Source organism: Culex pipiens, chromosome 1, assembly GCF_016801865.2.
Source record: "Culex pipiens pallens isolate TS chromosome 1, TS_CPP_V2, whole genome shotgun sequence".
NCBI lineage: Eukaryota > Metazoa > Arthropoda > Insecta > Diptera > Culicidae > Culex > Culex pipiens.
In genome coordinates this window covers 80,664,261-80,726,857 of record NC_068937.1, presented here as the reverse complement: position 1 = coordinate 80,726,857, position 62,597 = coordinate 80,664,261, and the positions used below count along the sequence as shown (strand labels likewise).

The window sequence follows — 62,597 nt, the reverse complement described above, 5'->3', positions numbered from 1 at the left end:
TTGGAGTTTGCGCCCCCACCTGCTGACCCAGGAAAACAAAGAGGAGCTCGCTGTACGGTGGCAGTACTGGCGGCGAGAGCCTGTCCACGTTCCAGCTGGGGGAAAGGCAGAGGAAAAAAACAACGATCACGCGTCTTAAAAATGCGCGCGACGAAATTCTTCAAACACAGCCCGAAATTGAGCAGCACGTGCTCCAGTACTTCACCGAGCTGTACGCCGCAGACCCTGCGAGAGCACCAGACATCGACGCCGGCCTCGGTTGCGAGAGGATCATCCCCGTCGACGACGACGGCAACGCGAGTCTCGTGGAAGAGATCACGCTCGAGGAGATAAAATTAGCCATAATTACCAGCCCCAAACGTAAATCACCGGGGGGCGATGGGCTAACGGCCGAGTTTTTGAACTGGGCGTTCGACGTCATCTACCGCGAACTGCACGCGGTGATGAATGAACTGCTGGTGTCGCCCGTACCAGCAGAATTCTCCGAAGGGACCATCGTGCTCGTGAAAAAGAGCGGCCGGAGCGCAGAGAACATCTCCTCGTATCGTCCCATCAGTCTGTGTAATACAGACAGCCGAGTCTTCAGCCGTATCATGCGGCAACGTTTGACCAGGGTGCTACAGGCGCACAACGTTCTCACCGACTCGCAGAAGTGCGGAGAGCGCCGGAGCATCTTCCAGGCCACTCTCGCGCTGAAGGACCGAATCGCCAGTCTGCTGGCCCGAAAGGTAAAGGGTAAGTTGATCTCTTTTGACCTCGACCATGCTTTCGATCGAGTATCACTGCCCTTCCTTTACCGCACGATGCTCTCTCTCGGGATCAACCCCGACTTCGTGTCTCTGCTGGAGAGACATTTTTCCCGTGCTGGATCTCGAATTCTCCTCAATGGGTTTTTGTCACCACGGTTCGATATAAAAAAATCTGTTCGTCAAGGGGACCCACTTTCGATGGTGTTGTTCTCCTTATACATGCATCCACTGTTGGTCGCACTTGAACGTATCTGTGTGCATGGTGACCTCTGCGTTGCTTACGCAGACGATGTGTCGGTGGTAGTAACCTCGACGCAGAAGATCGAGGCAATCAATCAGCTTTTTGGCCGATTTGAAATTGCCGCGGGCGCGCGCCTGAACCGGCAAAAAACCGTTGCGATCGACGTGGGATTCGTCGAAGGGAGACCGCTGATCGTTCCCTGGCTGCGAACGGTCGAGAAGGTGAAAGTGCTTGGCATTTTCTTCGCCAACTCGATCCGACTAATGATCAAGCTGAACTGGGATGCGCAGGTGACGAAGGTGGCGCAACTTATCTGGATGCACTCGATGCGCAGCCTAACGCTTCAGCAGAAGGTGATTCTTTTGAACACCTTCATCACGTCCAAGGTGTGGTACTTGGCGTCAACTCTTCCACCGTACCAGGTGCACGTGGCGAAGCTGACAGCGACGATGGGAACGTACCTGTTTCGGGGCCTCCCGGCGCGCATTCCGATGCAGCAGCTGGCGCGACGCCGTGAAGACGGCGGGCTGAAGCTGCAACTACCGGCGATAAAGTGCAAATCGCTTTGCATCAATCGCCACCTCCAAGAGATCGATTCCATTCCTTATTACAAATCCTTCCTCGACCGAGCAAGCCTTCCCTGCCTGAAACTCCTTTGCGAGCAAACACCTTTGCTCCCCGCCCACATCCAAAACTTCCCCTCCAGCGATCTAATCAACCAGCACTTCCTGAACGGAACCGAGCGGCCCAGGGTCGAAACGAAGCAGCCGAACCTGAACTGGAAGCGGATCTGGACAAACATTTTGTCCCGGCGACTAACTTCCGGCGAACGCAGCGCGCTGTATTTGCTGGTCAACGAAAAGACGGAGCACCGACGGCTGATGCACGTGATCCAACGTGCAGACGGGCCGAACTGCCAGCACTGTGCTGCAAACGAGGAAACGCTGACTCACAAGTTCAGCGAGTGCCCCCGTGTGGCAGCGGCCTGGGCACACACACAGCGACGGCTGTCGGCGATCGACGGAGGAAGGCAGCAGTTTACCTTTGACCAGCTGCTCAGGCCAGTTCTGATCGGAATAGCGAACGAAGCTAGAGACAGAATGATGAAAACATTCATCAACTACATCGTCTTTGTTGACACTTGTGCAACGACTGCTATTGATGTAGCTGCTTTGAACTTCGAGCTCAGCCTGATCTAGAGGTGCAACCACTGACGCGCCCGGAGGTCCCGGGGCCCCCCTGACCACAAGCTACACGAAAAGTGGAACAGGGAACACCCTCCGGCTCCTCCGGGGCGCCTGGTACCGACACCCCAACGAAGGATCCACAGAGGCGCTCGGGAGACCCGGGGCCCCCCTAACCACAAGTCTTTGGAGGAGTGGAATAGGGACAACCCCCCGGGCTCCTGAGACCCCTGGACGAGGTCGCATAAGGGGTAAACCCCCATCCCCTCGGACGAACTCAGGATTAAAACCCGGAGGATTGAACGAGGAACCAGGATCGACCAGTACAACACCACCATCAACGGAAACAGCACCCTTAAGGGATAAGTGTCTAGTTCTTGTGAATATAGTTTTTTCAATTTTTTAGGATATCCAATTTAGGTTATCAAATTCGTTCTTATGTTTAAGTTACCAACAAATAAACTATATTTTATTGAAAAAAAAAAAATGACGGAACATATTGGCGCTGCACCAAAACCGGGGCGGTTGGGGGACGGAGAACTACCTGCCGGACGACCGGTTCGACGTGGCCACTTCCCTGCCAAAGGGTGATACCATCAATACCGAGACGGTTTAATTGACCGAGTTAAAACGCGTTACGGCTGGACACGGGAGACGTTCTGCAAAAGGTGTAAATTTAGCGGCGCAAAAGGTCGAGAATCGAGATCGAGCGGGTGAAACAGAAACTGACCGGGTAACGAAAACAGCCGAAGTTGCCATCGATTTGGCTGAGGATTGCAGGTACCGGGGATGAATAGCAGATGCGATCCGGTGTGGACAGGGCAACAGTGACCGGATCTTGAACACGGAGACATGGTCACACCTCAAGCCAGGTGAAGGAATAGTTGAAACCGCTGGACAAGGGTGCGCTTAACGAAGCTTTTCAGAACCAGGAGCGGCCAAGTAAGCGGAAGGGGTGGTCCATGGCAAAAGTGCACCGGTAGGTTTTGAACAGGTTCTAACATTTTCTTGAATTTATTTTTTTCCTCTTTCTTACAATAATCAGGCAGTGTTAAGCAACCAGTTGCGAGCGAGACGTCCTGCTAGCCACAACCTACAGCCGGAATCACATTGCGGACAACACCGACCAACGGCTGTTCCAGTGGTGCATGGCCAGGTTCTCCACACCGCTCCGGAAACGTCTGGAAGTATGGTGATCCCGACAAAATGCTCATGGTCAAGTTCGTTCCATTGCACTTTGCTGTTGTTCCCACCATCACTAAGACCAGTACAAATCGATGATGCAGATTCTGAGGCGTCACAACTGGGCAAATATTTGTTTAAACAATAAGTGATCAAAAACATTGATATACTTAAATAAAAGTTATGTAAAAAAACTAATCCTTCAATATTTTATAATAAAGAAAATTGAGAATTTTACAACATCATGATTAACAAATAATTATTACAAGTAGTACTATTAGGAATCAAATGAAAATTCACTTGGAAAACATAAAAACTGCATATACATTCTATTAGCTTTGCATATACTGCCTACATCTCGGTTCATAACTTTTATATGCGTTGGCATATTTCGAAATCATAACCATGTATATGCAGTGCTCATACAGTTTATGTGCATCGCATATACAAGTCAAATGCACAGGCACTCTGCAAAAATCTATATGTGAAACTAATAGCATCTATCATGATATTTATTTCAGTGTAGTATGCTCTGTATACATATAGATTGTTCAACTGACAGATCACAGAAAAATCGAACTGGCGCAAAGTGCTGCGTCCACTGCGTCAAACGAATAATCTTGTTCTCACCTTTACCGTTTCAAACCTGTGGACACCTAAGGGCTTTTGTTAATTTGATTTGGTTAACCGCGGTGGATTTTCTTGAAATATTTCGAACTGTCAAAAATCCACCAAAGGATCTACCGGTGGATATTTTTCTACCACAGTTTTTTGTGTGATCAATGTGGTAGATGTTTTGGTGGATTTTTGACAGTTCGAATTATTTCAAGAAAATCCACCGCGATTAACCAAATCACATTAACAAAAGCCCTCTAGTTTCGAGTAGAAATCACGCAATAGAGAAACGCCAAGACAATGCTGAAGCTCGAACAAGTTATTGTACGATCAGTACCTAGCTGGACTCGGTCACTGGAAACGACCGGCGGCTCAGTGACCGACGAAATAGGCGGCGGGCCAGATGCGGGCCCTCACTTCGTCTCACCATCCAGCTGCAGATTTGTTGACAAACAAACGGAGCACGCGGTCGCATGATGGCGGCATCGAGCCAGAATTAGGGGTGATCATGTGATTAAAAATGAAAGTTTTTTCAAGAATAATAATATTTTTCCGACCGAATAAAAAAATTGCGAGCATGTTCAAACAATTATTCCTGATGTTGGAGAAGTGATAAAAAAGCAAAATTTTAATCCATATTTTTTCTAAAAAAACGAAACTATTGGCACTACGCCCCCCGGGGCATGGCCTTCCTCTAACGTGGGATTTCTGCTCCAGCGCCTCTGACGAGACAGGAGAAACCGGGACCGACGTTTTACTTCACCATCCGATAGAAGCTCAGTGGATAAGGCGGGAATCGAACCCGCGTCTCATAGCATCATCGGGATCGGCAGCCGAAGCCGCTACCCCTGCGCCACGAGACCCACACATATTTTTTCTATAAATTGAATTTTTTCACTCCAACTGGGAACCCCTAGGTCTATCCACGACCGTTTCCAATGACCGTGAGAAGATGCCAGAAAATCCAGCTATGAGCTAAATTCACAATATTTTTTTTTTGTATAATTGACCTGAAAACCGAAATTACAGCACACCACAATGTTCCTGAATAACAAAACCGTGCGTCGTCGCTAGAAAACCGCTTAACAATGTCGAAAAATATTGATATTTTGAATTTTGACGTCGTACGTACTGATGGACGGACTCAGCAAGGTGTACAAAAGTACCTCGAAAATGTGAACTTTTTGTACATTGCTTTTGAGTGTAAACAAATTGATTTTTTAATTCATTATTGTTTTGTGTATTGTTTTCCAACGTTTCCAGCTAAGAAGAGATCCAAACAAAGCTTTCTGCCGAATGGTTTTCTGCTGAACGACTTATTCGGCCCAATGAGTTATTCTGCCATTTGTACCATTCCGCCTAATGACATTCTGCCTTTTCTACCTTTTCTGCCGAATGACCCATTCCGCCGATTATTTTTCTGCCGTTCGGATTTCCGTCGAATGTCATTCTGCCGAATGGCCCAGTCCCGGTTACGTCTAGTCCGGTAGTTGATCATGATTCAGACGACGAGCAGATCGATGTAGCGACACGAGACGAAATGACTAATTCCGCCGATTATTTTTCTGCCGTTCGGCTTTCCGTCGAATGTCATTCTGCCGAATGGCCCAGTCCCGTTTTAAATCTACTCAAATTCCTCTTTGCTTTTAGTTTGAAATGTTCCGATTTACATATCATATTTAATCGTTTTATATATTGAATTATTTTTGAATAGAAAAAAAGGATTTGTTGAAACTACTATTCTGTTTAAAAAAAACAAAAAACAAATTGTTCGCTCTACAGCATTGCCTTGGCGTTCTCGATTGCGAGATTCCTACTCGAAACTAGGTGATCGAAGGCTTGATTGTTGAGGCAATTGCAAACCTCTTTTTACACCTAAGCTTCCATCCACCCCGGGATTCGAACTGACGACCTTTGGATTATTAGTCCAACTGCCTACCAACGACTCCACCGAGGCAGGACCCAGGGAGACGACTCCTACACCTGGACTGAGCTAACGACCTAACCTTTTTTAGGTTAGTCCGGGGCCAACATTCACTTCCCGTCCGACGGAAGGCGTGATCAGACAAATCTCGTCTCGAAAAATGCCACCGGGACCGTCTGGGATCGAACCCAGGCCGACTGGGTGAGTGGCAATCACGCTTACCCCTACACCACGGTCCCGGCTTCTGTTTTTAAAATATTATAAATTCATGTCAAGAAATAATTCCAGCGTTTTAGTGTCATCAATGCGTTAAGTCGTCCTCCCCCTCTTTGAATGGTGTGCGTTTTTCCTCTTGTTTCCCATCTAAGGGATGCCTGAAACTTGTATGGAAAGAGAGAATAGAAACTTGCCACGAGGCATCCCCGCATAAAATTATATGATGATTTGCACTGTTAAAATCATGCAGTTACAATAGATATTATAATACCTGTACGAGCGCAGCTCTTCACGACACCTGACGACAACAAAATGAGCAACGACAAAACTGAAGAAAAACAAATAAACAAAATTACATGAAGAAAGTGAAGTGTGAAATTAAAGGACATGTAATTGAACCACCCTAATCTTAAGCATACTCACGCACACTAACACAAAACATAAATGTACACACCTCTCATTACAAGTCTTGGCCAAGACACATCAAACCTAACACAACACACTACTACACTCACACCTAGTTCGTAAGAATGTAAATAGTAGTTTGTAAGTGTTGTTTTAGATTGATAAATAAACAGGATTTGAAAACTCATCGCGCAGTGCAGTCGCACATCTTTTTTGCTCCCGCGAACCAAAGTTCCGCGCCATCGCTAATCCGCGGGTTTCTTTTGTGCCTCCGAAAAGCCGCCATCGCTGAGGACTTCGCCGCTAGCCGCTGTCTGCTGGAATTACGGTAAGAACCGATCACGGGACTCCGGGGCGTCCGGAGACAAAGTTGGAAGCGATCCACCAGCTCGTACATGGTCCTTTGAGCATCAGAAGCAGCAGCAGAAAACTACCGTCAGCGGACCGATAGTGGACCAGTGGAAAAAGTGGAAGTTTTTCGTTCGGCGATTTCGGTGGATTTTCGGCACCATTTTGCTCCAGCTGGCGACGCCGTGGCCTGCATCGAAGGGGAGACTGGATTTCGAGGTCAACTCTAGCGTCACGGAAGAGGTTGGTGGTGCGATTTTTCGGTGGATTTCGTGGACGGAAGGCAAGCAGCAAGGCGTTTGCTGCGAACTTCGACGGATTTGCAGTGCGAAGGTGAGCGAAGCGGTTCAAGCTGTTCCTATCGAAGGCTGCGATCAGTTGGAGGTCACCGTGCGAAGGCGTACCAGCGTTCCGGATCCTGCCGCGTGCCTGGTCAACGGATTACGGAAGCGGATTTTGACGGATCGACTCCAGCGTCGTTCGTAAGTTGAGGGAGCAGCTCAAGTAAGTCGCCATTTTCTTACTTACCTCACACAAATACGAACTTTTGCCCGTTTTTGAACGTCTGGGCCAGCAACTTTCGACTGTTTTGACAGCAGTTCGTTAGTTTGCCGAACTTTTGTGGATTTTCCGACCATCCCGATGTTGAATCCACCGTCTCCGAACCCTCTCTTGAAGGCGGAGCTTCCGCCTGATATAAAGCTGCACGTGATCGGGTGCGATCATGGGAACGCCTTTCTCGAGCGCATTCGAAAGTTTTTGGAGGGTTACGATGCGTCCAAACTGGGACAAGCGCAGCTGCGCTTGGAGAAAATGGACGAAACGTACAACGTGTTCGTGTCTCACATTCAAGCCTTGGAACTGGTGAACGACAGCCTTGACCCACTGTTGCAGTTCGATTTGGAGAAGGAAATGGGGGATTTTGAGGACAATTTCTATGAATTGAAGGCGAAGTTGCAGGCCATCTGTGCTGTCCAACCACCTCATCACTCTTCGGCGTCCAGCATTAGTTCTGGCATAGCCTACGGTGCTCTTCGGCTCCCGAGCATCTCCATTCCGGACTTTGACGGGGATATTTTGAAGTGGGTCTCGTTCTACGACATTTATTCCTCGCTTATCGACTCGAACCCGGAACTGTCTGACATTCAGAAGTTCCACTACCTGAAGCACGCGCTCGTGGGAAAGGCTGCCGAACACATCGCGAACCTCAAGATTTCTGCTGACACCTACGACATCGCGATGGAGATTCTGACGGATCGGTACCAGAATCCGAAAGTTCTTGTCAAGTGTCACCTGAACTCTCTTTTCGCGATACCCAAGATAGAAGCATAGTCTGTTGATTATTTGTCAAGTTTAGTGGACAGTTTGGTGTGCTGAAGAAGCTTGGTGGGAAAACCGATGGATGGAGTACGATTCTCATGCACATGATGTCCGCGCGTCTGGATGCAGATACCAAGCGGGAATGGGAGCGTGAAGGAGAGCTGAAGAAGGTGCCGACGTACACTCAGCTGGTCGATTTCCTGAAGAAGCGGATTTCCCAGCTGCAGTCGGCTGAAATCGACTCGATTCCACGGAATTCCAAGCCTTCGTCGAGAGCGGTCCACACTACAACGACGTCAGCGAGGTGTTCGTGCGTAGTTTGCGGTGGAAACCATCAGCTGTTCTACTGCGACAAGTTCCGGAGTTTCACTGTGGCTGAACGAGCTGCACAGAAAAAAAATCGGGTAAATTTACATCATTTATGATGTACCAAAAGTGCACGTCATTAATGATGCGAATTTACATCAGTTTCATTGTAAATTTAAGTGCCTTCCGATGTAATCGTGCGGAACAAAAAGCGCTTTGAAAACATGTAAATTTCCGATGAAATCTACGTAAATTTACCCAAGTTAAAATTTTTTTTGCTCCGTTGAATCTGAAATCCGATGTAATTTTCATTTTCATGTTTTTCATGCTGTGCTCAAATGCTGCTCCAGATGAAATGTTTTTTTGTTTTAATAAAAAAACAATCTTACATTTCAACGAAAAGCCTTTAAATCAAAGCATAAAAATCAAATAATTTGAAAACAACATCAAACTCCACATCCAACAGAGCGACTCAAAACCAGTAGGTATTTTTTGAAAATAACCGTATTTTTCTCTGAATCAATCATGGAAATGCCCAAACAATTGTGAATTCCCTTAAACACTGTCATCAACCGACGCGAAGTCACAAGCCGTCGGTTCTCTCGATATGATAATGCTGTTCGCTGTTTTCTACTTGTTTGTTACCTTCCTGAACGTGTTGAGCTAGCCCAACTCCTTCATTTGATGTACAGCTCCACCAGCATTCAAGAGCAAAGCATCAAATGCTTACTCTGATCGTCACCGCTTATCTGGAACTTGCTGCCAGCCGCTTACAGATCGTGTCCGCGTCATGAACTTGAATCTGCTTCCCATAGGCAATCAAACGTCAAAATTACCCCCCACTAGAGGGCGCTCAAACTTGGGGTGATGTTTTCATTATAACCTACAGCGAGTAAATTGATTTGAAATTTGAAATTGTTTTATTTCATCATAAAATCGACATTAATAGCAAATTATACCATTTTCAGGTAAGAAATAATTAGCTTAATTGATATAAACGAAAATATTTGTGTGATGGTCGATTTAACCTGTTCATTATCTGATTCAAAATAAGGGAATGTTTTAATCAACCAAAACATAATTAATCAATTGAGAATGTAGATTATTCAAGTGGACAATTATTTTTAAAAGTCACTTCTACCATAAAAGCAAAGATCTGCTTGAAAAATGATAATCGGATTGATTTTCAAAATTAGCGGATCGTCAAAAAACAAAACGAAACCAAGATATGCCGATTTTTGATGTAACAAAATCTTCCACCCTGTGCAAGATCCCGATCGGTTTCGAGGTTTCGCCACTACTGGCCACCGGAGTCGACGTCATGGCCTTCCGCAAACGCTTCCACCCGATCAATTGTTTCTCCGGACACTTCCGACTAAGCTAACAGCGACGAACATAAAATTTTCACTAACTAACAACGGACACGGTCGCAGTAGGCGGCACCTTTCCAAATGTTTATAAATAAAACGTGACGTTTGCACTCAATGAAATGGCATACTGATAGACCGGCCGAAGCAAATGTTGGATTTTTTGTCGGAGTTTACTTTACCCAATTTTGGGTGGATCTAATCTTGAAACAAAAAAGTATTTCTAGATTAAATTTTCAAAACAACCTATCCCTCATGGGTTTCCTATGCAGATAGGACCTTTTGAAAATTTAATCTAGATTTTGAATATTTTTCAATGGATTGGTACTTGATCTCGACTTAGCATTTGTTTAATGTTTTGCCTTCCTCACTGAAGAGAGACTATAACTCGAAAATTGAACTTTTTAATATGACCTCCTAGACCAACCTTGATTTATACTTAATTATTTGTGAGCCAATTTGTGTTATCAATGAATTTACGAAAAAAAATATTTCTAAAACTTTTTCGTATGGTCTCAAAATTCACAATTTGTAAAAAATTAAAAGTTTTTATTTGGGTGAAAACACATAAAATAGAATTATGCAAAGTATTTTGAATAGATAACAATTTTACAACTTCGTGGCGCCGTGGTTAGCGGCTTCGGCTGCCAATCCCTAAGTTGCTATGGGGCGCAGGTTCGATTCCCGCCTTATCCTCCTGACCTGATGGATGGGGAAGTAAAACGTCGGTCCATTTTCGTAAAAGAGGTTTTGGGTGACTTACCACACATAACCTTCGGACGCCTAGAAATGAGCAGAAACTTATAACAGAGACCACAAAAGACCGGGGTCGTTAAAGTGGATTGCTTTTTTAGGAGAAACACTTGAAATAAAATTAGAAGATAGATTTTTCACATATCCATATATTTCTTTTGGAATCAATAATTCAATATGACGATAAAAAGCAAACAGAAAATAATAATTTTAAAAATTCCTTCATCAGAGGTGACATTGAGACTGGGGCTGAGATTGGGTCATACAAAAATGCTGAAATTTGCATGACACAATCTCACCTCCAACCCAATGTCACCCCTAATGACAGTATTACCAGAAATTTATAATTATAATCAGATCAAATCAGACCGGATCAGAGGCAAGAAAGAAACAACAAAGTTTACAAATTAATGTTTAGTCAATCTGAGCAGAAGTATATATAATACGTTTTCAAGAACATATAGATTGTTTTCAAAGCAATAATAGGCTAGTACAAATTATATTTAAAGTTTTTTCTCCGGTTAGTTTATAAAAGGTCCTAAGCGCCAGTAGTAAACAAAGGCGCTTTACGATCGGTTCTCCGTTAGTTTAGGGCATCATGTACATTTTGACACTTTCTGGGTTATTGCATATTCTGAAAGTACTCCTAATAAGCTACCTCTTCACCAAAAATGAGCTAAAGTTACTTCAGTAAAGTCTGTTTAATAATGATTTTAAATAAAGTAACATAAACAAAATCTCTGCCATCAGCAGTCTCTGTTTATATAGCCCTGTCAACCTGTCAAATAAAAGACTACATGAACCTCGTGACGAAAAAAAAGCATCATGAAAAAAGCGCCATGTACATTCGGCGAAGAAAAACGAATCATAACAAAGCGTCCTCCTCAATGACAGCAGGGTGATATAGACGTTGGTGATTTCAAAAGAAGTTATGTTTGTTTTTCTCAAATAAAATTACGGAAATAATGTTTTATTGAATTGGGTACTAAAATGAAGCTTAGATTGCTGATATTATTGTTTACAGCAATAAAGCTTATTTTTCTGAGTAAAATGACCCTTTGTACGACCACAAAGAGTTTAAAATGGATTTTTAAATCAATTTTGAAAAAAAATCCTCGCGGTCCTTCTTGACAGAAAAGTTCCTACTTGACAGCTCGTTCCAAGGGGACCATAGTTGATCAATCGAAAAAATGTTGTCTTGTCAAAAAAAAAATTGCATTAAAATGAAAAAAAGTGATCAGAAATGGTTTTTAAGCGTGTTTTTTATCGTTGTACATAAAAATTTACATAGGGCTTTAGTACCCAATTTGGATGATCAAGTATCAATAAAAGTAACGTTTTTCATCGTTTGTTATCATTATAACATCTTATTTTGCTTTTATATTAAAATGGGAATTAAAAATGGATGCTCAACATTCAAATGCGTTTTTCTCAAAAAAGGATGGTATGTACATGATGCTTTTTGAAATGTTGGCATCGAATTATCAAATTCAAACATTTTTTGAATTGTTCATCTGTACGTCCTTTTAATGCTCTTTACTGAAAAACAAATAAAATTTGATTCATTTCAGAGAAAACAAAAATCAAATCAGTGTCGGATATCGTGATGAAAGGTAGACGAATTGCGAACTAGAGATTTATTCAAATAATGCTTAGAATGGTACTACTCAATTTTGTATAAGACTGTTAAGTCTAAAACTAGATTGCTCAGTTTGTCGGAGTTGATTTATTTCTTATTCTTGGTATATTAAATGAGTCGTGTAACTCAACTCCGACATTCCAAAGCTCTGTCAAATTCAAAACAATTTCTTAGAAAGTGACTTGAACTGCGAGTTTTGAATTCCTGTTTTTTTGTTTGTTTTAAATTTGATTGTTTAAAATGTTTTTCCGTAAGTAATCATCACAAAAGTTGCGAGTTTGTCTATGAATACCATAATTCGTACGTAGAATTCTTACCAACAGTCACGAGACGAGATCCTGCTCCGGAAATTAGTGATAAACATCCAAAAGATTCGCCAGCATTCACCAAAGTGGCAATCGATGCCATCAAGATCGCCGACGCTGTTGAACCTACTACCGCTGAAGTTTCCCGTGATGTCCGTAATGGGGTCGAGATGGTTCCTCCAAAACAACTCTTGCTGCGATCTCGGATGACAAACCAACCGAAACTAAAATTGAACGCTCATTATTTTGTAAGTAATAATTAAACAGTTATTCGTGGAAATTAGCTTACCCGCTGCAATTAGGTTTTACGCCGAATCGATTTTCAGGTTAGAAATTTGACAGTTCGGCTGCACTGTTTACATTTTTTGCACGTGTGTCTAGTAAAAATGTGTGTGCGTGTGCGCTCGTGACGTCACGCTGTAAAACCTAATGCAACTAGAAAGTTTTGACAGATTCCTCCAAACATGGCAAAGAACCGGTTCTGCCGGTTCCGGAAATCTATTCTGTGCTTGGCCTGGCTTTTGCAAGCAGTAACATAACCCCATTTCTTCGATTCCACCTTCAAACGTTAGCCCATACAAATTTGCTGCCGGATCTTTTTCGTAAGAGGTCCGGCAATGTTTGAGGGTGGATTCAAAGAAATGTAAACAAATCACTCCGTGCATCAGCCAAAGCTCCAAGCGATGTAAACAAACCTTGCAGATTCATTGATTATGAAGAAAACGACCTCCTGAAGGCTAATGAAATTTTGTTTACAGAAAATCTCTAAAATTTTCTCTAACTTAACAAAAGTTGCTTTGTTTTGATTCATCTTGAATCTTTTCCTTCCAACCAGACTGGTAAGAAAACACAAAACACTTTCAATGCACTGCGCGTCAAACACCGAGTGATTTGTTTCTGTCTTTGAGCTGTCATTCTTACAAAGAAAACAGAATTTGAATTAAAATACATACTTTTTGAGTTTACATTGAAAAAAATTTACATCGTTAATACATTTACATGCTTTTCATATTTTCAAATTTTTGATAATTCAGAAAATAAAGTTTCATTTACATTAGTTTCAAGCATTACGTTAAATCTCAATTTACATGAAGGCTCTTTCAATGCAATCCAACATTTTCAATTCAATTTCAAATTTACATTGAGCATGTTTACGTGCAAAACATTGTTTCAGTGATGTGTAAATTTACATTTTTTTTTTCTGTGTGGCATCGTTGCAAGGAACAAGCTCTGCATCAACTGCATGGTGGACAAGCACAGTCTGGCAAGTTGCAAGCAACGTTCCTGCATATTCTGCGGAAGAAGACACAACACTCTCCTCCATCGAAAAGTTCCTGATCAAGCGAAGAAGCAGTTCAACAGTGCGGCTCGCAGGGAAGTTCCGTCAGCTCAATCCAGCCGTCCAGATCAGCAATCGTCAACTTCCGGTCAAGATAAACAAGTTCTACCAAGCACATCAACCTCTTCTGTCCAAACTCTCGTGACGTCTCGATCTAACCGGTCTCCCACGCGCCAAGTTTTCCTCTCGACTGCACTCGTCAAAGTCGTCGGGCCAAAAGGTAAAACCGCAGTAGCTAGAGTTCTCCTCGACAATGCTTCTCAACCCAACCTCATGACGGAGCGCTTCCGTCGCATCCTGAATTTGCGGAAAACACCAGTCAGCACGGAGCTGTACGGAGTTGAAGCTGAACGCAAATCAGTTGCCTACTCGGTGGTCGCCACCGTGTGTTCCCGATTCAACAAATACCAAACGGTCCTCGAGTTTCTCGTCCTCCAAAAGGTCACAACCAACCTACCGACCACTTCCGTCGAAACCGACAATTGGTACATTCCAAGTCACGTCCAGCTAGCGGATCCGACTTTTGCGACATCGAACCCAATCGACATGGTCATCGGTAGCGAAGTATTCTTCGAACTTCTGCGCAAGGGACGCATACGCATCGACGACGACAAGCCAATGCTCCAGAATTCCGTATTCGGTTGGCTCGTCTCCGGCGCGTTTCGTGGTACCAGCGTATCCAGTCGACTCGTCAGTCACGTTACCACCATGGAAAGTCTCGAGCAGCAAGTCGCACGGTTTTGGGAAATCGAATCTTGCGGAACCAATTCGATTTGGTCGCCGGAGGAAAAACTCTGCGAGGAAATCTACACGACTACTACAAGCAGGGACCAGACTGGTCGTTACGTCGTGGAGCTGCCGAAGCATTCAGAGCTGATGAGTCAACTTGGTGACTCTCGCTCTATTGCTGTCCGACGGTTTTACGCGATTGAACGCCGCCTGCAACGAGAACCGGAACTGCAACGCCAGTACGACGCTTTCATGGCCGAGTATCTGTCTCTTGGCCACATGATGCTCGTCGATCCAGTGGTAGACATTCCCGGTCAGCACTACTACCTGCCACACCACGCTGTGGTCAGGCCAGACAGCACGACAACGAAGCTCCGTGTTGTGTTCGACGGTTCGTGCAAAACGACATCCGGATTCGCCCTCAACGACATTCTGCTGAAGGGACCCACAATCCAGGACACTTTGCTGTCGCAGTTGTTCCGTTTTCGCATGAAGCCGGTCGTCATCAAAGGTGACATCGAAAAGATGTACCACCAGGTGCTGGTAGCAGAAAGCGATCAAGCGTTCCAGAGGATTGTCTACCAAAGCTCTCCCACCGATCCGCTCCAAACCTACCAGCTCAAAACCGTAACTTACGGTACAAAGACGGCACCGTACCTAGCTACGCGATGCCTCGAGCAGCTCTCGATCGACGTGGCTGCCAACTATCCCGCTGCAGCTCCAGTTGTCAAGAGTAGCTTCTACGTCGACGACCTCCTGGCTGGGTTCGACTCGCTCGACGGAGCTATGGCAGCGACCAAGCAGATTATCCCAATGCTGGCGTCCGCTGGTCTTTCGCTACGGAAATGGTCATCTAACCGCCGCCAGATCCTCGAAGAAATCCCAGTGGAGTACCGGGAAACCCAAAAACTTTTGGAGCTCGACAATTCAGCTCCGATTCAAGCACTCGGACTTCTGTGGGAGCCAAACTCGGATGAACTTCGCTTCAAGGTGCCGGAGTAGTCGCACGACAAGCCTCCAACCAAGCGGAGTGTCCTCTCACAGACAGCGAGCCTTTTCGATCCATACGGACTCCTGGGTCCAGTGATTGTTAAAGCGAAGATCTTCATCCAACACATTTGGGAGTTGAAGCTGGGCTGGGACGATCCACTGCCGGACGAGCTCAGCAGTTATTGGTTAACTTTTGTCCTAACACTGCCAGCGCTTCGCGAGCTGCACGTTCATCGTTTCGAACTGACGGACAACGCAGCATTGGTTCAACTTCACGGATTTTGTGACGCTTCTCTACAAGCGTATGGAGGGTGCCTTTACCTGCGCTCAACATCGAGCTACGGCAAAGTTGTAATCCAGCCGGTTGCTGGCAAGTCTCGCGTTGCACCTCTGGAACGGAAGCGGCCTCTACTTCCTCGGTTAGAGCTTTGCGGAGCTTTCCGTCTCGCCGTGCAGAAGGAATTCTTGGACAGCACCGGCCTCGAGTGCAGTTTGGAACTACATTTCGACAGCCGAAAATCCAGCTGACCACATCTCGCGTGGTCTTGACGCTCCAGAGCTTCTGCGCTGTGAAGTTTGGTGGCGATGTCCACGCTGGATGATGCATACTGTCAACGTCTGGCCTGCATCCAGGCTCAGATGGAGAGATCTTCGGATCAACCAAGCCGATCTCGAACCCCGTCAGCCACCGCCTGTGCCAGCTTTAGTTGCCAACCCAACGACCCAGCAGAAAGATTGGTTCCAACACGCTTTCGAGGACTACGATTCGCTGTTCGATGTCGTTCGAGTTCTTGGTTTTTGTAGACGATTTGTTGCGAACGTGAACAACAAACAGCTAGGTAACCCAAAGCAGACAGGATACCTGACGGTTGCTGAGTTCCGCTCGGCTGAAGCAGCGCTCCTCCGCCACGTTCAAGCTTTGTCATTTCCGGAAGAACTTCGTCTGATGTCCAGAGAAGAACAAGTTCCGCGACGTTCGCCCCTGTTCCACCTCGCGCCGTTCCTGGGACCAGACAAGCTGATCCGTGTTGGTGATCGACTAACGAACGCAGAGATTCCGTACGATCAGAAGCACCCGATCCTCCTGCCGAAAGGACACCCGGTAACGAACTTAGTGTTCCTCGATGCTCACACGAAAACTCTCCACGCTGGTCCGTCGCATCTGCTGGCAGCTGTTCGCCGACGGTACTGGCCAATCGACGGTCGAAACAAGGCACGCAGCGTCATCAAGGAGTGCATCACCTGTGTCCGCTACCGTCCCACTATCGCCCAGTAGATGATGGCCGACCTACCATCTGTCCGTGTCAACCAAGAAAGAGTTTTCTGCAACGTGGGGATTGACTACTGCGGTCCGTTCCACATCAAAGGCAGAAGAAATCAGCCGCCGATCAAGTGCTACATCTGCATCTTCGTGTGCATGGCGACCAAAGCTGCACACCTCGAGCTGGTCACAGACCTTACCACGGAAGCCTTCATCGCAGCGTTGAACCGGTTCTGGGCCAAGCGTGGCTATCCACAGAACATCTACTGCGACAACGCCACCAACTTCGTCGGAGCCGATCGCGAGCTTCAGCGACTCCAGCGGCAGTTCGAGATACAGCAGCACAAGTCCGCCGTTGTCGATGTGTCCACTCGACTGGGAATCCAATTCCACTTCATTCCCCCACGATCACCATCGTTTGGAGGACTGTGGGAAGCTTGCGTCAAGTCCGCAAAAGCCGTCCTGCTCAAAGTGACGATGGATTTACCCTACGAAGAGATGCTCACAACAGTAGCGCAGGTAGAAGCCTGCCTAAACTCACGCCCTCTAACTCCACTGTCCAACGATCCAAACGACCTAGTTCCTCTCACTCCTGGCCATTTCATAATTGGCGGTCCCCTCAAAGCTATCCCAGAACCTGACCTCCAAAACATCCCATGCAACCGTCTGTCACGTTGGCAGAGGATGCAACGAGTCGTTCAAGACTTCTGGTCTCGATGGCAAAAGGAGTATCTCCCCACACTCCAAAAACGGTACAAATGGCCCGGTCCTCAACCAAATTTGTCGGTTGGAGATATGGTCCTCCTCCAGGACGACAACCTGCCACCTTACAAATGACCAATTGCTCGCGTCATTAAGACGATACCTGGTGCAGACGGGAAGATCAGAGTTGTGGATGTCCTCACCGACGAGAACACGTATCGTCGCGGAATTCACAGACTTTGCCCTCTGCCCAAATATCCGAAAGCCTCCTCCGACAACACAAGCTCACACACAAGTCGTGCCACCTCCGACACTTTAGCGCCACAATCGAACTGTCCCGCCTCCAGTTCTGCGCCGCAAACGAACTGACTCGTCCCCAGTTCTACGCCACAAGCACGCCGTGACTCCTCCGGCCCTGCTCGCACATAAGCCACTCATGTGTTGTAACGGTTGCTGCTCCACAACCTTCCACCTCCTCAAGCATTCCGCCAAATGCGGCCAACAACGAACCTTGTTCCTGTACCCTCCGTTCGAAGCCGGAGTGACATCAGAACGAGAAGATGACTTCAACGGCTCACTAGGGCTGAGTCGCAACGAGGGAGCGAGGCACATATTGCCCCATCCAATCAGCGACATCGTTGAAACTCGACGTTTCAAGGGGGGCGGCATGTACTTGCGCAGCTCTTCACGACACCTGACGACAACAAAATGAGCAACGACAAAACTGAAGAAAAACAAACAAACAAAATTACATGAAGAAAGTGAAGTGTGAAATTAAATGACATGTAATTGAACCACCCTAATCTTAAGCATACTCACGCACACTAACACAAAACATAAATGTACACACCTCTCATTACAAGTCTTGGCCAAGACACATCAAACACAACACAACACACTACTACACTCACACCTAGCTCGTAAGAATGTAAATAGTAGTTTGTAAGTGTTGTTTTGGATTGATAAATAAACAGGATTTGAAAACTCATTGCGCAGTGCAGTCGCATATCTTTTTTGCTCCCGCGAACCAAAGTTCCGCGCCATCGCGAGTCCGCGGGTTTCTTTTGTGCCTCCGAAAAGCCGCCATCGCTGAGGACTTCGCCGCTAGCCGCTGTCTGCTGGAATTACGGTAGGAACCGATCAAGGGATTCCGGGGCGTCCGGAGACAAAGTTGGAAGCGAGCCACCAGCTCGTACAATATCTATGGTAAGTTTAATGTTGACTTTTTCGAACTTTATTGGAATGACGATAGAGCTACCTTAAAATTCATGGTTACAGCAAATATTATGGTTCTGTTATTGGAAATCTCATAATGCATTTTTTCCAATTATTTTTACAGTAAGTTTCATTGTAATGTTATAGTTACGTAGTGTAACTTTTTTTTAATATTGCGAATCTTGTAAATAAAGTATTGAAAACAGAGTTATATTTTAAATACAAAACATTACAAACGATTTTGACAAGCTCAAATCAAATAATATCAAATTATTAAAATATTAAAGTACTTAAATATAAAAATATTAAACTATTTTCATTTGAAAAGTATTGAAATACTAGAAAAATAATCTATTTTCTTATAAAATATATTGAAAAATTAAAATGTTCAAATATTAAAACATTGAAATATTTAAAAAAAATAAATATTAAAATATCAAAAGAGTCGAAAAAAGAAATATTTCTGTAATAAAATATTCGTAAAATAATACTTTTTTTTTTTTTTTTTTATTTATATTTATTCAGTTTTTCTTTTCCATGTACATTCATTCAGTTAAAATATTATTGAGTGTCCAATCACAATTGATGACTTTTCACCTCAATTTTAAATACTACACGCAAAATCTGGATAACACAGATCTGTGTAAAAAAATTACACAGCTTGACGATCAGTTCTAGCTTTCAAAATCTGTGTAGTTTCCTGACACAGTTCTGTGTAAAATATTACACAGATTTTTGAACAGCGTCTATTCTAAATCTGTGTAAAATAGAGTTGGCGTCACTGTCGTTCATTTCCCGCACTTCTGCTGAGCTGAAAAGGTTGACAATTTTTCGGTCGTTTTTTCATAGATTTTTTTGCGATTATTAACTGAGTTTTTCTATAAATCTTAATTTCAAACATGGTTTTATCATGACTGTAGATTTCTTAGTAGAAAACATAGTTTTACAACAAATTTCACCAGATTAAGTATAAACTAATTCCATAACCTAACTTTTTTGTTCGTTTAGCATATCTTCGCGAGTACTGTAAAAGAGTGAACCAAACTTCCAACTCCTCCGGCAAGAACACCAGTTTTGAGATTTCGAGATTTCCTGGCCATCGTCGCTACAGATTCGGACCAGAAAAACCTCCAGCAAGGAAGCGCCAGCCGAAACAGTAACCTGATTCGTGATCTTCCGCCGATTCGCTGCCCCGGTCCCCGCGACCAAGGAAAGATTCGCTGCTCCGGTTTCCGCGACCAAGAAAGAATTCGCTGCTCCGGTTCCCGCGGCCAAGGAAGGATTCGCTGCCTCGGTTCCCGCGACCAAGGAAGGCCAGCGTTTGCGGTAGGTTTCTTTTTGATAAACTTTATTAGATTAAATCTAATTCTTGTTTTTTTTAGATCGCTCGTGCACTACCCAACATCTTCGAACGTCTCGGCCAGATTCGGACCAGAAAGTCCTCCGGCAAGGAAGCGCCAGCCGAAACAACAACCTGATTCGTGATCTTCCGGCGATTCACTGCCCCGGTTTTCGCGACCAAGAAAGGATTCGCTGCTCCGGTTCCCACGGCCAAGGAAGGATTCGCTGCCTCAAGATTGAATAAATAAGTTTCATTGTTTTTGTTTATTTTCGTTTTTTCATCCGTTTTATGAAAGAAAACAGGTTTGCAGGGGAAAAATCGAGGTGGAATTTTAACCCAGATCTGTGTAAAAATTCACCCAGATCTGTGTTAAATTTTACACAGATCGCTGGCTTAAAATATATATTTTTAACCATTTCTGTGTTATATTTTACCCAGATCTGTGAAAAATTTTACTCAGATCTGTGTAAAATTTTACACAGATTGCTTTTATAAAATTACACAGATTTGACAGACAACGGCTGAACACAGATCTGTGTACAAGGCTTTTACACAGATTCTGTGTATTCCAGGTTTTGGGCAATCTGTGTCAAATTTTACACAGATCTGTGTTATCTGAATTTTGCGTGTAGCAACTTTCATTTATTCATGAAATACACAGCAAATAAAGTAGTAATCCAGCTGCGTGTAAAAGGCCTGGGTGTAAAATAAATTTTGCATTATTCTATGAGATTCTGTGTAATATTACACCCTGAAATATGTAGCCCATTAGTATGGGAAACCTACTTGACCGAAATGTGGAGCTCACATATACGTTTATCCTTTACATTTTTCATCGGTCTGATGGCCGAGCGGACTAAGGCGCCAGTCCTTACTGTAGGTGCTGGGTTTGAATCCCGTCGGTTGCAACTTGTTTTTGTTTTTACAAAAATTGTACATGCAGCGTGTAAAATTAAGTGTTTATTTTGACGAAGGTGATGTGCATGCTTTTGCATGCGATTTTACCATCGGATTTTTTGCTGTGTATTGTAGCTTTCGCTATTCAGTGATTTCAAATGTAGGAGGTCCTACATGTACAAAAGGGAAAAGGGATACCTTAAAACTAACTTATAAACTATATAAAGAGCGGATCAATGCAGCTGAAGACTGCAATGATTTTTGTCGAAATGCATCAATTATCTTATTGGACATAACATCCAAAGTGTCAACTTCGGCTAATTGATGAAGTTCACTGGTGCTGAACCAGGGAGGAAGTTTCAGAATCATTTTCAGAATTTTGTTCTGAATCCTCTGAAGTTTTTTCTTCCTGGTTAAGCAACAGCTTGTCCAGATCGGCACAGCATAAAGCATGGCAGGTCTGAAAATTTGTTTATAAATTAACAGTTTATTCTTGAGACAAAGTCTAGAATTCCTGTTTATAAGTGGATACAAACATTTAATATATTTGTTACATTTAACCTGGATACTTTCAATGTGATCCTTGTAAGTAAGGTTTTTGTCAAAAGCAAGTCCAAGATATTTCACTTGATCCTCCCACTTTAAATTTACCTCATTCATCTTTATAATGTGATGACTTTTTGGTTTCAGAAAATCAGCCCTTGGTTTGTGAGGGAAAATAATAAGTCGAGTTTTTGTAGCATTTGGAGTAATTTTCCATTCTTTCAAATAAGAATTGAAAATATCCAAGCTTTTTTGTAATCTTCTTGTGATGACACGAAGGCTTCTACCTTTGGCGGAGATGCTTGTATCATCAGCAAAAAGTGATTTCTGACATCCTGGGGGCAAATCAGGCAAGTCAGAAGTAAAAATATTGTATAAAATTGGACCCAAAATGCTTCCTTGAGGGACGCCGGCACGTACAGGTAGTTGATCAGATTTGCTGTTCTGATAACATACCTGCAGAGTACGATCCGTCAAATAATTTTGAATAATTTTCACGATATAAATCAGAAAATTAAACCTTTTCAATTTCGCAATCAAACCTTTATGCCAAACACTGTCAAATGCTTTTTCTATGTCTAGAAGAGCAGCGCCAGTAGAATAGCCGTAAAATAATACTAAATATATCAACATCAACATAAACAATATTAGATTTTTTCGAAATTTTTACATTTTAGAATTAAATATTGTTTGATTGCTTCTACACATTGTGAAGTTTTGATACTCTTAAACTTTATATTTTTTGATTTTATTACACTCAAACTCCGACGGTTTGATACCAACTGTTGTCAAACCAACGGGGTCACTTTTTAGTTTGACACCCCTAGAACATGGAGTTCACATACACTACCAAACGTTCGTTTTGATAGTGTGCGTGAGCGTCGTGTAAAAAGTGACAGTTTATCACTTTTTAGTTTGTTTTTTTTTTTTCAAACGAAAAAGTGACCAACCACCGGGGGTTGAGTGTATTGAAACATTCAAAAATTTAAACGTTTAAACATTTAAACATTTAAACATTTAAACATTTAAACATTTAAACATTTAAACATTTAAACATTTAAACATTTAAACATTTAAACATTTAAACATTTAAACATTTAAACATTTAAACATTTAAACATTTAAACATTTAAACATTTAAACATTTAAACATTTAAACATTTAAACATTTAAACATTTAAACATTTAAACATTTAAACATTTAAACATTTAAACATTTAAACATTTAAACATTTAAACATTTAAACATTTAAACATTTAAACATTTAAACATTTAAACATTTAAACATTTAAACATTTAAACATTTAAACATTTAAACATTTAAACATTTAAACATTTAAACATTTAAACATTTAAACATTTAAACATTTAAACATTTAAACATTTAAACATTTAAACATTTAAACATTTAAACATTTAAACATTTAAACATTTAAACATTTAAACATTTAAACATTTAAACATTTAAACATTTAAACATTTAAACATTTAAACATTTAAACATTTAAACATTTAAACATTTAAACATTTAAACATTTAAACATTTAAACATTTAAACATTTAAACATTTAAACATTTAAACATTTAAACATTTAAACATTTAAACATTTAAACATTTAAACATTTAAACATTTAAACATTTAAACATTTAAACATTTAAACATTTAAACATTTAAACATTTAAACATTTAAACATTTAAACATTTAAACATTTAAACATTTAAACATTTAAACATTTAAACATTTAAACATTTAAACATTTAAACATTTAAACATTTAAACATTTAAACATTTAAACATTTAAACATTTAAACATTTAAACATTTAAACATTTAAACATTTAAACATTTAAACATTTAAACATTTAAACATTTAAACATTTAAACATTTAAACATTTAAACATTTAAACATTTAAACATTTAAACATTTAAACATTTAAACATTTAAACATTTAAACATTTAAACATTTAAACATTTAAACATTTAAACATTTAAACATTTAAACATTTAAACATTTAAACATTTAAACATTTAAACATTTAAACATTTAAACATTTAAACATTTAAACATTTAAACATTTAAACATTTAAACATTTAAACATTTAAACATTTAAACATTTAAACATTTAAACATTTAAACATTTAAACATTTAAACATTTAAACATTTAAACATTTAAACATTTAAACATTTAAACATTTAAACATTTAAACATTTAAACATTTAAACATTTAAACATTTAAACATTTAAACATTTATACATTTAAACATTTAAACATTTAAACATTTAAACATTTAAACATTTAAACATTTAAACATTTAAACATTTAAACATTTAAACATTTAAACCTTTAAACATTTAAACATTTAAACATTTAAACATTTAAACATTTAAACATTTAAACATTTAAACATTTAAACATTTAAACATTTAAACATTTAAACATTTAAACATTTAAACATTTAAACATTTAAACATTTAAACATTTAAACATTTAAACATTTAAACATTTAAACATTTAAACATTTAAACATTTAAACATTTAAACATTTAAACATTTAAACATTTAAACATTTAAACATTTAAACATTTAAACATTTAAACATTTAAACATTTAAACATTTAAACATTTAAACATTTAAACATTTAAACATTTAAACATTTAAACATTTAAACATTTAAACATTTAAACATTTAAACATTTAAACATTTAAACATTTAAACATTTAAACATTTAAACATTTAAACATTTAAACATTTAAACATATTTCCTTCATTTTGCCTGGGCTTTTCATGCGATTGAAATTCTGACAATAAATTAGAATTTCATTCGCATTCTGTTGTTCCGTTGAAGAAATTTTTGGAGACATACTTCAATTATTAATAGTACTTACTGCCTCTTGCGAAGGTGTCATTTCTTCTTCCGTGTTAGAAGGCGTCAATGCTTGTAAAAATTCGACGATGTAGTCGGCAGGTAAAATTTGTTGGCGGCTTCGCGCGAATGCTGCAGGTATTGAAGTCTTCTACTTGTTACATATTTCCTGTAGGTTTCCAGGTCGGTGAGGGTTTGCTTAGGTGAAATTCCAATTGTTGAGTTGTATTCCATGAAGATGTTCATAAGATGTTCAGGTTCAGTAGGCAGGCCATTGGATGCAAAAAAGACATGCATGCTGGTTAGACTTTCGTTTCGCGGAGTCTGGCCAGCAGGAAACGGCCATCGCCGACTGCCGACTGTTCAGTTAGGCGTACTATGGGCGGCTTCATTGGGTCCAGACAGAACATACTGTCTGTTACTTCAGGAGTTTGTGATGACGTTTTTGCTGGCTGCGGCGTGGTGGCGTTTAGAGGTGGGACGATTGGCGTTTTTTCCTTCCGGTAGGGGTTGATGGTCTCCCCTTTTCGGAAGTTGATGAAGTTTGAATTCGATGTAGTTGGAGGTTGGCCAGAAAATTCGACCCTTGTCTGGTCTAGAAGTTCCTTGTCGGACAATTTGGTTGACGAATGAGTGAAAAAGTTGCTGCTACTTGCGTTGTCCTGGTCGAATTGATTGTCCTTTAAGTTAAAATGTGGCGTACTTGGGTTTCGGCCTGCGTCAGAGTTTCAGTTGGTCTGGTGCTGTTGCCGACGAAGATGCTGATGTGATTGTTGTTGCTGCAGGTGTTGCTGTTGCCGGCGTTGCTGATGATGTTGTTGTGATTGTTGTTGTTGCTGGTGCTGAATTTGTTGTTTTTATCATCACTAAATAAAACATTCAACGTTATATCAGGTGACAAAGTATCGGTATTAGGTACCTTGCCTGTAAAAGTCCAATTAAAGGACAAAATTGTTGAATTAACCCTAGTAGTGATCGATTCCCAAAAAGAATTTGTGCCTTTAATTGGCCGAGACTGGCTGAACATTATTTGGCCAAACTGGAGAAAAAGCTTCGCTCTCAACTCAGTTAAATCTGAATCCAGAGAGGAATGGACCAAACATGTGGTGAACAATTTAAAAAGAGAGTTTTATAAAGCTTTTGATGAGGATCTCACGCAGCCAATCAAAGATGTTGTAGTTGATATTAAAATTGAAGATAACGCTAAACCATTTATCCACAAACCCTATACAGTGGCATTCAAACACAAAGATAAAGTAGCTAAATACTTAGATGATCTTGAAACAAAAGGAATTATCACAAAAGTAGAATATGCCGAGTGGGCTTCTCCCATAGTAGTGGTGGTGAAACCAAACAAAACTGACATCAGAATTTGTATGGACGGTTCTAAAACTATTAACCCTCATATAACAACACATCATTATCCCTTGCCGCTCATAGAAGAACTGATTACTAATAAAAGTGGAGCAAGAGTTTTTGCATTGATTGATTTGCGCCTCGTAAACAACTTGTGATTTCAGAACAAACAAAAAAATTATTAGTAATTAACACCCACAAAGGTCTTTATGCATTCAATCGACTACCTTTCGGGGTTAAACCTGCAGCTACTCTTTTCCAATGTGCAATGGATAATATTCTCAATGGAATTCCAAATGTTCAGGCTTACATAGATGACATCCTTGTATGGGCAAATTCAGATAATGAGTTACTTGGTAGGCTTAAAGTTGTGTTGAAAAAATTAGCTGAACATAATGTAAAAATCAACACCGATAAATGCAAATGGTTTGTGCCCCAGGTGAAATATTTGGGCCACATTCTCTCGGAGGCAGGAGTTTCGCCAAATCCGGAGAAAGTGGAAGCGATAACGGCCGTGCCAGTGCCAGAAACCAAAACACAACTAAAGGCATTTTTCGGCATGATAACATTTTACAATAAATTTGTGTCAAAACTTAACTTATTACTAACACCACTATATAACTTGCTTACAAAAGATGCGATATGGAATTGGACAACACAGTGCCAAACCGCATTTGAAAACAGCAAGAGAGCTATCGTAGTGAACAAATACTTACACACTTCGATCCTACCAAGCTTATTACTGTAACGTGTGATGCAAGTGATGAGGGCATCTCTGGGGTTTTAAGCCACAACATAATGGGGAGAAAAGCCAGTTTTCTTTATTTCGAGAAGATTATCCAAAGCAGAAAGAAAGTATCCCATTTTGCACAGGGAGGCTCTCGCTATTGTATTTTCCATGGAAAAATTTTACAAGCGCGCGGTTGCGAATTTTCGGTGGAACTGTCAAATGAGTTTTTTTTCGACTGGAGAACTCGTTTTGTGGTGTTTTTTCCCGTTTTTGTTTTTCTGGTAAGTTTTTCAAAATTCAATCCAAATTTTAAAGTTTTTATAAAAATTAACAACATGCATTCTGTTGTTTTACACTTCTTCCGCAGGGCTTAGCGTGGTAACGTTCGGCGGGGTGGCCTACTCAAAGATAAAACGCAGGACACTTCCGGAACTCATTTTGTCCCAGAACCGGATTAAGCCTTTCCACTTGACCACCTGGGAGATGGCCAAGGAGCAGCCGGTTGTAGCGGAACCGTTGCTGCAGGAGTGCAGGTACAACATTATTTTTTGGAATCCTCCAACCCGGACTAACCTTTTTCTTTTTCTGATTAAATGATTGGGTCGTCAACTCCACTGCCGTTTTACGGCGATATGATGTATACGCCATTTTGGACATTTTCAATTTTATTTTACAGTCTGATAAAGAATCTTAAAAGCTACCTCCTAACGAAAGAATTTTTCAAAAAACTGCTCTGGGGCCATCAAACAATGATGTATACGCCAATTTTACTCATCAATGATGTATGTATACATTGAGAATTGATAAAAGTCAAATTCAATACTATTTTAATGTTGATTTGAGGTTTTGGGACCAAATTAAGACTGGGTAATATTTTATTACATTATTTCGACTTAATTTTTAAGGGGACGTCCATTAGGCGTCATCCATAAAGTACGTCACGTTCTGAGAGAAGAGGGGGGTTTTGAGCAAGCGTGACGTTGCGTGTTAAAAGCATAGGGAAATCGTGACAAAGGGGGGTGGAGTAAATTTTGGCTGATTTTAATGTGACGTACTTAATGGATGTCACCTTATCCACATCCACGAAGACAATTTTGAAAATTTCAGCCCCACCCACCTCCCTTGCGGACAATTGTTTTTATGGAGCGTACACTCAAAATCAGAAGTACCCTTCAAAAAGGGTTTTATCTACCCTTTATCTGTCATCCCATAGAAAAAAAACCCTTTTTGAGGGTTACTTCCACCCTTTTTTCAAGTTTACCGGTAGTAACCCTTTTCAAAAGGGTGACGACGGGTGAACTTGAAAAAAAGGGTGGAAGTTACCCTCAAAAAGGGTTTTTTTTTCTTTGGGATGACAGATAAAGGGTAGATAAAACCCTTTTTGAAGGGTACTTCTGATTTTGAGTGTAGACAATCGCTAAGGGAGCGTTCTTTTATTACGTAACGCAAAAAAATGATTTTTAGACCCCCTTCCCTCTGGTAACAAAATTTCCATACAAATTAAAAAAAAAATGAATGGAGCGTAACACGGTCTCTGACCCCCCCCCCCCTTCCCCGCAACTGCGTTACGTAATAAAAGGACGCTCCCTTAATACCCTTAACAGTTTCTACAGAGCAGACCTTAAATTAGTCATTTTAAATTGAAAAAATGAACGAAAACAGAAAATCGTGTCTACAGCAAAATCACCTCAATGGCGTATACATCATATCGCCGTAAAACGGCAGTCCAGAGAGCGTAGAAACGGCAGTAGGCTCCTGAGTAGGGCGACATGTCCCTCTGTGTCCAATTCGGAGAACATCCGCGGAATCACTTGGGGCGGCCAGTTCAACAGACGGATAATGGGAAGCTGAAGTGGTTCTGGCGAGGTTCACCGAACGCAGTGGCGTCGTGCTTCGAAGTATTCTTCCAATTCGCCCAAGAGGACACCGGCCGCCAAGAAGACCTACCGTAACAGTTTAGCTTCCGATGACAGTTCCGTGGCACCGTCAAGAATGACGGGAAGGCACCAAAAAAATCGTTGGCCGCAGACAAGCCGAGAGCCAAACTTTAAGACCTGGACCATTAGGAACTCGCCATTTTCGTTTCGGAGTCCCCAAACCGGTGGTAAAGGATCTGGCCGGAGAAATGAGCTTAGTCGAAATGGAACCGCTGGTGGTGAAGAGGAGCACCGAGGCTGAACGACTCGGTGTCCTGAAGCAGGCAGAAGTTGCCGAAAGCGTTAGCCATCGACAAACTGACCAAGGTCAAGAGGGCGGAGAAAGTCGTCGAATCATCGCTCGTTGGCAAACAATGCAGGACGACAAAATGGTCGGAGTCGGCGACTTGAGTTGGTCAAATCGAGACAATTTCAATAGCACGGCGGCTTTGGAGGCTATGCTGGTGTCTTCTGTTTTGAAACGGAACATGACAACACAGGTTCTTATGTAAGTTTGTATTACGTGTATTTTGGGAGAACAAGTTAAAATTAATTTAAACAATTAGTCATAATTGCATTATTTTCCTCTCTCCCTCCAGAATATCAGCGACTCCGAGCTTAATTGAATAAGCCATACTCGGACATAAATCAGCAGAATCGGCAACAGCCGGGACTTCTCCGATGACGTAATGGCGGAGAAAACGATGAGGGTGAAGGTTATGATAGGGAGTCGGCGAGGCGTGACGGCGGTATCCAAACAGCAAAATTATCTCAAATCCATTCTGGTAAATTTTAAATTCAAGGATCTTTCATAATATGATCACACTTGTTGATTTTTCGTAACATTTTTGTAAACGGTTTTCTGAAAAAAAATTCGCAGCGATTTCCTACTTGCAAACCTCCGGTTGGTCAATCCCGATCCCATTGCCGATTGAATGAGTGTTCCGGCCTCTCCTGGTAACGACCAACACAAATTCAACCCTGGTTCAACCAAATTATTGTAGTTATTCTTTTTCAGCTTGTGCCCGCTTGCTACGTTGACGATACTGCGAAATGTTCCGGTGTGATGCAAACTCGTTTGGGCCGGTCAGTTCAACGTCAAAAATGACCGACACCTTCGACGCGTAGGAAACGTCACAATACTGGAGTGTGGCCAGTGACGGCGCTGGCGCTAGAGCTCAGTTTTGGGGACAACTATGGTGAGCAAGAACTACATCTAGTTCAAAGTTCAAAGATTGAAAAGCTGACCAACCGCTCCGTTAACGTCCAAGCCGGAGGAGAAAAATCTCACCCACCACTGGGATCAACACCGCAACCCGGCTTCCAGAAGCTGCACGATCGTTCCATGTGGCCGACTCCGGTGGCATCCCATGAAGACAGCAAAACTGCTAGCTGGTACCCGGAAACGAATCCGTCGAGAAGCGGGCCCGGGAGCCGCTACCGCCGGTGAACATCAGGCCAATATTTAGCAGCAGCAGGGTGACGGCACGAGCGATACTATGCGCGGTTCATTCACACCCAGCAAAGGGCAAGGTTCAACCAGCGGGCCAGCAGCTTCGTCGGGAAATTGATCGTAGTGACCGGGACGATGGTGACAGCGATATGGTCCCCGGGAGATCATGAAGCGTCACATCGACTCCGAGGAGGACGATCGCTTCAGCAGCCGTGCCCGGAGTCATCCAGCAAGATGGGCGGCGACAACGTACAACGCCGCAGTTGAATCAATGCGTTTCGAGCGACGACAACAGTCATTAGACGTGTTTATATCCGGTACTTCAGGGCTGTGGATTCAAAGCTGGAGTCGGATCTTTTTGTTTGTTTGTTTGTTTATTTATTAGTAGCGTAAGGGAAACCCTTTTTGATTGCTACTTTCGTATTTGTCGCAAGTAATGAGCATGAGCATGAGCATGAGCATGAGAGACCACCCATGGTTGTCCTTCTCCGTTGCTGAACAGGACCATAATATCCCATCAGCACAACCGGTCACACGCTTCAACGATCAAATGATGTTTCCCTTATCAACAGCATGCATGAATGCGCTGAAAAGATAAAACATCACGATCATCAAAACTAGAGCCGGTGCGAATAGGAAACAGTCGTTGGCCACCAACGGCGCCCGCCATGTCAGTTTGTAGATCTCGAGGGAATGGGACGGGAATGTTAGTTAGCACAGGCTGCTACCAAGGGTGGGTTCTATACGATATCCACACCCCCGCGTGTGCCGGAAAACTACTTCTACTTGGGATTTTGTTAGTGGGTAAGGGTAATGGCCAGGATTCAACATAGAGGATGATGATGCGACCCAATAATCAATAAATTTTGTTTAATGGTGTGATGTATTATGCATTCTCAAGGCAATCAGTCGGAGTATGCGGATGAGACTATTCCCGGTTATTTGGTGTTGAGTTTAGCATAAATGATTTAATCTTAGACAGCCGGCTGTGGAAAGATAAAACGAAATAAAATGCGAAAACGCGAAACCGCCCGGAACGAAATACACACACAATCGGAAGGACAACAAAGACGGAAACGGCGACGAAAATCCTGCGTGATGACCGCGACGCACACCGTTCAAATTCTCAAACGCAATTGTCAAACATCCCGAAACCGCCCGGAACGAAATACACACACAATCGGAAGGACAACAGAGACGGAAACGGCGACGAAAATCCTGCGTGATGACCGCGACGCACACCGTTCAAATTCTCAAACGCAACTGTCAAACATCCCGAAACCGCCCGGAACGAAATACACACACAATCGGAAGAACAACAAAGACGGAAACGGCGACGAAAATCCTGCTTGATGACCGCGACGCACACCGTTCAAATTCTCAAACGCAACTGTCAAACATCCCGAAACCGCCCGGATCGAAATACACACACAATCGGAAGAACAACAAAGACGGAAACGGCGACGAAAATCCTGCTTGATGACCGCGACGCACACCGTTCAAATTCTCAAACGCAACTGTCAAACATCCCGAAACCGCCCGGAACGAAATACACACACAATCGGAAGAACAACAAAGACGGAAACGGCGACGAAAATCCTGCGTGATGACCGCGACGTACACCGTTCAAATTCTCAAACGCAATTGTCAAACATCCCGAAACCGCCCGGAACGAAATACACACACAATCGGAAGGACAACAGAGACGGAAACGGCGACGAAAATCCTGCTTGATGACCGCGACGCACACCGTTCAAATTCTCCAACGCAACTGTCAAACATCCCGAAACCGCCCGGAACGAAATACACACACAATCGGAAGAACAACAAAGACGGAAACGGCGACGAAAATCCTGCTTGATGACCGCGACGCACACCGTTCAAATTCTCCAACGCAACTGTCAAACATCCCGAAACCGCCCGGAACGAAATACACACACAATCGGAAGGACAACAAAGACGGAAACGGCGACGAAAATCCTGCGTGATGACCGCGACGCACACCGTTCAAATTCTCCAACGCAACTGTCAAACATCCCGAAACCGCCCGGAACGAAATACACACACAATCGGAAGGACAACAAAGACGGAAACGGCGACGAAAATCCTGCGTGATGACCGCGACGCACACCGTTCAAATTCTCAAACGCAACTGTCAAACATCCCGAAACCGCCCGGATCGAAATACACACACAATCGGAAGAACAACAAAGACGGAAACGGCGACGAAAATCCTGCTTGATGACCGCGACGCACACCGTTCAAATTCTCCAACGCAACTGTCAAACATCCCGAAACCACCCGGAACGAAATACACACACAATCGGAAGGACAACAAAGACGGAAACGGCGACGAAAATCCTGCGTGATGACCGCGACGTACACCGTTCAAATTCTCAAACGCAACTGTCAAACATCCCGAAACCGCCCGGATCGAAATACACACACAATCGGAAGAACAACAAAGACGGAAACGGCGACGAAAATCCTGCTTGATGACCGCGACGCACACCGCTCAAATTCTCAAACGCAACTGTCAAACATCCCGAAACCGCCCGGAACGAAATACACACACAATCGGAAGGACAACAAAGACGGAAACGGCGACGAAAATCCTGCTTGATGACCGCGACGCACACCGTTCAAATTCTCCAACGCAACTGTCAAACATCCCGAAACCGCCCGGAACGAAATACACACACAATCGGAAGAACAACAAAGACGGAAACGGCGACGAAAATCCTGCTTGATGACCGCGACGCACACCGTTCAAATTCTCCAATGCAACTGTCAAACATCCCGAAACCGCCCGGAACGAATTACACACACAATCGGAAGGACAACAAAGACGGAAACGGCGACGAAAATCCTGCTTGATGACCGCGACGCACACCGTTCAAATTCTCAAACGCAACTGTCAAACATCCCGAAACCGCCCGGAACGAAATACACACACAATCGGAAGAACAACAAAGACGGAAACGGCGACGAAAATCCTGCGTGATGACCGCGACGCACACCGTTCAAATTCTCAAACGCAACTGTCAAACATCCCGAAACCGCCCGGAACGAAATACACACACAATCGGAAGGACAACAAAGACGGAAACGGCGACGAAAATCCTGCTTGATGACCGCGACGCACACCGTTCAAATTCTCCAACGCAACTGTCAAACATCCCGAAACCGCCCGGAACGAAATACACACACAATCGGAAGGACAACAAAGACGGAAACGGCGACGAAAATCCTGCTTGATGACCGCGACGCACACCGTTCAAATTCTCAAACGCAACTGTCAAACATCCCGAAACCGCCCGGAACGAAATACACACACAATCGGAAGAACAACAAAGACGGAAACGGCGACGAAAATCCTGCGTGATGACCGCGACGCACACCGTTCAAATTCTCCAACGCAACTGTCAAACATCCCGAAACCGCCCGGAACGAAATACACACACAATCGGAAGGACAACAAAGACGGAAACGGCGACGAAAATCCTGCTTGATGACCGCGACGCACACCGTTCAAATTCTCAAACGCAACTGTCAAACATCCCGAAACCGCCCGGATCGAAATACACACACAATCGGAAGAACAACAAAGACGGAAACGGCGACGAAAATCCTGCTTGATGACCGCGACGCACACCGTTCAAATTCTCAAACGCAACTCGCTTTCGTATTTGTCGCAGTAATACAACTTTACTTAAAAACTATTCCAAAACGCGAGACACTTCCCATGAAAACCTGCCTCAGTTCTCGATCGCTTAACCTCCGTTGGCAGCATGTTCCAGTTTACCACGCCTCGTACAAACAGTGAACTAGCGTAGGTTGCTGTGTTGTTGCGCGGGATAATCAAGTTTGCCAAACGTCGACCCCGGAACGGTATCAGCTTCTGGAACAGTGCAGGCGGAGAGTGCGTGTTGATCAGCTTGTGTAGAAAAATGCAGGAGCGATGGGCGTAGAGGTGGTCCAGCGGGCATCCCAGGAGATTAGCTTGCAGATGACTTACGTGATCGTAACGGTTTAACCCGTATACAAACCGGACACAGCAGTTCAGCGATATCCGTAGTCTGTCCATGGCACCTGCACTCGGATTGACGTGTAGGATTTCGCCAAACAGAAAATGGGGGAGGATCAGCGATTTAAACAGTTTTAGGCGAGTCCCAACCGGAGTACCAGCAGCACAACTGTAGAGCGTGCGGAGACTAGCATAAATTTTTCCGCACTGCTGCTTAATCAGGTCATCCCACTGCAGATCTGCCCGAAAGATGAAGCCGAGATTCCTCGCACTTTCAGTCCACTCCATTACCTGCCCATCCATTACCACAGGTGGCAGCATGTTGGCTTGAACAGCTGCTCTACGGCGACCAGTCACGTACAGCGCGTTGCTTTTTGCTTGGTTGACGTACAGTTGGTTTCGACGCGACCATTCCACTATGCTTGCGAGATCTTCGTTCATCATGGGTATGATTTCACGGGAGCAGGGTCCAGGACGACCGGCCTTGCAACTTTTCCACTTGGAGATGGCCCAGGAGCAGCAGATGGCAGCGAAACCAGTGCAGCGGGAGCTTAGGTAAAACAACCTTTCTTGACATTTCTCAACACGAACTAATTGTTCCTTCTTCCAGGTCATTTTTTTTTAATCTCCAGAAAGTGGGTTCTGTGCATCGACCAGGACGTCGGTCCGGGAATGAAAGAAAAGGTTACGTGCTGAATTTTCGATGACCCCGCAGGATGTCAACAGATGATCAAGAAGCTGAGGATCCATCGGAGGCGTGCCGCCTCGTTGACAGGAAAAAGTAGAGCTGCCTTGTTATAAACTTCCGTTACGCCAAAATCAGCACCGGCCGCCATCCGGCGAAATGTTACGTGGAGTCATGAAGAACAAGGACATAACCCTACCCAAGATGCGAATGTACATCGACAAACCCTATTCGTTCTGTTGGATTGGATCAGGACTTTAGCAAGCTGCTGCAGGAGGTACATGGTTGCCCTCTAGCCGGAAGTCGTTTTCACTGAGATGGGCGTCTCCGATATGGCCTAACACTTCGAAAACGACCGACTGGCTCGTGCTTACACCAACCATCGTCAACCAAACGGAGAAAATCACTGATAAGGACCTAATCTGCCGTAATCTGCCGGACGCTCTGCACGTTAAACGAAAACTTATGCTCAAACCGCGTCTCCTCCTGGGCGGTGACGCCGTTGCAATTGACATCTCACGGGCCCTCGTCAACTAGCAGTTCCATGGTCCGTACTGTGCCGTCGCCCAAGCCGTTAACAGGATGATGTCGTCCAGAACCGAAAGGCCGGTCCTAAGCTGCAGCAAGCTCCGTTACCGCCGCAGTTCCGTGCGCTGATGTCACCGTCCATGTATTGTGGCAGCGAAGGCGCAGGAGAAAGTTCCGGATCGCCACCGTCTTCGTCGGACGGTCCACCTTCGACGGGACCGATGAACGACAACCGGGACAATCGTGGAATACGAAACAACAGTGTTGGCGGAGGCAGATACAACAGTATGCTACCGAACGTCTCGGGCGGCAGCGGCAACGGTACGAATAATCAATCACATGGACAAAACTATTCGTCAAAACAGTCGTGTGGTAAATATCGTGACGAGGCAGTCGCGGACATCGCGGACAAATGCAACCTCCAAGGTTGGCCACCCGGCAGCAACGTGACCAGCACCAGGATCACGACGATCATCGGCGGCGCCTTCTTTCATGGAGCCGGAGATTGTCGTTCAGCGGCCCACCATCGACCGTCAGTCAACCACCATAGCCCTCGAAAAATGGCCACGCCGGCGTCGGAGGTCTTGGACTGGACGCCGAGGCCAAGGACCGTCTTAAATTGCGTCTCGAGAAGTACCAGCGAAAGAAGATGGAACGCAAGCAGGGCGCGACCAGGAAGCTGCAAGAGTTGGAGCAGCAGCAGGAGCTGAACAGTAAGAAGGGTGAAGACGGAGGACCGGGGTCTTCAACGGTCAAGCGTCAGCATCCTTCGGCAATAACGACGCTACTCGGTCACAGACTCGAAGGAAGGCCACGTCCTTGCGGGTACCCTTGGAAGGACGGCTGAGATGCTGCACTAACACGCCCAAATAAAGATCAAGCGGAACCGGTCCACGTTCCTGGAACTTTGTCCCAACTGATATCCGGAAATGCCACTCGGAACAGCCATGACCTTGCAAGTGACGACTTTACATTTCTCAACCCGAACTAACTTTTTTTTTCTTTCAGGTCAAATAATTCAGAGTTGCACCTTGCGACATGTTCCGTTGTTGCCAATTTGCAGAACGCAAAATTATTGGAGGCTGCCAATTCAAGCCAGAATAAAAAGTCCATCTCTGTCAGCTGAACAACTATCACCTTCCGATAAGGAAGCTTCATCTGTCGTCGGTCGGATTTGGCGGTTAAAACTGCGCTGTGGATTGCGACAACGACAAAGCGGGAACGACGAACGCAAAAACGAATACAAATAGCTTGAATCCGTCCCGAAGACAAATCTGCTGCAGGAATGTCAACAACGCCGCCGGAATGAGCAGGCGGTGAAGTGAAGCGCCACTGCGTTGGGCAAGAAAATGTAGATGCAACACGATTCGCGGGCTGTGGAATCGAACCCGGAGTCAGTTTGTAGATGGTCCAGGAGCAGTTGGTGGCAACGGAATCAGTGCTGCGGGAGCTTGGGTAAAACAGTTATTCTTTACATTTCTCAACCCAAACTAACCTTTCCACTTCCAGGTTCCAGGTTCTGAAGACGAAGATGCCCAAAGCGGCACTGGCCATCCGGCGCAAACAGCCCCCTGGCACCACTGTAAATGCCCAGAACGTTTGACAGTCACCAAAACCTCGAAGAGCCCACGCATTAGTATATGTGAAGAGCCCACCATAAACAATGTTTTGGGTTAGTGTATGTGAAGAGCCCACCATAAACAAAGCCTTGGATGAAGTAGTATTGGTGTCGTGTGATTGTTTACATCGAAATAGGGAAATGGCGGATGCGAAAGAGTTTAATCAAAAATAATATGTTTGTGTTATAAACTGTTTAAAAAATCGACGCAAGTGGTCACATTTATCTTGGACATATTTCCGGACGTAAAACATGTGTGAATGAGGCTGGAAACGAAAAAGGAATCGGCTGGTGGGATGAGCAGCCGGAAAAGCGGAAGTGATTTTATCTCTTCCGAAGACCGGAACCGGAACTGGTTCCTATTTGTGTGGGGGCAAAAATCCGACAAGAAGCTGCTCTGATGCGTGGAGTAAGTAACCTGAACGATCTACCAATATAAAGGAAACCCTCGAATGGACCGGGGAATTCAAGATTGAAAAAATCTTAGAATCTACGCGGAAGAATCATTCTTTAAATGGCCCTGGGCCATTGTAAAAAGTACATAACTTAAGAATTGTTTGCGCGCTTTGTTTATTTTCTAAAATCTGACAGCAGAAACTTTCGTTTTCTTCTTTGTTTTCTTGATGTTCGTCATCATATATTTTGGTTTCATAAACATGGCGGTAGTGACAGAGGGCTGGGCGCAAAGCACCGTCAACGACACAAGCTGGAGGAGGTGGTCAAAACTTGCATAGGAACTAAGTATATCCGCCGTTGGTCCAATTTGGGGGTCAAGATTGCGCTGGATGCGGTGGAGACGGTGAAGTTGCCGAGAATGTTCGCACCAAGATCGACGAGTGGACCGACTTTAGCAAGCTGCTGAAGGAGGAACGTGGTGAGTTAACATCTCTCTACTAAAAACATAAATAAACTTAGTTATTCTCCACAGCGCATCAACACCGGATTGGACCCGGATTCCTGGCATCCCCCGGCTGGGATCGCCCCTAGCAGTCGAGCAAGTAGCACGGCGAAACCCCCAGCAGCCAGAGGAACGGAAAACAAGCCCACCATCTTTGATCCGGTTTTAACGGTCATGCCGTAACAGCCACAGTTTACGTCCTGTCCGGAATCGCGCAGTCAGACTGCAGTTTAAGGGCCACCAAAATATTCCAGCGTATTTACTGTACTGCACAAATATTTTGCATCTAAATCTGTGAAAAACTGAATAAAAACATGAAAACAGCAACAAACTTTTAATCCAAACAAATAAAATAGATGACTGATGCGAGAAAAGAAGAAGAAGAACCTCAAAAACGAGGTTGATGCGCGTCCGATTTTTCACCTCTACGTCGTTCTTACATCGCCCCCGCACGTAGGCCTCTTGCGATGTTCGAACAACCTTGACAGGTTGACGTTTCGGGTGCAAAATAGCTTGATTCGGGTCTGATGCGTGTCTCAAAATCAGACCCGATCGGCCCCGTATTTCTTACTGGGAGGCAAAGATAATCATGTAGCAGATTGTCTCTCTAGGTTACCAATACAACAACAAATATGTCAAGCTGATTTAGATGAAAGTAAACGAAGCTCTCCAAATTGTTTGAATTTTTTAGTGGAAAACCACGAGTTTAACCTGAATGCCAAATTAATTGCAGAACAGACGAAGCATGATCCAATTCTCTCCCAAATTATCCAATTTATCGAAAATGGATGGCCATCTAGAATATCTTGTAAATCTGTTAAAAAATTTTATTCAAAAAAACATGAATTAAATATCGAAGCAAATTGTTTGATATTCAGCAACATCATTAAAAATGTATGCACTTCAACTACTGCATGCAAATCACAGAGGAATTCAAAAAATGAAACAATTATCAAGACAATTTGTTTATTGGGAGGGAATTGGCGTAGATATTGAGGTTTTTGCTAACTCTTGTAAAATTTGCCAATTAAAAGGAATTGATAGAACACCACAAATATACGGCAATTGGCCATTAGCTTCAACAACATTTGAGCGAGTGCATATTGACTTTTTCCAGAAATACAATCGCACTTTCTTAATATTAGTAGACGCACACTCACGATGGGTTGAAATAATAAGAATGAACAAAACAAAAGCAGAAGAAGTGGCCCAGGAACTTGACACAATTTTTGCCACCTTTGGTTTTCCTGGCTCCATGGTGAGTGACAATGGGCCTCCATTTAGTAGCCAAAAATTCTCATCATTTTGTAAGGCAAGAAATATTGAACATATTTTTTCACCACCGTACCACCCAGCCAGCAACGGACTTGCTGAACCACAAAAGCGGTGCTGGACAAACTAATCAATTAAAAAGATTCCCTTTCATCGTTACAGATAAACAATAATATTCGCACATTTCTACATCACCATCACCAAACTCCCACAACTGGAGACCGAATTATTCCAAACGAGAGAGTTTTCAACTTTATTCCACGTTCTGAACTTATAAATTTAAGAGAAAAGAAAACAGTTTTCTGCACGAATTACGAAAATGAAAACACTAGAAAATTTAAGAAAAACGATAAGGTAATTTACACTTATAAGATGAATGGGAAGAAGTTCACTCATGAAGCTGTAATCATAAAGCCAATGTCAGAATTAATTTTTCTTATTCAAATTCAGGGAAACATTCGCAAAGCTCATGTAAACCAATTAAATAGAATCCCACAAGTTCCATTTACATTAAAAATCAGGCCAGATAATTCTACTCCCATACACCCAAACAACACATCCCCAACATTGTCAACAAACAGTTCTGATGAAGAAGACAACACAAAAGATTCGTCAGCTGATGTAGAGGCAAACAATAAAGAATCATCATCTGAAGAGTCACTTTCATCAGCTGACGAAGAAACAGAACCATAACAAAAAGACAAACCAATTCGGCGATCCAAAAGAAGCAAAAGTTCTAGACACAGCTCTCTCAATTTGAAAGTTCTTGGTAAGAAGAAATGATCAACGTTGTCGAATTAGGGTTTTGTCTTAAAAGGGGGGAGATGAGAGGCGAGAGAAGAAGAGAGCAATCTGGGCCGAACACGATACTACTCTCGGGTAGTAGAACCGAACGTTAACTATTAATAAAGCAGTCTCAACTTGAACTACAACCACGAAGGACGTATTTTGTTAAGCTATCCGAAAAGCACTCTTTAAACCCAAACCCAAGATAAGCTACGGTTCTGGTTAAGGACGTAGCAATAACAAAATATTCAGAATACAGGTAATAAAATGTCAATATTCCATAGAGAGTATTTAGAGCTTAAACTCTTCACTGATTTTCTTGCTTGAACTCTTCACTGATTTCTAGACTTGAGAAATTAGGAAAAAATGTTTTTTTTAATTTCCATTTCTTATTTTATTTAAAAAAGATAACAAAATGTAAAAAAAATCTTAGAGAGCATTAAGAGCTACAAACTTTCCAATGGTTATCTTGCTTGTAAAATAATTCACTGTTGAATTGAATAAAATGCCAAAGTTTCTTGAAAAAAATCTTTATCGCGTGAAAAAGCTGTTAACTGATATTCTTTGTATAAAATAAAATAATTGTTAGAAGCTTTAGATTTTATTTTTTTAACTTGCATATTTGAAATTGTTATTATCTTAATTCGTTGCGCGAAACTTGGAATTTTGTTGAACATTTGTTTTGTCAAAACAAACATAAAAATAGCTGTAAAATAATTATATTGTTTCAAATATCAACTACTTATCAGTACAATAAACGAATGTATAATTTTATAAATATGTACAATTTTATCAGAAATTTCTTTCAACCATCCAGACGAGAGCATTTAACATAAAAACTCTCTATGAACACTCTGCTATACTAGTTTTCACTTCAGACGATCTCTACCAAACATGCTTCAAATTACCTGTGCCTACGACGCGGTCGCTTAGTGTTTGTCGCAAGCAGTATTTATTATAAAAATAGTTTTTTTTTTATTTCGGTATCCATTGAAGATAGAGCTTTGGTTTCTTCGTGAGAGTTGTTCATTTTGGTAGTTGAGCAGCTTTGTCGAAAACAAAAAAATAAGAAGAAAATAAAGTTTTTTCTTGTTTTGCACAACTAAAATCAAACAAACTGTAATGACGTCTGAAAGAATAATACATACCATACCAATCAGCTTAGAACACCATACGCGGTGCCCGTGCTGTATCAAGAAGGTTGTTCCATGTTGCTCGGTTCTGGGCTGCAGCTCGCCAGTCTCCTAGATTGCAGATCTTTTTAAGGTCCGCCTCAATCTGATTCCCCCATCGTGCACGCTGTGCTCCTGCTCTTAGACCTAAGCCGCCATCCGGTCGCGCGCGGTCAAAAAGCATCCTGACAGGATGGTCTTCGTCCATCCTCGCGACATGGCCGGCCCACCTGAGCCTCCCGATTCTCGCCAGTGTGACGATGGTCGGTTCTCCGAGCATCGCGTGCAGTTCGTGGTTCATGCGCCTTCGCCACTCGTTCTGAGCTGTACGTACTCCACCGTAGATCGTTCGCAGCACCTTCCGTTCGAAAACTCCAAGGGCTCATTCGTCCTCTTGCCGCAGCGTCCAGGTCTCATGGCCATAGAGGGCAACCGGTCTAATCAGTGTCTTGTACAGGGTCAGTTCGTGGCGCGTTGCACTCGATCAGATGTCAAGGTTTTCCGCAATCCAAAGTAGGCGCGATTCGCGGAGTGGATACGAGTCCGGATCTCTAAGCTGGTGTCGTTGTCGGCCGTTACCAGCGATCCCAAGTACACGAATTCGCTCACCTCCTCCAGCACATCGCCATCCACAGCTAAAGGGGTGAGTCTTGGGGGGTCAACGTCCTTTGAGCCCCTCCCTTTCATGTACTTTGTTTTCGTCGTATTCATGGCCAATCCAATTCGTCTTGCTTGCGTCTTTAAGGCGGTGTAAACCCTTTTCACCGTCTCTAGGTCTCTCGCTATAATGTCAATGTCGTCCGCATAAGCAAGAAGTTGGACTGTCCTGTTGCAAATCGTGCCTCTCGTGTCTATACCCGCTCTTCGCACAACTCCCTCAAGTCCGATGTTAAACAACGCATTGGATAAGCCGTCACCTTGTCGTAACCCTTGGTGCGATTGGAAGGGGTCCGCTAGCTCCCCTGCCACTCGCACGTGACACATCACACGATCCAAGGTAGCCTTGATCAGCCGAGTCAGTTTGTCCGGAAATCCGCTCTCGTGCATGATCTGCCATAGCTGTTCGCGGTCGACTGTATCGTACGCTGCCTTGAAATCGATGAAGATGTGATGTGTGGGCACGTTGTACTCACGGCATTTCTCGAGGATCTGCCGGAGCGAGAAAATTTGGTCCGTGGTGGCCCGAGCGCCAGTAAACCCCGCTTGATAGGGGCCCACGAACCTCCGTGCGTACGGTGTCAGCAGACGGCAGAGGATCTGGGAGAGGATTTTATAGGCCGCGTTGATAAGCGTGATGCCGCGGTAGTTGCCGCAGTTCAGCTTATCGCCCTTTTTGTAGATGGGACACACGACACCATCCATCCATTCTTCTGGTAGTTTCTCCTCCCTGGATCGCCCTCGCCAAATGCTCTCCTCCATATTTGAAGAGCTCACCGGGTAACCGATCTTTACCGGCGGCCCTGTTGTTCTTCAGCTGCCTGATCTCCTTCTTCACCGTCTCCAGATCAGGTGCCGGTAGTGGGCGGTCCAAGTTGGGCTTCAAAGCCGTCTCCATGCGCTACATCGCCGGTGAGGTGCTCGTTGAAGAACTGCTGCTACCTGTTCAACACCTCGCCTGTGTCCATAAGAAGGTTTCCCTCGGCGTCCCGACAAGTGTTGGCTTGCGGCGCATAGCCTTTGCGGGACCGGTTAACCTTCTCGTAGAACTTTCGCGTCTCGTTCTGCCGGAACAGCTGCTCCATTTCGGCGCGATCGCGATCTTCCAGCTGGCGCTTCTTGAGCTTGAAGACCGTTCTCTGCTGTTTCAGCGCTTGTTTGTATCTGGCCACGTTCTCATCAGTTGCAGCTCTCAGCTTCACCGCATAAGCTGCTTTCTTCTCGTCAAGTAGCCGCTGGCACTCCTCGTCGAACCAGCGCTGCTTTCCAACTCGGACCGTACTACCTAGCGCGGCTTCAGCGGCACTGCCGATGGCCGAGCAAATTCTGCTCCATCCATCGTTGAGCGAGGCAGCGCCGAGTTCCTCCTCCGTTGGCAGGCTCGCTTCCAGCTGCTGCACGTAGTGCTGAGCCGCAGCCGTGTCCTGCAGCCGCTCGGTGTTGAACGGCGGTGGGAGCCGGCTCCGTCGTCGGTGGTACGTCGTCGACAGTTTTGAGTGTATGCTTGCACCCACCAGGTAGTGGTCCGAGTGGATGTCCGCACCGCGGTACGTGCGGATGTTCCGTATGTCCGAGAAGAATCGGCCGTCGATGAGGACGTGGTCGATTTGTGTTTTTGTTCGTTGGTTAGGCGATGTCCAGGTGACTTTGTGGATGTCTTTCCGGGGGAAGAATGTGCTCCGTACCACCATACCGCGGGAGGCTGCGAAGTTGATGCACCGCTGGCCGTTGTCGTTGGTGACGGTGTGCAGGCTGTTCGTCCCGATCACCGGCTTGTACATCTCCTCCCTTCCTATGCGGGCGTTCATATCTCTTCATATCTGACGATCTTGACGAACCTCTGCGGGCAGCTGTCGAACTTCTGCTTCAGCTTCGCGTAGAACGCTTCCTTCTCGGCATCGGATGATTCTTCGTGTGGGCAATGTACGTTGAAGATGTGGTAGTTGAAGAAACGGCCTTTAATCCTCAACCTACACATCCGGTCGTCGATCGGCTCCCAATCTATCACACGACTCCGCATCTTGCCCAACACTATGAAGCCAGTTCCCAGCTTGTTTTCGACTCCGCCGCTCTGGTACATGGTGAGCTCCAAACATCATCCTCCCACATCTTCGCTCCCTTCCAGCACATCTCCTGCAGTGCTACAACATCGAAGTTGCGGGGTTCGAGCTCGTTCAACAGAGCGTACTCATACCCATCGAAACGTAGCGATCTGCAGTTCCATGTTCCGAGTTTCCAATCGGTGTCCTTTTCGTGCTTAGGTCTATGCCGTTTGTTCCGGATCCTTATTCCTTCTTGATTGTTCGTAATGATGTGATTTTCGGTATGCAGCCGGATTGGGGCTGCGATACCTAGTCTCGGGGTGGGGCTGCCACCTTGAAGCTACCGAGACTCAGCTCCGGTTTTCTCTCGACACCGTAACGGAGGCCATTCTCACGAGGCCTAACGGTATAGCTACACCCTCCAAAGAGGATGGAGCCCCCTTCCCTGTCAGCATACTACCATAGTTCCCACCGGGGTTGGTTACCCGATCAATGGTTACTAGTATCCCGACTAGCGCCGCGGGGAGGCCAGGATATCGGAGTTACTGGACAAGAGGCTATTGGACCACTTGGTGGGTCTATTTTATTCCTGCGGTACTCGAAGTACCTATGGTACGCCATGTCCAGTCATTCGCCAACCAAATGAGAGAATAATATAGAACCTTTTGGTACCAGCAACTTTCTAGAACATGTCAACTTTCTAAAACTTATCGTTTTTGAGATATATGCAATTAACGGTACACATCAACCATAACTTTTGCACCCAGATTTCTGTTACAGACATTTTAGTATCTTCAAAAATACGGAAACTATGGATATACTTTTTTATTCATTCCCTAAATTACTGTCTTCATAGTTATTTACAACAAAGTTTGAATATTTTTGCAATCAGATTCTTGCAGGATTGGGTTCGTAAGTTTGACAATTTTGGAATAAGAAGACAACAACTTCCTTGGTTGCTGTGCACCCTTAAATATTATTTTTCCGCATACAGAGCTGGCTCTGTTCGCTACATACAGAGCTAAACTCTGTTCTACCATACAGAGCAGGTAACGAGTTTTTATTGAGCCTGTAGAGCTCGATGCGTCTCTGGAAACGGTTGAAATTCACGACGCGGGTCACCAATGTGGGGGACGTGGTGTCGGAGACCGATTAAAGACGCGATTTGGTGTTTAATTAAGTTCTTTTATTATACAACGATTCCGCACGTTGCAAATGTCGCGAATGTCTTACTCTCTCTTGCCGTCTCCTTTTCTCTCTTCTTGACATTTGTTGTAGGGTGGAGTCATAGGGTGGTTCTTGGTAGAGCTGGGACCTCGGATATCCGGATAATTTACATTCTTTCTATAAAAAATCAGATATCATCTTTTTAATCAAACCAAATGAAAAGAGATGAAGGGAAATCTTATAAGAACTCAAAATTATTTGGATAAAAATATTTTAGGAACCCAATACAGGTTTAAGGCTAGTACGCTGATCGGAAGAAAAGGGGTCAAGAAACAGCTTTACGAACAAAGGAGAGGGAGCGATTTCTTGGGGCTTTTCTTCACCCTCTCTGACTTGCTTGCTCTGTCGCTGCTGCCTATTTGATTTTTTTCTTGACCGGTTCCTTCCGAAGTACGTATACCGCTTTAAGAATAAAAATGTAACGGATCGGATGGTTTTTCGGATAATACTATTCGACCATAAATCATAAGGATCGAAGCAATCTGTGCCCGTGGTCGGACGCGTTTTTGATTGCTGTCACTTTTTAATCTTTTTAATTGTCTTCGAAATTGAAAAGTTTCGCAAAATCCGGAGATCTCCTATTTCCGCTTCAAGACATTTGTAGTTAAAGTGGTGGAAGTGACAAGCAGAATGTTTTGTGAATTTACGTCTTCCATGACTCGGAAGAGTTGCTCTACCGGAAGGGATGTCAGTAGCAACAAGAAAGATAGGAGCTTGTTAACCTCACGAAGTGGCCACCATCTTAAGCGTTCCTGTAGTTCCAAGTCTTTCAAGAATTGTCGAAGCAGATGTGGGTGGCGTTCATCATCCAGCCACTTTAAAGTTGTGGGTCGCTTGCAGTCAATCGTGCGGTACCAGGACTGCTGCCGGAGGTTCTGCTGATCAAGGCAGGAATTCAAAATTTGTGAAGTTTCAAGTGTCATGTTGCGAGGCGATCGGAATTGAGCTGTTTCCAAGATTCTTCGTATTTGGTGAGAGCTTTCCATTTCAATTGACACTTTCATTCACTCTAACATCCATACACTTCAGTAAAGACAAACCACGCCAATATTACTATATACGCGGTAGGGTGTTCCTTTGGTCGTTCGCTGTGCGTTGTGGATTGCCTGCTTCTCTAATGAAGGTTCGACTAGGGGGGCATGCTTATTAATTTCTCGTCGCTCCATACCCTCAGTGACGTGATGGAAGCAAGGGCGTCTATACAAAATGTCCCTACACCCGCTACAAATTTCCGGTGCTTGGGAAGGGAAAAGGGGTTTCTTTTTATTCGTTGCGCCGGTATTTGTAGCACTAAAATTCGTGCAAAAAACTTATGCACGTGGGTGTACAGATTACGGAGTAAAAGATGATCGAATTGTTCACCTAGCGCTCACATGTGTTTCGGGACCAAGTTGCCTGCGGGTATGGGGATCATACATACATACATACAATAGTATTCGACCATAAATCATGTGATACTAATTTTTTTTTTTTTTTGAATACCTGTAAAATTATTTTGTTTCGTCTTAATGTTACCCCACAGCCGTGAAACAAAGCTGGCATGTATGAGTTAGTTCATTTTCTCAAAGAATTATCAAAGCTGCAAGTTATCCGGATATCCGATGTCCCGGCTCTAGTCCTGGGAGCAACCCCCATACAGGTAATGTGCTTTGATGGTTATTTTCAGTTATTAATTTTAAAATAAAAAAAAGTCTCGTCAAAATGCTTTATTTACTTCAATGACAAATATTGTTATGATCTTATTTCTAAAGTAGTAACGCGATTTTAAAATAATATATTAAGAAAGAAGAATCAAAGTTTGTTTTAAAAGAAAACATTACGATTATAATTATTCAGAACGCTTTTACCCATGTGTTGTATCATCTTCCACGAAATCTCTGGCTATCTCACGAGTAACACAATCGACATGGCTTACTTTATTACGGAAGCGTACACCATAGAATTTGTGCGCATTTTCGAGTAGTTCTGGTCTGAACGTGGTTGTGATAAATTGTGCCTTATCGCTCAATTCGTGAATCATGTCTGCAACTGCTTTTCTATGTTGTGCATCTAATGCTTGATCAATCTCATCAAACAAATAAAATGGTGCAGGGTCACATTTTTGAATAGCGAATATAAGAGCCAATGCAACCAAAGATTTTTGCCCTCCGGAAAGCTGATTCATTTCTCGCATCTCTGCATCGACACCGGTGAACGATACGCGGATTCCAATACCAGTGAATTCATCTGAAGTTTCTACTTCTTTTTCCATGTCGTTGCCTTCGACGTCCTTATGCGTCCGTAAAATCAAATGACCCGCACCATGAGGAACCAGCTTTTTGAAGACTTCAGTAAAATTAGCAGCGACTTGTCTAAAAGTGAATTGAATTGCTTCAACCTTACGCATCTCCAAGTTTTGCATAAGCTCGCGAATTTTTTCTCCTCCAATATCGAGTTCTTCTTTTCGCTTATACAGTTTTTCTTTTTGCTCGGAGAAGCTGAGAAACTGATCCAAGGCTTTTTTGTTAACGTGATTATATTTTTTCAGGTGGTGGTTGGCCTTTTCGAGCTCTTTGAATAACTGAAAAACATAAAATATACATTAGGGTGGTCCAAATCCGGGTTTTTTTGGGGCTACCCCCTGAATTCAAAGATTGACCCATCACTATGCTAAATTCCAAATTTGAGCTCATTCTGACCACGGTAACCCTCCCTCCCTCGCTTAAAGTTTGTATGGGAAAAATCGTCGAAATGTAGGGATAAAAGCAACTGTTTTACTTTTTTACCTGTGGAAGGCGCCATAGTTATCCGATTCTTACCATTTCTCAAATGTAGAACCTTCTTTAAATTTAGAACAACTTTCCCGAAGACACCATATTTTTAGGATTTTTTTCCCGCGAAGTTATTAGCGCCCAAAACTGACCATTTTTGCGCAGCCAGCTGTAAGGGGCTACCTAACAACGATGTTTAATTCCAATTCGTACACGGTTCAAACCAGAGACGCATCGAGCTCTACAGGCTCAATAAAAACTCCTTACCTGCTCTGTATAGGCTGGTATGCAGATCGGAAGGAAAGGGGTCAAGAAACAGCTTTACGAACAGCAGAACAAAGGAGAGGAAATGATTTCTTGGGGCTTTTATTCACCCTATCTGGCTTGCTTTCGCTGCCGCTGCTGTCCATTTGAATTTTTTCTTGACCGGTTCCTTCCGAAGTGCGTATACCGCTTATGGTAGAACAGAGCTAAGCTCTGTATGCAGCGAACAGAGCCAGCTCTGTATGGGGAAAAATAATATTGATTTGCATATATCTCAAAAACGATAAGTTTTAGAAAGTTGACATGTTCTAGAAAGTTGCTGGTACCAAAAGGTTCTATATTATTGTCTCAGACGTCATTACAATTTGATTGATTTTAGTTGTGCAAAACAAGAAAAAACTATTTATTTTCTAAGATACAAGGTATAGCATATTTTTGTTTTCGACAAAGTTGCTCAACTACCAAAAATGAACAACTCTCTCGAAGACACCAAAGCTCTATCTTCAATAGATACCGAAATAAAAAATAAAAACTATTTTTATAATAAATACTGCTTGCGACAAACACAAAGCGACCGCGTCGTAGGCACAGGTAATATAAGGCATGTTTGGTAGAGATCGTCTGAAGTGAAAACTAGTATAGCAGAGTGTTCATAGAGAGTTTTTATGTTAAATGCTCTCGTCTGGATGGTTGAAAGAAATTTCAGATACAATTATACAAATTTATAAAATTATATTCTTTTTATTGTACTGGTAAGTAATTAAGATTAGAAACAACAAAATTATTGCACAGCTATTTTTATGTTTGTCTTGACAAAACAAATGTTTAACAAAATTACAAGTTTTGTACAACAAATTAAGATAAAAAACAATTTCAAATACGCAAGTTAAAAAAAATAAAAACTAAATCTTCTAACAATTATTTTAATTTTATAAAAAGAAAATCAGTTAACATAAGTTTAACCTTAGAAAGATTTCAGGAAACTTTTCTATTTGAATTAATTCAACAGAAAAAAAACTATATTTTTCAACAGAAAAAAACTATATTTTTCAACAGAAAAAAACTATATTTTTCAGAGCAAGAAAGTTTTAAGCTCTAAATAATCTCTATGATATTTTTTTACATTTTGTCACCTTTTTTAAATAAAATAAGAAAATGAAATTAAATAGCAAAATCCATTTTTTCTTTATTTCTCAAGCCAGGAAATCAGTGAGAGTTTCAAGCTCTAAATGCTCTCTATGGAAATTTGGCATTTTATTACCTGTATTCTAAATATTTTTTATTTTTCAAACATAGGAAAGCTGTGAAGAGTTTTTAGCTCTAAATGCTCTCTATGGAAATTTGCCATTTTATTACCTGTATTCTAAATATTTTTTTATTTTTCAAATAAAGGAAAGCAGTGAAGAGTTTTTAGCTCTAAATGCTCTCTATGGAAATTTGCCATTTTATTACCTGTATTCTAAATATTTTTTTAATTTTCAAACAAAGGAAAGCAGTGAAGAGTTTTTAGCTCTAAATGCTCTCTAAGGAAATTTGCCATTTTATTACCTGTATTTTAATTTTTTTATTTTTCAAACAAAGGAAAGCAGTGAAGAGTTTCAAGCTCTAAATGCTCTCTATGGAAATTTGGCATTTTATTACCTGTATTCTAAATATTTTTTTTTATTTTTCAAACAAAGGAAAGCAGTGAAGAGTTTTTAGCTCTAAATGCTCTCTATGGAAATTTGCCATTTTATTACCTGTATTCTAAATATTTTTTTATTTTTCAAATATAGGAAAGCTGTGAAGAGTTTTTAGCTCTAAATGCTCTCTATGGAAATTTGCCATTTTATTACCTGTATTCTAAATATTTTTTTTATTTTTCAAATAAAGGAAAGCAGTGAAGAGTTTTTAGCTCTAAATGCTCTCTATGGAAATTTGCCATTTTATTACCTGTATTCTAAATATTTTTTTATTTTTCAAATAAAGGAAAGCAGTAAAGAGTTTTTTGTTCCAAATGCTTTTTATGGAAATTTTGCTATTTTTTTTTCTCACTACAAGATTTTAACATCAATTGAGTTGAATAATGTAATTAATTTTATTTTGTCCAACTTAAATTTAATTACATTATTCAACTCAATTGATGTTAAAATCTTGTAGTGAGAAAAAAATAGCAAAATTTCCATAAAGAGCTTTTGGAACAAAAAACTCTTTACTGCTTTCCTTTATTTGAAAATTAAAAAAATATTTAGAATACAGGTAATAAAATGGCAAATTTCCATAGAGAGCATTTAGAGCTAAAAACTCTTCACTGCTTTCCTTTGTTTGAAAATTAAAAAAATATTTAGAATACAGGTAATAAAATGGCAAATTTGCATAGAGAGCATTTAGAGCTAAAAACTCTTCACTGCTTTCCTTTATTTGAAAAATAAAAAAAATATTTAGAATACAGGTAATAAAATGGCAAATTTCCATAGAGAGCATTTAGAGCTAAAAACTCTTCACAGCTTTCCTATATTTGAAAAATAAAAAAATATTTAGAATACAGGTAATAAAATGGCAAATTTCCATAGAGAGCATTTAGAGCTAAAAACTCTTCACTGCTTTCCTTTGTTTGAAAAATAAAAAAAAATATTTAGAATACAGGTAATAAAATGCCAAATTTCCATAGAGAGCATTTAGAGCTTGAAACTCTTCACTGATTTCCTGGCTTGAGAAATAAAGAAAAAATGGTTTTTGCTATTTAATTTCATTTTCTTATTTTATTTAAAAAAGGTGACAAAATGTAAAAAAATATCATAGAGATTATTTAGAGCTTAAAACTTTCTTATGGTTATCTTGCTTGAAAAATATAGTTTTTTTTTTCTGTTGAATTAATTCAAATAGAAAAGTTTCCTGAAATCTTTCTAAGGTTAAACTTATGTTAACTGATTTTCTTTTTATAAAATTAAAATAATTGTTAGAAGATTTAGTTTTTATTTTTTTTAACTTGCGTATTTGAAATTGTTTTTTATCTTAATTTGTTGTACAAAACTTGTAATTTTGTTAAACATTTGTTTTGTCAAGACAAACATAAAAATAGCTGTGCAATAATTTTGTTGTTTCTAATCTTAATTACTTACCAGTACAATAAAAAGAATATAATTTTATAAATTTGTATAATTGTATCTGAAATTTCTTTCAACCATCCAGACGAGAGCATTTAACATAAAAACTCTCTATGAACACTCTGCTATACTAGTTTTCACTTCAGACGATCTCTACCAAACATGCCTTATATTACCTGTGCCTACGACGCGGTCGCTTTGTGTTTGTCGCAAGCGGGTCATTCCATCTGAAGCGGAACAGCATTTGAAAATTACCCTCTCCGATCCTGCTCAAATTTGGCAGAGCTGTTGATACTATCAAAACATGCAAGAATCCCGAATTTCATCCAAATCGGACCACCTCCTCCATTTTTGTACCTCCCCAAAAAATCGACTTTTTGGCGATTTTTGACCAAACCTCCTAGTTTCAAACGGCGATAGCTCAGGAACCACAAATCTTAGAAGGTCGGTCTTAGACTCAATTTTGAAGGAAATTGGACGTAGAATCCATTTCCGTGATCAAAATTTTGATTAATTTATTTTTTCTACCTGTATTGCGCAATTGAAAACTTTAAACGGCTGTATCTCAAAACACCCCAACTTATTTTTTTTATTTGACCTCACCATCGTGTTCCCCGGCCAATTTTACATAAGAATCACTTATCGACAGAAATGAATATGTTTCGTTCCAGAGATATCGAATTTTAAAGTTTTGTGTTTTCGAGATTACCTACATCAGCTTCATTCGCCGCATCTGCTAGAAGCACACAGGCGGGCTGATCAATAACTGCTACCTGGTCATTTATTGAAATAATATTTCATCATAAATAATCTTTATCAAATTGGGCAAAAAATAACTGTATAACACTGTAGGAAACTGGAGTTTAATCGCGAATGTTTATCTGCTCAAAAAAATGAATGAAGTGAATTTCTGTGCTAACCCACAGGACAGAGCAATAACGACACACAGTAAAGGGCAGAATTGGATTCCGACGGAGCGAGCAGGAAAATGCAATTAATCTTGTTAGTAACACTGAACAATAAGTGCACGATACATTCTTTTGTGAAAAATATGAATTAAAATGAATAAAATTTGTTGATACGTTGTACTCTAGTGACGGACGATCACAAGGAGTAGGAAAAGGATTTCTGGAAAGTATAAAACTGAAAAATGTAAAAAAAATCACAAAATTTAATCTGCTGCAAAGTGGCTAATTCCCCAAATTTTGTTGCGATGATTTCGACACCGTCCGAACAACAGTGTTTTTTTCTTCTATCATTCTTGGATTCTTGAAACACAATACGGCTACTATCCTCACGTATAAGGATTTTTTTTAAATTAAATGTACCTTGACCAAAATCATCTTTAAATCAAATGGAGCTGGCTCACAATATAAAAATTGATTTAATATGATCAATCTTTGAAACCATAAATCAGATTTGCCAAATTATGGCAATGTGTCAATAATAAACTATAACAAAAATAATAATAAAGCAGGTTTTGGGGTTTTTGCTGAATGGCATTATTTTGCTACCGCCCATGATAAAGGCCCTGGTCATGGCCTCGGAGGTACTCTAAAACGGTTAGCAACACGTTAAAAAAACGGTGCATTCAAAATAACCCAATAAATATTCCTTTCACAAAAATAGATTGATCAAGGTAGGGGAACAGCATCTAATCCCAGCGTTCCTCTAATGTTGCCATATCAGCGCTTTGGCATTCAATTACAGCTGATTAAAAGCGTTTTCAACTGAAATCGAGTGATAAATAGCTCAATGAGAAGTGAACAAGCAAGTTTCTATCAAAAGTTTTGCAAAATGTGTTGTTTAAATAGTGAAAATGAGCAAATTGGACGAAACTAGGAGCGAGGACTTAACCTGCCAAACATACGAGAATTTCCCCTATTAGCCATTTGAATAAATATTTGCGTAAAATTATAAAAATATAAATTAAATTAATCATCTCCCAGAACACCAGGTAGCAGTTATTGATCAGCCCGCCTGTGTGCTTCTAGCAGATGCGGCGAATGAAGCTGATGTAGGTAATCTCGAAAACACAAAACTTTAAAATTCGATATCTCTGGAACGAAACATATTCATTTCTGTCGATAAGTGATTCTTATGTAAAATTGGCCGGGGAACACGATGGTGAGGTCAAATAAAAAAAATAAGTTGGGGTGTTTTGAGATACAGCCGTTTAAAGTTTTCAATTGCGCAATACAGGTAGAAAAAATAAATTAATCAAAATTTTGATCACGGAAATGGATTCTACGTCCAATTTCCTTCAAAATTGAGTCTAAGACCGACCTTCTAAGATTTGTGGTTCCTGAGCTATCGCCGTTTGAAACTAGGAGGTTTGGTCAAAAATCGCCAAAAAGTCGATTTTTTGGGGAGGTACAAAAATGGAGGGGGTGGTCCGATTTGGATGAAATTCGGGATTCTTGCATGTTTTGATAGTATCAACAGCTCTGCCAAATTTGAGCAGGATCGGAGAGGGTAATTTTCAAATTTGCACTTTTTCGTGCACAGTTGAGATGGAATGACCCAAGCAGTATTTATTATAAAAATAGTTTTTATTTTTTATTTCGGTATCTATTGAAGATAGAGCTTTGGTGTCTTCGAGAGAGTTGTTCATTTTTGGTAGTTGAGCAACTTTGTCGAAAACAAAAATATTCTATACCTTGTATCTTAGAAAATAAATAGTTTTTTCTTGTTTTGCACAACTAAAATCAATCAAATTGTAATGACGTCTGAGACAATAATATAGAACCTTTTGGTACCAGCAACTTTCTAGAACATGTCAACTTTCTAAAACTTATCGTTTTTGAGATATATGCAAATCAATATTATTTTTCCCCATACAGAGCTGGCTCTGTTCGCTGCATACAGAGCTTAGCTCTGTTCTATCATACAGAGCAGGAAAGGAGTTTTTATTGAGCCTGTAGAGCTCGATGCGTCTCTGGACTTCAAACTCTCTCACGAGCTTGCTCGCCTGCCTGCCTGCCTGTTTACCTACAAGCGCGCGCTGTTTCTCTGCTTGGACTTTTGTCGTCGTCGTCGTTTTTGTTTGCTATCCGCTGCGCTGCGTTCCTGTGTGTGTGTGTGGTCCGCTGCGCTGCGTTCCTGGCATGATTATTATAATTTTCAAGATATATTTCGATATTTATTTTGAGATATATAATTATATGTAATAACAATAGATATCATATTATCAGAGCGTGTGTGAGATAATACAAATTTCGATAAATTAGTTCCTCCATGAATTGTCATCTGTTATTGTTGAGACAGGCGGGAAGGTGCTACTTCGTAAGCAGGGCGAAATAAATTTTTTTTATTTCCCACATGCAACAAAACTGTAATTTATTAAATGAATGAATTACAATCAGAACGTTCACAATTTAAGGCTAGTATGCAGATCGGAAGGAAAGGGGTCAAGAAACAGCTTTACGAACAGCAGAACAAAGGAGAGGGAGCGATTTCTTGGGGCTTTTCTTCACTCTCTCTGACTTGCTTGCTCTGCCGCTGCTGCCCATTTGATTTTTTTCTTGACCGGTTCCTTCCGAAGTGCGTATACCGCTTTAACAATAAAAACTCACAATTATGGTGTCTTTCGCAGCTGACCTGTCCAGCTGCGCCCGTGCTCCCGCTTGCTCAGATTGTTTTGATTCTTCTAATCGTTTGCCAAGCGACAGCACGGGCACCAGTCAAACAAAACAAACACTAGCACTAACGTAGAACGAGGGGATTGCTTCGGCCGTATTTGGGACGTGCTCCGTCGCAACAGTTATTATTGAGTAAATTTTTAAATAGGGATATTGTAATTTCGCAATTCGCAATTTTCAGTGTAAGAACGGGCCTTGACCGATCTTATGCACCAGGTTCCCGACGAACACGCACTGCCCTTACACCTACATCTCACCCTTGCTCTGAGTCAGTACGAGCAGCACGCTAGAACACGCTTTGAGTGTTCGTGCCAGGCATGCACACCTTCTTTTCCGGTTACGCATTTTAACTCGGCCGGGGGTGGTACATTACGTAGGGTTTTATGTAAGTATAAGCGCCTAACCATTTATAGTGTGCCTATCAACTTTCATTATAGCAAATACTGTTTTATTTTTTAGTTTGAATTCAAAAACTAATTGTTATTTACTGTGTACTGTTTTCTCCTGAAATCTTCCCTAATGTTGAATCGTGTTAATCTGTTACTATTTCTTCTGTCGCGGTGTTTTGTTACAATGTTTTGGACCTAAGCATGTTATTCAAATGTTTACCAAAAGTACAATAATTTTATGTGTGTGATCATTCAATACATTAAGTAAGGACTCGAACCATACTTGTTTGAAGAAAAGGGCGTAGATTTAAACAATAGACAATAAAGGAAAGCAAACTACATAAAGTTCGATACTGAAAGAACAATTGTAGTTTGAAGGAAAGAAGAGTAGGAGCCGATGAAAATTACATTTTAATAAATAAATAAGAAAATGGGTAAAGGAAAGATCAATGATAAACAGAAGTTAAAATCGTTCGCATATTAAGGGAAACTGTTTTTGTTAGGGAAAACACGTTTCAGTATTTATTGGGAAATAAGAGCAGAAGAGTAGAAAGATGAGTGAAGCAAAATTAAAGTACAGTACTTGTTCGGTAACTGAGCTTGTTTGACTGGACTACTTGGGCTGTAGCCCACTTAAAAAGCAGACAAACGTAAAATAACCAAACAAACCAGAATGATGAGGGGCCAGTGGATGCAAAAGCAAGTTCAGCAAATTAGAAATCATATTTAAGTTTTAATGAAATGTTAAGTCAAAATTAAAGGTGAGCTCTGAAAGAAATTTAAGCAACCATCATTTTACATTTGTAGAGAAAATGTTATGCATCGGTCCCCTCGTCATTTTTCGTTCAGCCCAGTTTCGCGAGCAACATTCGGTAACTGTGCTACATTCTCAGCCAAGTTACCGAACAAGTACTAGGTCTATTCCCGTACTTGCAGAATTGCAGAATTTCTGCAGCTTCTGCAGAATTCTGCAGCCAGCATAAGTCACTTTTTTGCAGCACGTTCCCGTACTTTTCAGCTCGCTCTCTTCATCTCTCTCTTTTGCAGAAGTTCTGCAAGGAGAGAAGCCGCAAAACTTTTGCCTGGGTAGCGCGTTCCAGTACTTTTTCTGCAATATTGTACACAGTTGAGTGGATTTACTCAAATTGGGTATTGAAGTTTTTTTTTTTAATTATTTCAAAACAATTAAAAAAATGGATTGACAAAAATTGTAATTGAAAGAAGTTTACCTCTAGAACGGGGACTTATTTTTTACGCAAATCAACATTTTATTTAAAAAATCAAGCATGTACCATTTATTAAACTAGAAATTAATAATGCTTAGGTAGACATTTTATATTAGAAACAACTCAAAACTTTACATTTGGTAAACAATTTAAGAAATGAGAATGGCAGGTACGTTTAAAAAACATAATTAATAAAAGAAAAAGGTTTAATATAGAAGGTATATTTATATAGACCATAAATACATGTTTTAATAGCAAAATGTTTGAAAGATAACATAAATAAATTATGATTGGATTTCACATCGAAGAACAACGGTGACGCAGCGAAATTGACAATAAAAAAATGAATCACAAAAACAAACACTGAAACTCATAAATTTATAAATCTGAAAATTAAGAAATTCGCGAGGAACTTGAGAAAAATGAATCAGATATTAGAGAAATTTAAAAATGCAAATATTTATTTCAGAAAAAAAAACAATAAATCAGAAATTCAAAGCTTGGAAATTCAAATAATTAAAAATTAAACATTGAAAATTTCCAAAAAAAAAATTAATTTTCAAAATTCGAAATAAAAAAATAAAGGTTTCTAACTTAAAAGTTCCTAAATTTAAAAATTCAAATATTTTTAAATTCAAAATAAATGAATCAAAAGTTTGAATATTTCAAAGTTCAGAACACCAAAAATTCAAAATTTACAGTTTAAAAAAATAATAAAAAATAAAGAAACTAAAAAAACAAAAATAAGTAAAATTTTAAAATTCTGTACATAAAAAAATGAAAACTCAAATATTAAAAAATAGAAACAGTTCGTACCGAGGTTCGTAGGGTAGAGTAGTCATCAATGAGACACGGGGAACAATGATAAAATGGCTCTCACAAGTCGTAGTTTCAACCAATCAGGCTCATAATTTGAGGAAAGGTGTGTCTACTGGATACACTTCTGCCATAATAGTGGCGTTGGTTGTGGACGCTCCCTTGCAAAGTTATTCATAAATGTTTGATTTTGGGGTTTAAAAGTAAATTATGACTGAAAATTACATTTTCGCTCATAGGCTGCCAATAACACAAAAACTAATATTTCTCCAAATTTCTTTCGTCATTTCATAGGGCATGAGTTGGGCTACAATAGCCTTTCATTAGATTTGACCAAAATTAAGAATATACCCAGAATCCAGGGCTGTCTCATTGTTCCCCACTCTTTTCAGCCCATGGGTAACAATGAGACACTTTGATTTTTCTTCATTAAACTTTTCAAAATCTAGGGAAATCTTTCAAAATATGAATTGGAAGTGATTTTTGGCATATTTATTGAGGTTTGACTTCATTTAGCCAAAAATATAAAGTTATTTGGTATAAATAAATGGATTTTACTAAATTTATTTACTTTTTAGTATAACTTTTGTTAATTAAAGTTTCAAGTTGGCAAAATTGCTTTAAAATGTTCAAGGTAAGTCACCTGAAATGGAACAATACAAAAACATGATGTTTTACTAGAAAAGTATTGATTTACGTAGAGTGTCTCATTGTTCCCCACCTGTCTCATTGTTCCTGCCAAGTGCGTCTACAATGAGACAGTTGGATAGCTCTGGCTGTAGAGGTCGGATCGATCTCATATTTTGATCAATGTTAGAACACATTAAAAGAAAGAAAATGCAACAAAAAGCTCATTAAAACATGCTGATGAAAAAAATACAAAAATCGTTGAAAGTTGAAAACCAAAAGTGTCTCATTGATGACTACCCTACCCTACTCTATTTTCCGAAGAACTCGTCAAAATGTTCAATCTCTAAATCCTCTAAACCTGATTTTCTAACGACTCCAAAAAATGTACTTTTTGTCATTCAAGATGGCGCATTTAAGAATTTCCGAATTTTAGAATTTAAACTTCCTAAAATTTAAGAATTCGACTAAATTACATCACATTTTTTGGTTCAAATAAGAATATAAATTGGTAGTACCATTAAAGGTACAATTTATTATTTGGCAATTAAATTTACCTATTATTTAAACACACATATTTCGTCTATTCAAAAAGTTATCATTTTAATACTAAAAAATATAGCTATATCATTTACATCAATGAACTAAGCATGAAATCGTTAACACAAAAAAATCGTTCTCAATAAAACCAGACATAAAAAAAACTAACTACCCAAAAAATTCATCAATTTAAAATATACAAACGTCTCTTCAAAAGACTAATTCAATTTAGTAATAATAAAACAAAAAAAATTACAACTAATAATAATATGCTTGATTTCACCCAAATTGCAAACTTTGTGTAAGCGTGTACTCAAAATCCATCACACCTACTTGCAGTCACTTTTCAACAAGAAAGAGAAGAGAGAACTTGCAGAAAAGTACGGGAACGGTTTTGCTGCAACTTCTGTCTCTCTCATTGCAGAAGTTCTGCCTGGGAAAAAAGTTACTTATGTTGCAGAAAAGTACGGGAACGCTCTGCTGCCGATTTCGTGCAGAATTGCAGAATTCTGCAGTACGGGAATAGACCTACACAGCAAATAAAGTAGTAATCCAGCTGCGTGTAAAAGGCCTGGGTGTAAAATAAATTTTGCATTATTTTATGAAATTCTGTGTAATAATACACCCTGAAATATGTAGCCCATCAGTATGGGAAACCTACTTTACCGAAATGTCAAGCTCACATATACGTTTATCCTTTCCATTTTTCATCGGTCTGATGGCCGAGCGGGCTAAGGCGCCAGTCCTTACTGTAGGTGCTGGGTTTGAGTCCCGTCGGTTGCAACTTTTTTTTTGTGTTTAGAAAAATTGTACATGCAGCGTGTAATATTTAGTGTTTATTTTGACGAAGGTGATGTGCATGCTTTTGCATGCGATTTTACCATCGGATTTTTTGCTGTGTACTGTTGTTGGAAATGTGCAGAAGAAATACCCCGTGCTGCGATGTTCTAGGTACATCCACAACAGTTCGTTCAAATGACTTCCCTTTCCCACATTGCCGCTTTGTTATTGTTGTCCATGCACTGCAAGGAAAGGGATGTTTTTTTTATTTTTTTTTTTTTTTTGGAGGGTGGTCCAGCCGCTCATCGTTGATGTTAAAACCTCTAAACTGGGCCCTCGTCCGGTCACGTCCGTCAGTAGTCTTGTCGTACATTACAACTAGAATCAGATCTGCCAATGAATTAGTACACTTCGACCAAATAAACACTGACGCTGTATGGATCTGACTCTAGAATAAATGCACAGTTGTGTGTTATTCATGAGTCCAACTTATTCAATTATTCATTTAAATCCAAATATTCATTTGCTAACTACTTTGTAGTTATGCGGAGTGCCAGCGAGTGACGGACGAGAAGAACGAGGCCAGGAAACGTATGCTGGTTAAGGGTACGCGCCGAAACTGTGAGCTGCGAAGAGCTGAGAAACGAACCCACCGCCGAAAAGAACGGGAGTACGCGAGAGAGTACTTGCCGAAGCTCAAGCACAGTACAACGCGAACGATAAGCGGAGGTTTTATGCAACTGTCAACGGTGTAAGAAAGAAAGCGACGCCTTCCCCTTTCAACAGCTGTTGAATGGTGAGATGCGAGAGAGAGTCGTCGAGGACAGGATGAACGTTGAGGATGATGGAATAGCTGTGGACCCGCCTACGTTGGAGGACGTGGAAAAAGCCGTAAAGGAGCTCAAGAACGCGAAATCCGCGGGAAAGGACAGACTTCCGGCCGAACTTTTCAAGCACGGGAGCGCGCGGATGATTGAGATTCTGCACCAAATCGTCCAGCGAATTTGGTGCGAAGAACAGCTTCCGACCGACTGGTTAGACGGGCTCATCACCCCAATCTACAAGAAAGGGCAAAGACTCGATTGTGCCAACTATCGAGGCATCACAATCCTCAATTCAGCGTACAAAGTACTATCCCGAATCCTGTGGAGCAAGCTGAGACCGTTGACCGAGACCTTTATCGGCGAATACCAGTGCGGTTTTCGAGCGGGTCGGTCAACGATGGACCAGATGTTCACTCTGCGACAAATCCTCGACAAGTTCCGGGAGTACAACCTGCAAACACACCATTTGTTCATCGACTTCAAAGCGGCGTACGATTCACTCAGAAGAAATGAACTTTGGAAAATTATGCTAGAACACGCTTTCCTACGAAGCTAATAAGATTGATTCGTGCAACGCTCGACGGAGCAAAATCAAGCGTGCGAATAGCTAACGAGACATCTGAAGCTTTCGTTACGTTGGATGGATTGAAGCAGGGCGATGCTCTCTCGAACTTACTGTTCATCATAGCGTTGGAAGGTGCTGCTCGAAGGGCAGGCGTGCATAGAAACGGATCACTCATCACTAAATCGCACATACTGCTTGGATACGCTGACGACATCGACATCATTGGTATCGACCGTCGTTCAGTGGAGGAGGCGTTCGTCCCTTTCAAGCGGGAAGCTGCGAAGATCGGACTGACCATCAACACTGCCAAGACCAAGTATCTGGTTGCTGGCAGAGCGCGTGGCAGTGCAGGTGAAGGTGTTTCGGAGATGGAGAAACATATGAGGTGGTGGATGAGTTTGTATATCTTGGTACATGTTGTGGACAGCACCACTGAGGGAGTGTCCACAGAAAGCCCGGGTCTATTCGTGCGCTCCATACGTCGCTAGGCTCTCACATCTCAGCATAGCTGTCATCGTGAGATGCAGGAGGTGCGCATAATTGATATGTCAGCTGTCTTTGTTCATTTGTAGTAATTGTCAGAAGTGTTTCTCCCGCGATGTGATACGCACACGCGGCCTTTTTAACTCGTGCGACGAAAGTACACGGCCGGTTGTTTCGTGGTTAGAAGTTACGGAAACTAACCAAACATTCCAGCACCCGCGCGTGAAAGAAGACGGACAAGCTCCGAGACCAGCATGGCCGACGGGAACCCGGCGAACGGGCAAAATGGAGAGCAACAACCGGGGGCGCAACCAGCTCCACAAGCCAACCCAGTTATCGTGCAGATGATGGGCATGTTCCAGAACATGATGTTGCAGATGCAGCAGCAATCGGCAGCTATGCTACGCCAACAGCAGGACTTTATGCGAACGATTGAAACTAGCAGACAAGTACCAGTTCAGCCTGAGAAAATCATCGATCTGCTAGCGAGTAACATCAAGGAGTTTCGGTACGACGCTGAGAGCTGTCTGACGTTTGCTGCATGGTACTCCCGTTACGAAGACCTGTTCGAACAGGATGCCGCCCGTCTGGAAGACGATGCCAAGGTTCGATTGCTGTTGAGGAAGTTGGGGATGGCCGAACACGAACGTTACTCCAGCTTCATCCTTCCGGCGAAGCCCAAGGCAATGACGTTTGAAGATACCGTGAACACGCTGAAGGGTTTGTTTGGTGCGCAGAACGTCAAGCAACCCACTGAAGATCATGTGACGTATGCTTGCCGTGTAAACAAGCTCTGCGTCGAGTTTGAACTTGCCAAGCTGACAGAAGACCAGTTCAAATGTCTCGTGTACTTTTGCGGTCTAAAATCTGAGAACGATGCTGAAATCCGTACACGATTGCTGTCAAAGATTGAGGAGCAGGACGTCACTCTGCAGCAGTTGTCGGACGAGTGTCAGCGCCTCCTCAACTTGAAGCACGACAACGCCATGATAGAGTCGCAGCCGTCGTTGGTAAACAAAGTTCAGCAGCAGTGGGAGGACCGCGGCCGTGGAATCGGCAAGGCTCAGCAGCAGTGGGCGAACCGCGGACGTGGACACGACAAGCAGCAGCAGCAATTGGATCGTGGGCGCGACAAGAAACAGGACCGATCTTCTTCTCCATCACCTGTTCGAAGCACGAAGGGTCGAAACAGGTGGGCTTGTTGGCTGTGTGGTGGATTGCACAAGGCACGAAACTGTGAGTATCAAGATTACCGATGTGCTGATTGCAACGAGATCGGTCACCGTGAAGGGTATTGTCGCAGTTCAGAGTCGTTTTATCACGGGAGGGAGAAGAAGACAGAAGCAGTTTCTAGTAACGTGGTAACAACAAGCCGAGCGTTGCAAAAAGGTCGGAAATTTGTGTCGGTTGGATTGGATGGTACGCCGGTTCAACTGCAGCTCGATACCGCATCCGACATCACTGTCATCAACAAGCAACTCTGGAAGAAGATCGGACGGCCAAAACTGTCAGCGCCATCTGTAAGAGTAACTACGGCGACTGGATCGTCGTTGACGCTGGTGGGTGAGTTTTTCTGTGACGTCACGATTGCTGGCTCGACCCAGTACGAGGTGATACGTGTCACGGAGAAACCGGTGCAGCTGCTCGGATTGGACTTGCTAGACAGTTTCGATCTCGGTTCGGTTTCGGCAGACAGTTTTTGCTGCAACGCACTGTGGTCAACGGAACGGGAAGCGAAATGGAAAGTGGAAGAAACGGATTCTGTTCCTCGTGGTGAACAACAGCGAACTCG

General features: G+C 42.0%; 5 protein-coding genes across 8 annotated transcripts in view; 4 read left to right on the top strand and 1 right to left on the bottom strand.

The window, feature by feature from the left end:
- Nucleotides 1-8,208: 8,208 nt before the first annotated feature.
- LOC120427386 (uncharacterized) lies at nucleotides 8,209-20,398 on the top strand. The gene is made up of 5 exons (XM_039592237.2): nucleotides 8,209-12,499; nucleotides 12,558-12,802; nucleotides 13,776-18,781; nucleotides 19,799-20,116; nucleotides 20,173-20,398. The coding sequence occupies exon 3, from the start codon at nucleotides 13,798-13,800 to the stop codon at nucleotides 15,622-15,624; it is 1,827 nt and encodes a 608-aa protein (XP_039448171.1). The 5' UTR covers nucleotides 8,209-12,499; nucleotides 12,558-12,802; nucleotides 13,776-13,797; the 3' UTR covers nucleotides 15,625-18,781; nucleotides 19,799-20,116; nucleotides 20,173-20,398.
- LOC120427368 (uncharacterized) lies at nucleotides 16,892-20,275 on the top strand. The gene is made up of 3 exons (XM_039592224.1): nucleotides 16,892-17,392; nucleotides 20,001-20,116; nucleotides 20,173-20,275. Exons 1-3 carry the CDS (start codon nucleotides 16,892-16,894, stop codon nucleotides 20,273-20,275), a joined length of 720 nt encoding a protein of 239 aa, XP_039448158.1.
- An 8,260-nt stretch (nucleotides 20,399-28,658) lies between the features above and the next one.
- Nucleotides 28,659-29,182, top strand: LOC120427375 (uncharacterized). The gene is made up of 2 exons (XM_039592232.2): nucleotides 28,659-28,957; nucleotides 29,049-29,182. Exons 1-2 carry the CDS (start codon nucleotides 28,659-28,661, stop codon nucleotides 29,077-29,079), a joined length of 330 nt encoding a protein of 109 aa, XP_039448166.1. The 3' UTR covers nucleotides 29,080-29,182.
- Nucleotides 29,183-36,209: 7,027 nt separating this feature from the next.
- On the top strand, nucleotides 36,210-39,623 carry LOC120427374 (uncharacterized protein K02A2.6-like). 3 transcript variants are annotated; one of them, XM_039592231.2, is made up of 5 exons: nucleotides 36,210-36,597; nucleotides 36,652-37,169; nucleotides 37,427-37,631; nucleotides 37,689-38,970; nucleotides 39,093-39,623. In XM_039592231.2, exons 4-5 carry the CDS (start codon nucleotides 38,551-38,553, stop codon nucleotides 39,621-39,623), a joined length of 951 nt encoding a protein of 316 aa, XP_039448165.1. In that variant the 5' UTR covers nucleotides 36,210-36,597; nucleotides 36,652-37,169; nucleotides 37,427-37,631; nucleotides 37,689-38,550. The 3 variants fall into 3 exon arrangements, with proteins under 3 accessions (XP_039448165.1, XP_039448164.1, XP_052562142.1); XM_039592230.2 differs by having other exon boundaries at nucleotides 37,427-37,634; XM_052706182.1 differs by having other exon boundaries at nucleotides 37,427-38,970.
- Nucleotides 39,624-46,505: 6,882 nt separating this feature from the next.
- LOC120427371 (structural maintenance of chromosomes protein 3) overlaps nucleotides 46,506-62,597 on the bottom strand; it is an 80,559-nt gene continuing 64,467 nt past the window's right edge. For both annotated transcript variants that reach the window (XM_039592226.1, XM_039592227.1), the window contains one exon: nucleotides 46,506-47,374. In XM_039592226.1, coding sequence (XP_039448160.1) covers nucleotides 46,658-47,374 — 717 coding nt within the window. In that variant the 3' untranslated portion in view covers nucleotides 46,506-46,657. The remainder of the gene's footprint in view (nucleotides 47,375-62,597) is intronic.

What these genes read in the sequence shown, in the direction of transcription:
- LOC120427374 (XM_039592231.2), top strand. Translation starts at nt 38,551, where the DNA reads ATGTATGCACTTCAACTACTGCATGCAAATCACAGAGGAATTCAAAAA. An exon ending in AATTCTCATCATTTTGTAAG is followed by an intron (nt 38,971 to 39,092) that starts GCAAGAAATATT and finishes TCATCGTTACAG; the next exon opens with ATAAACAATAATATTCGCAC.
- LOC120427375 (XM_039592232.2), top strand. Translation starts at nt 28,659, where the DNA reads ATGAGCTTAGTCGAAATGGAACCGCTGGTGGTGAAGAGGAGCACCGAG. An exon ending in ATGACAACACAGGTTCTTAT is followed by an intron (nt 28,958 to 29,048) that starts GTAAGTTTGTAT and finishes CTCTCCCTCCAG; the next exon opens with AATATCAGCGACTCCGAGCT.
- LOC120427386 (XM_039592237.2), top strand. Translation starts at nt 13,798, where the DNA reads ATGGTGGACAAGCACAGTCTGGCAAGTTGCAAGCAACGTTCCTGCATA.
- LOC120427368 (XM_039592224.1), top strand. Translation starts at nt 16,892, where the DNA reads ATGGCCGACCTACCATCTGTCCGTGTCAACCAAGAAAGAGTTTTCTGC. An exon ending in TGCTCACAACAGTAGCGCAG is followed by an intron (nt 17,393 to 20,000) that starts GTAGAAGCCTGC and finishes CCCGCGACCAAG; the next exon opens with GAAAGATTCGCTGCTCCGGT. An exon ending in AAGGAAGGCCAGCGTTTGCG is followed by an intron (nt 20,117 to 20,172) that starts GTAGGTTTCTTT and finishes TGTTTTTTTTAG; the next exon opens with ATCGCTCGTGCACTACCCAA.